Source organism: Ranitomeya imitator, chromosome 4 (assembly GCF_032444005.1).
Source record: "Ranitomeya imitator isolate aRanImi1 chromosome 4, aRanImi1.pri, whole genome shotgun sequence".
NCBI classification, from domain to species: Eukaryota; Metazoa; Chordata; class Amphibia; order Anura; family Dendrobatidae; genus Ranitomeya; species Ranitomeya imitator.
This window is the reverse complement of record NC_091285.1, coordinates 32,334,983-32,401,225: the sequence shown is the minus strand read 5'-3', so window position 1 is coordinate 32,401,225 and position 66,243 is coordinate 32,334,983. Positions and strand designations below refer to the sequence as shown.

The following is a 66,243-nucleotide window of genomic DNA, read 5'->3' as shown; positions in this document are numbered from 1 at the left end:
TTTGGGTTCCTTGGGCGAGCTCAAAAATGGGTCGAGAGTTGAGAAGATTGGTGGATTTGGGTTCCTTGGGCAAGCTCAAAAATGGGTCGAGAGTTGAGAAGATTGGTGGATTTGGGTTCCTTGGGCGAGCTCAAAAATGGGTCGAGAGTTGAGAAGATTGGTGGATTTGGATTCCTTGGGCAAGTTCAAAAATGGGTCGAGAGTTAAGAAGATTGGTGGATTTGGGTTCCTTGGGTGAGCTCAAAAATGGGTCAAGAGATGATAAGATTGGTGGATTCGGGTTACTTGAACGAGCTTAAAAATGGGTCGAGAGTTGAGAAGATTGGTGGAGTTGGGTTCCTTGCACTACCTCAGTGGACAGATGGCTGCCTGGATTGTCAGAACCAGAATAGGGTACCCTTGGGTTGTGAGGGTCATTTATTGGGTGGACTTGGTTAGGTGATGCATCCTTCATGGCTAAACATAAAATATATTGTTATCGATAAAGGGCTTATGTTGCTGTCTGTCCCACAGTGTTTGTGCCTTTATTATTCATAGCAAATGTCCCAATACCGCTAGTCACTATGATTTTTAATCAAGCTTAAAAAATCCTTTCACCCGACGAACAAGCATTTTGCTAAAATGGTGTCTGAGAGGCCTGGACCGGCTGCACTGTAACAGAGGAAAGATTTAATAGGTGAGCACTTGGCCATTTATTTTTTTATCCAGTTTCTTTGTCCAGGAAAACCTTTTCAATAACCTCATCTAGTAATAGTAAATAACAGCAGTCTAAGGGTGGTTTCACATTTGCGGTTTTTTTTTTGCGTTTTTGCGGCAAAAAACGCAAAAAAAGCATGCGTTTTCCCCCCTATATTTAACATTAAAAACGCATGCGTTTTTTTTGTATGCGTTTTGACGCGTTTTTGCAATGCAAGCGTTTTTTTTCTGCATGCGTTGTGTTGCAGAAATGCAACATGTAGTATTTTTAGCGGCGTTTTTTTTTCCGCAAAAAAATGTATTGCTGTCTATGTAAACGCATGCGTTTTTAACCACATGCGTTTGCATGCGTTAAAAACGTATGCTTTTTTTAAAAAAAAAAAACATAAAAACACACTGATAAACCACCCCACACCATAAAATTGATAAAGGGATCCTACCCCTAACCCTACCCCTAATCCCTTTAAGGGTAGGGTTAGGGGTAGGGTTAGGGTTAGGATCCCTTTAGGGTTAGGGTTAGGATCCCTTTAGGGTTAGGGTTAGGATCCCTAACCCTACCCCTAACCCTAGCTCTTTCTGTTTATAGTGGGTTTTTTACTTTATTTTGATGATTGGCAGCTGTCACACATTTATCTGCATGCGTTTAAAAAACGCAAACGCATGAAAAAACGCATGTAAACGCGTCAAAACGCCGCGTTTTTTTCACCACATGCAAAAACGCATGCGTAAAAAAAAACGCAGCGTTTGCACGCATTTACATGCGTTTTTTCACCATGCGTTTTTTTTTTAAAACGCATGCGTTTTCAAACGCAAGTGTGAAACCAGCCTTAGATAACACTCTGCGAATGGTTAGTAGTCAGCACATAGCACAATCATTAAGTGACCCATAAAATGCATTTTAGGGTACCGTCACACAGTGCCATTTCGATCGCTACGACGGTACGATTCGTGACGCTCCAGCGATATTGTTACGATATCGCTGTGTCTGACACGCAGCAGCGATCAGGGATCCTGCTGAGAATCGTACGTCGTAGCAGATGGTTTGGAACTTTGTTTCATCGCTGGATCTCCCGCTGTCATCGCTAGATCGGTGTGTGTGACACCGATCTTACTCTCTCTTCGATGACTGCAAGCCTTTTTAGACAGGCAGATTATTTGGAAATGGGTGGTCCTTGGAACGCTCATTCACATTTAATGTCCTAAATTGGCCATAAATAAAGAATGAAGTCCATCCAATCCTTCCCTGTTTTGAGTGTGCACAACATGGCGCATTGTGTTAATGGGCACACAGGCTAATTGATAAACACATGGATCTTTTTGCAAAAAGCAGTATATATGGTTTAGGATATGTGGCCAATAGCCAAAAAAAATTTAATGTAATAATTTCTCCCATCCTGGGTCCCTTCCTTTAACAGTGTCCCCTGTTCTGGCCCCTTCCTATAATAATGTCCTCTATCCTGGTCCCTTTCTGGTATAATGTCCCCTTGCTGGTGCCTTCCTGCAATAATGTCACCCATACTGGCCTCTACCTGCAATAATGTCCACCATCCTGGCCCCTTCCTGTAATAATGTCCCACTTCTTGGCCCCTTTCTGGCATATTGTCGCCCGTACTGGGCTCTACTTGTAATAATTTACCCCATCCTGGCTCTTTACTGTAATAATGTCCCCCATTTGACCCCTTTCTGGTATAATGTCCTCATGCTGGCCCCTTCCTGTAATAATGTCCCCATCCTGGCTCCTTCCTGTAATAATGTCCCCATCCTTGCCCATTCCTGTAATAATGTCCCCCGTACTGACCTCTACCTGTAATAATGTCCCCCATTCTGGCCCCTTTCTGGTATAATGTACACATGCTGGCCCCTTCCTGTATTAATGTCCCCTGTACTGGCCCCTTCCTGTAATAATGTCCCCCATCCTGGCCCTTTCTGGTGTAATGTCCCATTGCTGGCCTCTTCCTGTAATAATGTCCCCAATCCTTGCCCCCTCCTGTAATAATGTCCCCCATACTGGCACCTTTTTGGTATAATGTCCCCCGTGCTGTCCCCTTCCTGTAATAATGTCCCCGGGGCATCCTGGCCCATTTCTATAATAATTTCCCCAAGAAAAGAAAAGTGTTAATATCTCAAAAACTACTGAAAATTTTAAGAAGCAGTAAATTGCAAAAGTGCTTGTATCCGACCATCTATGAAGATGGGAATATTAACCCTTAAATGTAATATTTACATCTTAGAGAATTTGGACGAGTGTAAGCTATAGGATCCTTTGTCAGGGTCTGTTTTTGCAGTTCCTTAATGCTTTCTAGATTTTTGGGGGGCTCTTGTAATACAGCAAAGGAAACCGTATGAAGAATCTACATTCCGTGCATCTTTTATATAAAAGGACCAAATTCCAAGATGTTTCCCATTTTTTCCCAGCGTTTGTTGCCGTCAGTCTTGCAAGTTCAGCAGATTGCAGCCTTCAGAGATGGGAATGCGGGGATCATGTTATTCGGCGGCGTCACCGCACCACTCCCCTCCGGTGATTTCCTTCTGCCCCCACATAGTCCAAAGAACTAAAGATGAAATAGGAGGCCATTTATTGCTCCGTGGTCACAACTGTTCCAAAAAAAGAGGAAGCGAAGGTCGTTAAGAGGTCATTATAAACAACTACTAATACAAATCTGCTTTCCCAAATTAGGAAATGAGCCCGTGACAATGGCGGAATAATCCCGAGCGCGAGTACGGAAATATCCAGAAAGCGGTTATTTTATGAGAAATTCCTGCTTAAACATGAAATACTAATACTAGATTGTTTTTTTCTTAGAATCCTGATTTTTTAATTCCTCTGTTATTCCTCCTGCAAATGTATAAATAAATTGACACCTGGGTGTTACCATTTCCTTTGTTATTAAATGTTTATTCCCAAAATATTAATTTATTTTCTAACCATTGGATTGAGGACTAGTTCCTCATACATTACTGTTACCTTGTAGTTAGAACCCCCTCCATTGATCCAGAGTTCGGAGCCCTGAAATTCGGGAAATGGGATCTGACGATTTGTCTTGAAAAATAGCAGAGGTTCGCATGCTCCACCTTTGCTTCATTCATTGTCTATGGGACTGTCGTAAAATGTGGAGCAGTGTTTAGGCTTTCTGCAAGAGTCCCATAGACAATGAATGGAGAGGAGGGCGAGCGTGCAAGACAGAGTTCAGCATAGCCCAGTTCTCGGGTCTCAGGGCCCCAATCTTGAGATTTTCATGGTCAAGATCAAGGAGCCCCAGCAACCAGTAACTTATCCCCTGACGTAACCAGAGTTCCATAGTCCCCTTCTTGGTATAATGTTCCATGTACTGAGTAACTTCCTGTAATAATGTAATGTAATAGATCTGGGCCCCTTTCTCATATAATGACCCCCATCCTGGCTCCCTTTCCTGGTGTAATGACTCTGATTCTGGTATAATATTCCTCATCCTGGGCCCCTTCCTTGTATAATGACCCCATCCTGGGCCCCTTTCCGGATATAATGACCTTCATCCTGGACCCCATTCTGGTAAAATGACCCCAATCCTTGGCCCCTTCCTTGTATGACCCCAATCATTGGCCCCTTCCTTGTATAATGACCCCATCCTGGGCCCCTTCCGGATATAATGACCTTCATCCTGGACCCCATTCTGGTAAGGTGACCCAATCCTGGGCCCTTTCCTTGTTTAGACCCCAATCATTGGCCCCTTCCTTGCGTAATGACCCCAATCCTGGGCCCCTTTCTGGTATAATATCCACTCTGCTTTCCAAAACAAAAAAAAACCAGTTTATTCTTACCTTCTCTGCTCCAATGTCATGTGGCATCCTCTCCTATAGCCGGCAGCTGACTTCAGAGTGCAGGCGACGGTCAGCCATGCGCAGCTCGTGATTGGCACGTCGACATCAGCTGCCGGACTCTGATTGGCTGGCGGCTTGTACTGCAGCGCAGGGAGGCGCAGGGGTCACTGCACTGCAATACGCCAGATGGATGTCCTTTGATGGTGTCGGCAGGCCTCCTCCCGCACGGGTCCGGTTGTGCTCGAACCATCATTACGCCCCTGGCTGCAGCCAATCACTGAACTGAGCAGATGGTCGGTGCTTCCAGACCTGATCATTAAAACTATCAAGTGAAAAATGACCGGCGTCGAGGACTGGAGCATCAGAAGTGGAGCAGAGAAGGGATTTAATACGTGATCACTGGGACAACTTTTCTTTACCCCATTTCTCTGTCTCCAGAAAGCCCCTTTAATTTCCCCCTCTAGTAGATCGTCGTCAGGAGATGTTTCCACCTTCCAATCAATGTTGTTCGTCAGCCCCTCCCCTATGTACCGGCACCTGCATCGAATTAATGCAACTATCTACCCACACGGACACAGTTTATGTTATGGGTATCGCCATCTTAATATGTCGTAATAAATGGCATCACTTAAAGGGATTGTTCACTTTTTTTTACTTAAATGCGTGTATTTTGGGGTAAAAATGATCATTTTTGCAATCGGAAATCTGTCTGTATGTTCAGCCCTCCTAAGCCGACTACAGGTCCTTCTCAAAAAATTAGCATATAGTGTTAAATTTCATTATTTACCATAATGTAATGATTACAATTAAACTTTCATATATTATAGATTCATTATCCACCAACTGAAATTTGTCAGGTCTTTTATTGTTTTAATACTGATGATTTTGGCATACAACTCCTGATAACCCAAAAAACCTGTCTCAATAAATTAGCATATCAAGAAAAGGTTCGCTAAACGACCTATTACCCTAATCTTCTGAATCAACTAATTAACTCTAAACACATGCAAAAGATACCTGAGGCTTTTATAAACTCCCTGCCTGGTTCATTACTCAAAACCCCCATCATGGGTAAGACTAGCGACCTGACAGATGTCAAGAAGGCCATCATTGACACCCTCAAGCAAGAGGGTAAGACCCAGAAAGAAATTTCTCAACAAATAGGCTGTTCCCAGAGTGCTGTATCAAGGCACCTCAATGGTAAGTCTGTTGGAAGGAAACAATGTGGCAGAAAACGCTGTACAACGAGAAGAGGAGACCGGACCCTGAGGAAGATTGTGGAGAAGGACCGATTCCAGACCTTGGGGAACCTGAGGAAGCAGTGGACTGAGTCTGGTGTGGAAACATCCAGAGCCACCGTGCACAGGCGTGTGCAGGAAATGGGCTACAGGTGCCGCATTCCCCAGGTAAAGCCACTTTTGAGCTACAGAGAAGCAGCACTGGACTGTTGCTAAGTGGTCCCAAGTACTTTTTTCTGATGAAAGCAAATTTTGCATGTCATTCGGAAATCAAGGTGCCAGAGTCTGGAGGAAGACTGGGGAGAAGGAAATGCCAAAATGCCTGAAGTCCAGTGTCAAGTACCCACAGTCAGTGATGGTGTGGGGTGCCATGTCAGCTGCTGGTGTTGGTCCACTGTGTTTCATCAAGGGCAGGGTCAATGCAGCAAGCTATCAGGAGATTTTGGAGCACTTCATGCTTCCATCGGCTGAAATGCTTTATGGAGATGAAGATTTCATTTTTCAGCACGACCTGGCACCTGCTCACAGTGCCAAAACCACTGGTAAATGGTTTACTGACCATGGTATTACTGTGCTCAATTGGCCTGCCAACTCTCCTGACCTGAACCCCATAGAGAATCTGTGGGATATTGTGAAGAGAAAGTTGAGAGACGCAAGACCCAACACTCTGGATGAGCTTAAGGCCGCTATTGAAGCATCCTGGGCCTCCATAACATCTCAGCAGTGTCACAGGCTGATTGCCTCCATGCCACGCCGCATTGAAGCAGTCATTTCTGCCAAAGGATTCCCGACCAAGTATTGAGTGCATAACTGAACATTATTATTTGTTGGTTTTTTTGTTTGTTATTAAAAAACACTTTTATTTGATTGGATGGGTGAAATATGCTAATTTATTGAGACAGGTTTTTTGGGTTATCAGGAGTTGTATGCCAAAATCATCAGTATTAAAACAATAAAAGACCTGACAAATTTCAGTTGGTGGATAATGAATCTATAATATATGAAAGTTTAATTGTAATCATTACATTATGGGAAATAATGAAATTTAACACTATATGCTAATTTTTTGAGAAGGACCTGTATATGGGCACGTAGGTCATAGGAAGCTGAATAAAATGACACCTTGATATCTGTGATCCGATGTCTTATTCCAGACAAATCCATATTTTTCTTAATATGTCAATGATCTATTAGGATCTATGGGAGGGACATAGATCTCCCCGAGAATCTGCCTCCAGAGCTTATTTTACATGAGAGGAGTGAGACATGTAGACCAGGAGAGCAGACTGTCAGTCATTACATGTCTCACACTGGTAATGCCCCCTTCATTTAATATTAGCTCTGGAGGCAGATCCTGACATAGGGGCAGAGACTCTGATTCCAGCAATGTATCACTTAGTTTACAGTTGTGATATAATCAGTGTTTTCTCTGCTGCAGATCTAACAGTGTTTGGAATGCTGAGCTGTGTGTAACCCCGCCCACACCACTGATTGGCTGCTTCCTTTGTACACTGTAGGCAAGCTGCCAATCAGTGCTGGAGGTGTGTATTTGGAACTAGAAGGCACATAACACCTTGTCCTGTAGCAATAATCTCCTGCTGATAAAACACTGATTTTGTTAAAAGCAAAAACACAGCCCAGTAAGTGACACATCGCTGGAATCAGTGTCTCAGTCCCTACATTATGCTGCTCTCAGATTACATAGAAAAACGTGCAGACAGATTCCCTATAATAAAGTGGTTTGCAATGTTTAATAACTTTTCACACCTTCCAAAATTATATATAAAAAAAAGTTTAGTGACCTCTTTAATCCTTCCCCTTCCTAAGAGTACAGTAGACCGAATTGTTCCATGATTGAAGCAAGATTTTAAAATGTCCCCAGAGAAAATAAAATATCCCGGTATAGAGATTGATAAGGTACAGACGTCTGGTCAGTCTCCGTCATCCACCAAGTAAGAGGAGAACCAGATACATGAAGCGAAGGAGATATCAAATACCTCGACATTGAGGGAAACCATCTCACAATAACCAAGCTGACCAAGATTTAGTAGTGGCTGAAACAATGGATCTAATAAATGCAGCTGTAGGGGACGGCTTCGATGGACGGGGATGATGTCAATGTGAATGAGCCCCAATACTTGACTCAGTCATGTTCTTTCATTTATATTTTATTTCAGAAGTACAACACCACCATCTAGTGGCGGTTTTTATGTATTACACATTATGCTCTACTAGATGCAAAGCAGTATCTGCATGGTAGATGTGGGATGGGAGCAGTTTTTTAAAAAGTATATTATTTGCAATGTGCTGGAAATTGTAAAGTATGGGGGGATTGGATACGGATATGTCCCATAATCTTTTATGTTGTCCATTACAGGGGCTAGAAAACCCATAACTGCTTTCTTCCAAAAACAGCGCCACCCATTGTTCACAATGGCATGGTTATATCCTACTCCTGCCGATACTTCTATGCTCTGACACAATGGTGGAGCAAGGAACCGTCAGCTCCCTGCTCCACCACACTGCCTGGGCATTTGAGGCTGCACAGATCCACTCACAGCAAAGACCACACATCATGGGGGCCGGTTATTTATTTTTTTACAATGTACGGTACTAATCTGAGTGGACAGGAAGAGCCCCATACTCTTTGGGATATGATAATATGCTGCGGGCACTGGGGGGCATTATACTATATTGGGGGCACTGGGGAGCATTATAATGTATTGGGGCACTGGGGAGCATTATACTATATTGGGGCACTGTGGTGGCATTATACTATAATGGGGGCACTGTGGGGGCATTATACTATATTAGGGGGCATTGTACTATATTGGGGGCACAGTGGGGGCATTATACTGTATTGGGGCACTGTGGGGGCATTATACTATAATGGGGGCACAGTGGGGGCATTCTACTATATTGGGGGCACAGTGGGGGCATTCTACTATATTGGGGGCACAGTGGGGGCATTATACTCTGCTCAAAAAAAATAAAGGGAACACTAAAATCCCACATTCTAGATATCACTGAACGAAATATTCCAGTTGTAAATCTTTATTCATTACATAGTGGAATGTGTTGAGAACAATAAAATCTAAAAAAAATATCAATTTAAATCACAACTAATATCCCATGGAGGTCTGGAGTTGGAATGATTCTGAAAATAAAAGTGGAAAATTAATTTACAGGCTGATCCAACTTCAGTGGAAATGCCTCAAGACAAGGAAATGATGCTCAGTAGTGTGTGTGGCCTCCACGTGCCTGTATGACCTCCATACAACGCCTGGGCATGCTCCTGATGAGGTGGCGGATGGTCTCCTGAGGGATCTCCTCCCAGACCTGGACTAAAGCATCCGCCAACTCCTGAACAGTCTGTGGTGCAACGTGACGTTGGTGGATCGTGCAAGACATGATGTCCCAGATGTGCTCAATCGGATTCAGGTCTGGGGAATGGGCGGGCCAGTCCATAGCTTCAATGCCGTCATCTAGCAGGAACTGCTGACACTCCAGACACATGAGGTCTGGCATTGTCCTGTATAGGAGGAACCCAGGGCCAACCGCACCAGCATATGGTCTCACAAGGGGTCTGAGGATCTCATCTTGGTACCTAATGGCAGTCAGGCTACCTCTGGTGAGCACATGGAGGGCTGTGCGGCCCTCCAAAGAAAAGCCACCCCTCACCATTACTGACACTGCCAAACAGGTCATGCTGAAGGATGTTGCAGGCAGCAGATCGCTCTCCACGGCGTCTCCAGACTCTGTCACGTCTGTCACATGTGCTCAGTGTGAACTTGCTTTCATCTGTGAAGAGCACAGGGCGCCAGTGGCGAATTTGCCAATCCTGGTGTTCTATGGCAAATGCCAAGCGTCCTGAACGGTGTTGGGCTGTGAGCACAACCCCCATCTGTGGATGTCGGGCACTCAGACCATCCTCATGGAGTCAGTTTCTAACCGTTTGTGCTGACACATACACATGTGTTGCCTGCTGGAGGTCATTTTGCAGGGCTCTGGCAGTGCTCCTCCTGTTCCTCCTGGCACAAAGGCTGAGGTAGCGGTCCTGCTGGGTTGTTGCCCTCCTACGGCCCCCTCCATGTCTCCTGGTGTACTGGCCTGTCTCCTGGTAGCGCCTCCAGCCTCTGGACACTATGCTGACATACACAGCAAACCTTGTCACAGCTCGCATTGATGTGCCATCCTGGATGAGCTGCGCTACCTGAGCCACTTGTGTGGGTTGTAGAGTCCGTCTCATACTACCATGAGTGTGAAAGCACAACCAACATTCAAAAGTGACCAAAACATCAGCCAGAAAGCATTGGTACTGAGATGTGGTCTGTGGTCCCCACCTGCAGAACCACTCCTTTATTGAGTGTGTCTTGATAATTGCCAATAATTTCCATCTGTTGTCTATTCCATTTGCACAAAAGCATGTGAAATTGATTGTCAACCAGTGTTGCTTCCTAAGTGGACAGTTTGACTTCACAGAAGTTTGATTTACTTGGAGTTATATTCTGTTGTTTAAATGTTCCCTTTATTTTTTTGAGCAGTGCACTATATTGAGGGCACTGTGGATGCATCATGTGGTGTTCCAAGCCCTGTAGAAGTATAATATTTTTTTAGTGGCATTGTGGGGGCATTATACTATATTGGGGGGCACAGAAGGGGCATTATACTATATTGGGGGGCACAGAAGGGGCATTATACTATATTGGGGCACTGTGGATGCACCATGTGGTGTTGCCTTGTAGAAGTCTATTCATTAGTGGCATTGTGGGGGCATTATACTGTATTGTGGCACCGTGGGGGCATTATTCAATTTTGGGGGCACAGTGAGGGCATTATACTATATTGGGGCACAGTGGGGGCATTATACTATATTGGGGGCATTATACTATATTGGGGGCACAGTGAGGGCATTACACTATATTGGGGGCATTATACTACATTGGGGCGCTGTAGGGGCATTATACTATATTGGGGCACTGTGGATGCATCATGTGGTGTTGCAAGCTCTGTAATAATATAATATTCATTAGCGGCATTGTGGAGACATACTATATCAGGGGGCATCCTACTGTATTGCAAGGACTGTAGAGCCTCATTAGTTGAGGGCTCTGTGGGTGCATTATGCTATATTGGGGGACTGGTGGCATCACACTGTTGTGGGCACCATATTGTGCTGTGGGCATTGTGGGATCATCCTTCTGTGTTAGAGGTACTGTGAGGGCATCATACTGTATAGGGGGAATATAGTGATGTCAATATTCTTTGTGAGGGCCTGCAGATCATACGTCGTAATTCCATGACTGGACAATGAGGGCAGGTGCAGAGCGAGGACCTGGGGGACCGCTGGGAGCCATTGAGGACTACAGTGGGGAGACCATGCCCCATACACTACAGGTCACACACCGTCTGATAGAGGCCGCATACATTGCGCCATTTTCCCCCACTATACATTGCCAGCTACTATAGATGAGCGATTCGTGTCCAGTCCGGTCTTCAGTGCTATCAAATAAGCCTTATTTATGTTTACAGCTCCTATGCAGATCAATGCATTTATGACAACAGACCTAGTTGTAGTCTGACCCTCCAGTCCAAGTCACTACTATCCGTTCCTTACTTTTTTTTTTTTTTTTTAAAGAGGATACGCCACCAGCTTCCACAATACAAAACAGCCTACAACATAAAACAGATTAGGCCTGACAATGCTGCTGTACTTGCTTTGATAATCCAGGCCAGACTGACTGTATAATCCTTAATGAAAATTTTACCCTCAATTCTGTCCCACCTAGCCTGACTGACAGCTCCTCAGTGCCCCTCCTCCCTGCTGTGGCAGAGATCTCTCACTGCTCAGTACAAGCTGCAGCTGTCAGGCAGGCAGACTGAACACGCTTCAATTTGAGAGCACTTTCAATCTTTAGCCGGACTCATGAAATGTTCGTTTTAATATCCGGATTATTCGGTCATCCTCACAGTAAGTACATCAGCCTCATCAGGTCTAAGAGGTATATTTATTAGATTTGTGGGTTTTCAATAGGAAAAGTGGACCCAAAATACAGAAACAAAGAAAATATTCACCCCACCTGCTGGATCCAGTACTGGCACTCCGGTCTCGGCGATTGGCTGCAGCAGTGATGTGAGCGGTCGACGTGACAATACTGCTGCAGCCAAAACAATGGAACCAGAGCAGCATTACTAGATCCAGGGAAGGAGGAGTGTACTTGCTCTATTATGTTACATGTATAAGTAGGGTTTGGGGTCCACCTTAACCCCTTTACCCCCAAGGGTGGTTTGCACGTTAATGACCAGGCCAATTTTTACAATTCTGACCACTGTCCCTTTATGAGGTTATAACTCCGAAACGCTTCAACGGATCCTGGTGATTCTGACATTGTTTTCTCGTGACATATTGTACTTCATGATAGTGGTAAAATTTCTTTGATAGTACCTGCGTTTATTTGTGAAAAAAACGGAAATTTGGCGAAAATTTTGAAAATTTCGCAATTTTCAAACTTTGAATTTTTATGCAATTAAATCACAGAGATATGTCACACAAAATACTTAATAAGTAACATTTCCCACATGTCTCCTTTACATCAGCATAATTTTGGAACCAATTTTTTTTTTTGTTAGGGAGTTATAAGGGTTAAAAGTTGACCAGCAATTTCTCATTTTTACAACACCATTTTTTTTTAGGGACCACGTCTCATTTGAAGTCATTTTGAGGGGTCTATATGATAGAAAATGCCCAAGTGTGACACCATTCTAAAAACTGCACCCCTCAAGGTGCTCAAAACCACATTCAAGAAGTTTATTAACCCTTCAGGTGTTTAATAGGAATTTTTGGAATGTTTAAATAAAAATGAACATTTAACTTTTTTACACAAAAAATTTACTTCAGCTCCAATTTGTTTTATTTTACCAAGGGTAACAGGAGAAATTGGACCCAAAAAGTTGTTGTCCAATTTGTCCTGAGTACGCTGATACCCCATATGTGGCAGTAAACCACTGTTTGGGCGCATGGGAGAGCTCGGAAGGGAAGGAGCGCAGTTTGACTTTTCAATGCAAAATTGACAGAAATTGAGATGGGACGCCATGTTGCGTTTGGAGAGCCACTGATGTGCCTAAACATTGAAACCCCCCACAAGTGACACCATTTTGGAAAGTAGACCCCCTAAGGAACTTATCTAGAGGTGTGGTGAGCACTTTGACCCACCAAGTGCTTCACAGAAGTTTATAATGCAGAACCGTAAAAATAAAAAATCATATTTTTTCACAAAAATTATATTTTTGCCCCCAATTTTTTATTTTTCCAAGGGTAAGAGAAGAAATTGGACCTCAAAAGTTGTTGTCCAATTTGTCCCGAGTACGCTGATACCCCATATGTGGCAGTAAACCACTGTTTGGGCGCATGGGAGAGCTCGGAAGGGAAGGAGCGCCGTTTGACTTTTCAATGCAAAATTGACAGGAATTGAGATGGGACGCCATGTTGCGTTTGGAGAGCCACTGATGTGCCTAAACATTGAAACCCCCCACAAGTGACACCATTTTGGAAAGTAGACCCCCTAAGGAACTTATCTAGAGGTGTGGTGAGCACTTTGACCCACCAAGTGCTTCACAGAAGTTTATAATGCAGAACCGTAAAAATAAAAAATCATATTTTTTCACAAAAATTATATTTTTGCCCCCAATTTTTTATTTTTCCAAGGGTAAGAGAAGAAATTGGACCTCAAAAGTTGTTGTCCAATTTGTCCCGAGTACGCTGATACCCCATATGTGGCAGTAAACCACTGTTTGGGCGCATGGGAGAGCTCGGAAGGGAAGGAGCGCCGTTTGACTTTTCAATGCAAAATTGACAGGAATTGAGATGGGACGCCATGTTGCGTTTGGAGAGCCACTGATGTGCCTAAACATTGAAACCCCCCACAAGTGACACCATTTTGGAAAGTAGACCCCCTAAGGAACTTATCTGGATGTGTGGTGAGCACTTTGACCCACCAAGGGCTTCACAGAAGTTTATAATGCAGAGCCATAAAAATAAAACAAAATTTTTTTCCCACAAAAATTATTTTTTAGCCCCCAGTTTTGTATTTTCCCTAGGGTAAGAGGAGAAATTGGACCACAAAAGTTGTTGTCCAATTTGTCCTGAGTACGCTGATACCCCATATGTGGGGGGGAACCACCGTTTGGGCGCATGGGAGGGTTCGGAAGGGAAGGAGCGCCATTTGGAATGCAGACTTAGATGGAATGGTCTGCAGGCGTCACATTGCGTTTGCAGAGCCCCTAATGTACCTAAACAGTAGAAACCCCCCACAAGTGACACCATTTTGGAAAGTAGACCCCCTAAGGAACTCATCTTGATGTGTTGTGAGAGCTTTGAACCCCCAAGTATTTCACTACAGTTTATAACGCAGAGCCATGCAAATAAAAAATATTTTTTTTTCCACAAAAATTATATTTTAGCCCCCAGTTTTGTATTTTTCCAAGGTTAGCAGGAGAAATTGGACCCTAAATGTTGTTGTCCAATTTGTCCTGAGTACGCTGATACCCGATATGTGGGGGGGAACCACCGTTTGGGCGCATGGGAGGGCTCGGAAGGGAAGGAGCATCATTTGGAATGCAGACTTAGATGGATTGGTCTGCAGGCGTCACATTGCGTTTGCAGAGCCCCTAATGTACCTAAACAGTAGAAACCCCCCACAAGTGACCCCATATTGGAAACTAGACCCCTCAATGAACTTATCTAGATGTGTTGTGAGAACTTTGAACCCCCAAGTGTTTCACTACAGTTTATAACGCAGAGCCGTGAAAATAAAAAATCTTTTTGTTTTCCCACAAAAATTATTTTTTAGCCCCCAGTTTTGTATTTTCCCAAGGGTAACAGGAGAAATTGGTCCACAAAAGTTGTTGTCCAATTTGTCCTGAGTACGCTGATACCCGATATGTGGGGGGGAACCACCGTTTGGGCGCATGGGAGGGCTCGGAAGGGAAGGAGCATCATTTGGAATGCAGACTTAGATGGATTGGTCTGCAGGCGTCACATTGCGTTTGCAGAGCCCCTAATGTACCTAAACAGTAGAAACCCCCCACAAGTGACCCCATATTGGAAACTAGACCCCTCAATGAACTTATCTAGATGTGTTGTGAGAACTTTGAACCCCCAAGTGTTTCACTACAGTTTATAACGCAGAGCCGTGAAAATAAAAAATCTTTTTGTTTTCCCACAAAAATTATTTTTTAGCCCCCAGTTTTGTATTTTCCCAAGGGTAACAGGAGAAATTGGTCCACAAAAGTTGTTGTCCAATTTGTCCTGAGTACGCTGATACCCCATATGTTGGGGTAAACCCCTGTTTGGGCACACAGGAGAGCTCGGAAGGGAAGGAGCACTGTTTTACTTTTTCAACGCAGAATTGGCTGGAATTGAGATCGGACGCCATGTCGTGTTTGGAGAGCCCCTGATGTGCCGAAACAGTGGAAACCCCCCAATTATAACTGAAACCCTAATCTAAACACACCCCTAACCCTAATTCCAACGGTAACCCTAACCACACCTCTAACCCTGACACACCCCTAACCCTAATCCCAACCCTATTCCCAACTGTAAATGTAATCTAAACCCTAACCCTAACTTTAGCCCCAACCCTAACTGTAGCCCCAACCCTAACCCTAACCCTAATCCTAGCCCTAACCCTAGCCCTAACCCTAACCCTAACCCTAGCCCTAACCCTAGCCCTAACCCTAGCCCTAACCCTAGCCCTAACCCTAGCCCTAACCCTAGCCCTAACCCTAGCCCTAACCCTAGCCCTAACCCTAACCCTAGCCCTAACCCTAACCCTAACCCTAGCCCTAACCCTAGCCCTAACCCTAGCCCTAGCCCTAACCCTAGCCCTAACCCTAATGGGAAAATGGAAATAAATACATTTTTTTTTATTTTTCCCTAACTAAGGGGGTGATGAAGGGGGGTTTGATTTACTTTTATAGCGAGTTTTTTAGCGGATTTTTATGATTGGCAGCCGTCACACACTGAAAGACCCTTTTTATTGCAAAAAATATTTTTTGCAATACCACATTTTGAGAGCTATAATTTTTCCATATTTTGGTCCACAGAGTCATGTGAGGTCTTGTTTTTTGCGGGACGAGTTGACGTTTTTATTGAAAACATTTTTGGGCACGTGACATTTTTTTATCGCTTTTTATTCCGATTTTTGTGAGGAAGAATGACCAAAAGCCAGCTATTCATGAATTTCTATTGGGGGAGGCGTTTATACCGTTCCGCGTTTGGTAAAATTGATAAATCAGTTTTATTCTTCGGGTCAGTACGATTACAGCGATACCTCATTTATATCATTTTTTTATGGTTTGGTGCTTTTATACGATAAAAACTATTTTACAGAAAAAATAATTATTTTTGCATCGCTTTATTCTCAGGACTATAACTTTTTTATTTTTTTGCTGATGATGCTGTATGGCGGCTCTTTTTTTGCGGGACAATATGACGCTTTCAGCGGTACCATGGTTATTTATATCTGTCCTTTTGATCGCGTGTTATTCCACTTTTTGTTCGGCGGTATGATAATAAAGCGTTGTTTTTTGCCTCGTTTTTTTTTTTTTTTTTCTTACGGTGTTTACTGAAGGGGTTAACTAGTGGGCCAGTTTTATAGGTCGGGCCGTTACGGACGCGGCGATACTAAATATGTGTACTTTTATTGGTTTTTTTTTTTTATTTAGATGAAGAAATGTATTTATGGGAATAATATTTTTTTTTTTTTTCATTATTTTGGAATATTTTTTTTTATTTTTTTTACACATTTGGAAATTTTTTTTTTTACTTTTTTACTTTGTCCCAGGGGGGGACATCACAGATCAGTGATCTGACAGTGTGCACAGCACTCTGTCAGATCACTGATCTGATAGGAGTGCAGGCTGCTTCACAGTGCCTGCTCTGAGCAGGCTCTGTGAAGCCACCTCCCTCCCTGCAGGACCCGGATCCGCGGCCATCTTGGATCCGGGGCTCGAGCAGGGAGGGAGGTGAGGAGACCCTCGCAGCAACGCGATCACATCGCGTTGCTGCGGGGGGCTCAGGGAAGCCCGCAGGGAGCCCCCTCCCTGCGCGGTGCTTCCCTGTACCGCCGGCACATCGCGATCATCTTTGATCGCGGTGTGCCAGGGGTTAATGTGCCGGGGGCGGTCCGTGACCGCTCCTGGCACATAGTGCCGGATGTCAGCTGCGATAAGCAGCTGACACCCGGCCGCGATCGGCCGCGCTCCCCCCGTGAGCGCGGCCGATCGGCTATGACGTACTATCCCGTCCAGGGTCAGATAAGCCCAGGGCACCTCGACGGGATAGTACGTCTAAGGTCACAGAGGGGTTAATGTGTATAGTTTGCATTGTGCAATCTGGTAACAGATCCTCTTTAACTTACATTTTGTGGATAAGCAAGAAGGTGGGGGGCTAAAGGAGCACAACTGGAGATACAGGCTTTTTGGAGGATTGGCTATTTTTCATTTAAAAAAAAAAATCTGTCTAGAATCATAGAGTAAATAGTGTGGGGAGAGGAGGGGGATGCAGCTGCAGTTTGCCAATTACCATTTCAGTAAAGCAGCTTAAAAAAAAAAAAACATGGGGGGGCAGAGCAGCGAGAAGAGCCGTCCAATTAGCCCTTAGCAGACAGCACAACATTGGCATACCAGATAAAGCCAACCCGATTTTACAGGCATGAAGAGCGGGAGAAGAGGGGGATGCAGCTGCAAAACAGGAGGAGGGAATAAAGGGGAACAGCAAGAGGAGTCATGAGATTAGCTCGAAGGAGAAAGTGCACTGAGGAGAGGGAGGGAGATGCAGCTGAAGTTCCTGCTCAGTATTTTAGTGAAGCAGGAAGGGGAAAGGAGAGTTGCAAGAGGAGCCATCTTATTAGCTCAAAGAAGACAGCGCAGAGAGGAAAGGGGGAGATGCAGCTGCAGTTGTTACTCAGTATTGTAGTGAAGCAGGAAGGGGGAAAGGAGAGTTGCAATAGGAGACATCTGATTGGCTTAATTCAGACAGAACAGCTCTGGTATAAAACCAGATTGAAAGTGCTGGCAAGAAGAGAGAGGGAGAAGAGGGGGATGCAGCTGCAGTTTCTCATACTATAAAGAGAAGGGGCAGCAGTTGTAGGCTCAGCTCTAGCCTCATATCAGAAATAGCCCCGCCATTAAGAAGGCATGAAGACGGACGGTAAGGACATAAAAGGTCCAAGTGTATGAATACCGTACGCACTTACAATGTAGAAGTGGTGATACAAATAAGTCTCCGGCAACGCGACATGTTTAAATATAATTTATTAAGACATTCAGCTATGTCCGTCAGTCTACATCCAAATGTACCACTAAAAAGAGAGCAAATGAAAAATTTCTCTAAAATAAAAAGTCACATCAGTGAGATCGATCGACAGCTCAACCTCTTTACAGCCAATGTATACTAGTATAAATTAATGGTTTTTATTTATTTTATTTTTTTATATCAAAATTCACATAAAAAAAGTTTTGTTTTTTTTCTTTTTTTGATAAGTTTTTTTTTCTTCCACCTAAAGCCATAATCAAATGTAAAAATTATTTACTTTTTGTTTTTTTAAAACACAACATTTCTGGCCAGGGCAAAAACAAAGAAAAAAGTAACAAACAAACAAAAAAAAAAAAGCAAAAATATATCATCAAGGTGCTAGCTCTACCGAGAGCCTCACTATGGCATTTGCTGAATTTGATCGTACACCAGAAGTATGTACTCATTTCCAAAAAGTGCAAATATCGCCATTAACACTGTATTTTTATTTTTCCATAAAAAGACTGCAGAAATACGATCCGCCAAGCCCCGTTTCTGTGCAGTGGACGCTCATCCCATGGTTACATGATCACCTGAGCTCCAATTATACTTCATATAAGGGCTGAACAGAACTGCAATGCTACCGAAAAATAAAAAATATTTGGCGGGGTCCATCATTTTATATTACAGTGATGCCCCGATTTTTTTTTTCCTTTTTAATTTTTCCCAGATTGTTGTATTTTTTTTTTGTTTTTCTTGAGTGCGAGCAAGTGAGCATGCAAGCGTGCAGTCTCCCTTTTTTTTTTTTTCCACAATAGCCGTGTCAACCTTCCCCATGCTTTTAGGTAAAATTCCCAAAAAGCAAAAAAAAAAAAAAAAAAAATTAAACATGATTTGCTTGTGTGTAAACGTTGATGGTCTGATATTCCCGATTCGAAAGAATTAAATTTCCAGGAAAAAAAAAAAATAAAAAAAATTCCCGCACCATGGAAAGCACCCATCAGCGTAAGCAGCGCTCGTGTCCATTGGCAGTGGCTGGCAGCGGTTAGAAGGGATTATACGATTGGGTTTAATTTTCTGCTTTCAATACAGAAAATGTAATTAAAAATGGAATAAAAAAATAAAAATAAATAAAAAATTTGCACATGGGGGGGGGTCGGGGGGGGGGGGGGAATTTTGCATACGCCTTTGATGAGTGTCAGTGCTAAAGTCTTCACGTCATCTCCGGGAACCGCGAAATACCGCATGTGGCTAAGATGGGATTTGGCTTGGAAATGACAAGTCCCAGCAGACAGAGCTCAAAATCAGATCACCCCATAAACCTCTCTGCTGCGGAAGAAACATTTCTCTCTGAAGTCCTCGGCCTGCGCAGCATCCGAAAGGCCCGCGAGTTCCTCCCTGCTGTCGTACCCCCCCATGTCTTCCTGTAGACAGCCCCCTATGGGTTCTGGATTTGTCTCTGTAGGTTCTGTGGACTGCGTGTCTCTGCTCGGCGCGGAGGCTGCACCACTCGGCGCGGAGGCTGCACCACTCGGCGCGGAGGCTGCACCACTCGGCGCGGAGGCTGCACCACTCGGCGCGGAGGCTGCACCACTCGGCGCGGAGGCTGCACCACTCGGCGCGGAGGCTGCACCACTCGGCTCAGCAGAGGCCATGTTGCCTTGTACTTCCCCAGAATTGTTTTCTGCTTGTGGATTGAGTACGCTGGCATCAGGGGCCGGGTTGACCATAGTTCCAGTCTCTGCCCCCGCCTGCTGGGACAGAGACTTTAACTGGCAGTGACACAAGGGGCAGGACTCCTGCACGTACAGCCACTTCTTAAGGCATCCAGCATGGAAAAAATGGCAGCAGGGGGTGATGACGGCCGAATTCATGTCCTGCGAAAAAGGAGACAACAACCTTTACATTAAAGGTAGAAATGCAGATCTATCGCTTGTCACAATTAGAGATGGGCGGGCACCTGGATGTTATAAAACATTTGGGTTCAGCCACTAGAACAGTACCCGGACCCCATGGGGGACCCGAACATCCAGTGTTCACCACGTTGTCATATCCATGATGTCACGGCAAACACGGCTGCTGATCGGCGGTAAAATCATCACCGCCGGTGAGACAGGTACGGTTCCCACGCTGTCAAATGATAGCATGAGCCCACTGACATGAAAAGAAAAAAAAAAAAAAAAACTATTTTTGATAACCAGTCAGGCAAAACTGACATCTGGGGGCTGCAACCCTCAGCTGTCAGCAAGGCTGATTATCAAGAATAGAGGGGTCACCAAGTTGTATTTTTTACTTATTTAAATAAATCATTATTTGGTGTGCACCCCCATTTTTGGACAACCAGCCTTGCTAAAGCAGACAGCTGGGGGCTGGTATTCCCAGGCTGGTAAGGGGCCATGGATATTGGCCCCGCCAGTCTAAAAAAGGTCCGAAGCCCAGAAAATGCAAATCTATTAGATGCGCCAAATCTGGTGCTTTGCCCGGCTCTTCCCACTTGCCCTGTAGCGGTGGCAAATGGGGTTCATATTTGTGGGGTTGATGTCACCTTTGTATTGTCCGGTAACATCAAGCTCACGGATTAGTAATGGCGAGGCATCTATAAGACGCTTATCCATTACTAATCCTACAGCCAGAATAATTTAAATAATTAACCCCTTAAGCCCCAAGGGTGGTTTGCACGTTAATGACCGGGCCAATTTTTACAATTCTGACCACTGTCCCTTTATGAGGTTATAACTCTGGAACGCTTCAACGGATCCCAGCGATTCTGACATTGTTTTCTCGTGACATATTGTACTTCATGATAGTGGTAACATTCCTTAGATACAATGTGCGTTTATTTGTGAAAAAAACAGAAATTTGGCGAAAATTTTGAAAATTTTGCAATTTTCCAACTTTGAATTTTTATGCCCTTAAATCACAGAGATATGTCACACAAAATACTTAATAAATAACATTTCCCACATGTCTCCTTTACATCAGCACAATTTTGGAACCAAAATTTTTTTTTGTTAGGGAGCTATAAGGGTTAAAAGTTGACCAGCAATTTCTCATTTTTACAACACCAATATTTTTTAGGGACCACATCACATTTGAAGTCATTTTGAGGGGTCTATGTGATAGAAAATACCCAAGTGTGACACCATTCTAAAAACTGCACCCCTCAAGGTGCTCAAAACCACATTCAAGAAGTTTATTAACCCTTCAGGTGTTTTACAGGAATTTTTGGAATGTTTAAAAAAATTAACATTTAACTTTTTTTTTTTTCACAAAAAATTAACTTCAGCTCCAATTTGTTTTATTTTACCAAGGGTAAGAAGAAATTGGACCCCAAAAGTTGTTGTGCCATTTGTTCTGAGTACGCTGATACCCCATATGTGGGGGTAAACCAATGTTTGGGCGCATGGGAGAGCTTGGAAGGGAAGGAGCACCATTTGACTTTTCAATGCAAAATTGACAGGAATTGAGATGGGACACCACGTTGCGTTTGGAGAGCCACTGATGTGCCTAAACATTGAAACCCCCCACAAGTGACACCATTTTGGAAACTAGACCCCCTAAGGAACTTATCTAGATGTGTTGTGAGAACTTTGAACCCCCAAGTGTTTCACTACAGTTTATAACGCAGACCCGTGAAAATAAAAAATAAAAAATTTTTGCACAAAAATTTTTTAGCCCCTTGTTTTGTATTTTTCCAAGGGTAACAGGAGAAATTGGACACCAAAAGTTGTTGTCCAATTTGTCTTGAGTACGCTGATACCCCATATGTGGGGGGAACCACTGTTTGGGCGCATGGCAGAGCTCGGAAGGGAAGGAGCGCTGTTTGGAATGCAGACTTAGATGGATTGGTCTGCAGGCGTCACGTTGCATTTGCAGAGCCCCTGATGTACCCAAACAGTAGAAACCACCCACAAGTGACCCCATATTGGAAACTAGACCCCCCAAGGAACTTATCTAGATGTGTTGTGAGAACTTTGAACCCCCAAGTGTTTCACTACAGTTTATAACGCAGAGCCGTAAAAATAAAAAATCTTTTTTTTTCCCACAAAAATTATTTTTAGCCCCCAGTTTTGTATTTTCCCAAGGGTAACAAGAGAAATTGGACCCCAATAGTTGTTGTCCAATGTGTCCTGAGTACGCTGATACCCCATATGTTGGGGTAAACCCCTGTTTGGGCACACGGGAGAGCTCGGAAGGGAAGAAGCACTGTTTTACTTTTTCAACGCAGAATTGGCTGGAATGGAGATCGGACGCCATGTCGCATTTGGAGAGCCCCTGATGTGCCTAAATAGTGGAAACCCCCAATTATAACTGAAACCCTAATCCAAACACACCCCTAACCCTAATTCCAACGGTAACCCTAACCACACCTCTAACCCAGACACACCCCTAATCCCAACCCTATTCCCAACTGTAAATGTAATCCAAACCCTAACTGTAGCCCCAACCCTAACCCCAACCCCAAAATAGCAGTACCATGGTTATTTATATCCGTCTTTTTGATCGCGTGTTATTCCACTTTTTGTTCGGCGGTATAATAAAGCGTTTTTTGGCCTCGCTTTTTTTTTTTTTTTTTTTTTTTTTAACGGTGTTCACTGAAGGGGTTAACTAGTGGGACCGTTTTATAGGTCGGGTCGTTACGGACGCGGCGATACTAAATGTGTACTTTTATTGTTTGTTTTTTTTATTTAGATAAAGAAATGTATTTATGGGAACAATTTTTTTTTTCTCTTTATTTAGTTTTTTTTTTTTTACACATTTAACCCCTTTCTGACCTCGGACGGGATAGTACGTCCGAGGTCAGAAGCCCCGCTTTGATGCACGGCTCCGCGGGGAGCCCGCATCAAAGCCGGGACATGTCAGCTGTTTTGAACAGCTGACATGTGCCCGCAATAGGTGCGGGCAGAATCGCGATCTGCCCGCACCTATTAACTAGTTAAATGCCGCTGTCAATCGCAGACAGCGGCATTTAACTACCGCATCCGGCCGAGCGGCCGGAAATGACGTCATCGCCGACCCCCGTCACATGATCGGGGGTCGGCGATGCGTCTCCATTGTAACCATAGAGGTCCTTGAGACCTCTATGGTTACTGATCCCCGGCAGCTGTGAGCGCCACCCTGTGGTCGGCGCTCACAGCACACCTCCATTTCTGCTACATAGCAGCGATCAGCAGATCGCTGCTATGTAGCAGAGCCGATCGGGTTGTGACTGCTTCTAGCCTCCCATGGAGGCTATTGAAGCATGGCAAAAGTTAAAAAAAAAAAGTTAAAAAAAAAATGTGAAAAAAATAAAAAAAATATAAAAGTTTAAATCACCCCCCTTTCGCCCTAATCAAAATAAATCAATAAAAATAAAAAAATCAAATCTACACATATTTGGTATCGCCGCGCTCAGAATCGCCCGATCTATCAACTAAAAAAAAGCATTAACCTGATCGCTAAACGGCGTAGCGAGAAAAAAATTCCAAACGCCAGAATTACGTTTTTTAGGTCGCCGCAACATTGCATTAAAATGCAGTAACGGGCGATCAAAAGCACGTATCTGCACCAAAATGCTATCATTAAAAACGTCATCTCGGCACGCAAAAAATAAGCCCTCACCTGACCCCAGATCACGAAAAATGGAGACGCTACGAGTATCGGAAAATGGCGGAATTTTTTTTTTTATAGCAAAGTTTGGAATTTTTGTTCACCACTTAGATAAAAAATAACCTAGTCATGTTAGGTGTCTATGAACTCGTAATGACCTGGAGAATCATAATGGCAGGTCAGTTTTAGCATTTAGTGAACCTAGCAAAAAAGCCAAACAAAAAACAAGTGTGGGATTGCACTTTTTTTTGCAATTTCACCGCACTTGGAATTTTTTTCCCGTTTTCTAGTACACGACATGCTAAAACCAATGATGTCGTTCAAAAGTACAACTCGTCCCGCAAAAAATAAGCCCTCACATGGCCAAATTGACGGAAAAATAAAAAAGTTATGGCTCTGGGAAGGAGGGGAGTGAAAAACGAACGCGGAAAAATGAAAAATCCCATGGTCATGAAGGGGTTAAAAAAAATGTTTTTAAACTTTTTTACTTTCCAGGGGGGACATCACTGTATAGTGACAGATCGCTGATCTGACACTTTGCAGAGCACTGTGTCAGATCAGCGATCTGACGTGCACTGCTCCTGGCTTACCAGCTCTTGCTCTGAGCAGGCACTTGGTAAGCCACCTCCCTGCAGGACCCGGAAGTAGCCCCACGGCCATTTTGGATCCGGGGCCTGCAGGGAGACGCTCGGTTCAAGGTGAGCACATCGCCTTGTACCGATTGTCTCAGGGAAGCCCGCAGGGAGCCCCCTCCCTGCGCGATGCTTCCCTATACCGCCGGCACACTGCGATCATGTTTGATCGCAGTGTGCCGGGGGTTAATGTGCCGGGGGCAGTCCGTGACCGCTCCTGGCACAGTGCCGGATGTCAGCTGCGATATTCAGCTGACACCCGGCCGCGATCGACTGCGCTCCCCCCGTGAGCGCGGCCGATCGCATATGACGTACTATCCCATCACTGGGAATTAAGTCCCAGGTCACCTTGACGGGATAGTATGTCATATGGGATTAAGGGGTTAAAAAATACAGCGTGAGGACCCCTCTTTTCTTGATAACCAGCCTTGCTGAAGCTGACTGGGTGCAGCCCCCAGCTGTGAGTTTTGCCTGGCTGGTTATCAAAATTACAGGGGAACAAACGCTGTTTTTTTTTTTTTTTTTAATTTAAATTATTTATTTACAGAGCAGGGGCCAGCTGATGAATACTCCCATCAGCCGCTCCTGCTCTCACCTGTGGCAGCAGGCGTTGGCTCATGGGAGCAGTAGTCCCATCATCTGACACCAGTGAGACAATCTTTATACCTCCGATCAGTTGCGCACTCACGTTCTCATTTGACAGCGGCTGTCTGACTGACGTTGATGATTTTGCCGCCGATCAGAAGCATTGTTTGCCACGCTGTCATTCACATGACAGTGCGACAAACACCCCGTGTTCGAGGTGCCGAAACTGAACAGTAACATGGACTTCCTGGTGAAGTCCGTGCTTGAACAGTAGGTGTTCATTACAGATGCCGAACTTTACTGTTCGGGTTCACCCATCTCTAGTCACAGTGTGTTTCTTACCCAGGAATAATTGACATAAAGGGAATGTGTCATCAGAAAATGACTTATTGTTTCAAATCAGGTTTTTATGTTAAAGGAGATTTTATATATATATATATATATATATATATATATATCTATATATCTATATCTCTATATCTATCTATCTATCTATCTATCTATATATATATACTAGATGGCAGCCCGATTCTAAAGAATCGGGAGTCTAGAATCCATATATACTTTATTCAAATGTAAGAATAATACAATTAATAAATAATAGTAATAAAGAACAAAAATAATAGGCAGTATATGGAGAAAACACCAAACAAAAGTTCAAAATTGGTGTGAAAATGTCACTGAACCACTTCACAACTAAATATATATAGTTTTGGTAAATGGTATTATCATTTTTTTTGACGAAATTCGGCAGGAGCTTGAAGAGCAACGTCACTGGGCCGCCTCCACGCAGTAGAAACTTGCTGTGAGGTAAAAATTCAAAAATCACACCAAAATGGCGGGCGGAGTGTGTCACAGTACGGCACGTTTCTGATCTAATATATAATTGCCTAGAATAAGACTTCCTGCAATTTGTGCCAACTTCCGTGGCTTTGTCCGGAGCTAATGTCCGGAGCTAATGTCCGGAGCTAATGTCCGGAGATAAGTGACGTCAACAGTGTCCAGTGTCTGATTGGTTGCCGCCTGCTGCGAGCGACCAATCAGAAACGTGCCGTACTGTGACACACTCCGCCCACCATTTTGGTGTGATTTTTGAATTTTTACCTCACAGCAAGTTTCTACTGCGTGGAGGCGGCCCAGTGACGTTGCTCTTCAAGCTCCTGCCGAATTTCGTCAAAAAATGATAATACCATTTACCAAAACTATATATATTTAGTTGTGAAGTGGTTCAGTGACATTTTCACACCAATTTTGAACTTTTGTTTGGTGTTTTCTCCATATATTGCCTATTATTTTTGTTCTTTCTTACTATTATTTATTAATTGTATTATTCTTACATTTGAATAAATAAAGTATATATGGATTCTAGACTCCCGATTCTTTAGAATCGGGCTGCCATCTAGTGTATATATATGTGTACATATATGTGTGTGTGTGTGTGTGTGTGTGTGTGTGTGTGTGTGTGTGTGTGTGTGTGTGTGTGTGTGTGTGTGTGTGTGTGTATATATATATATATATATATATATATATATATATATATATATACACATATACATACATACATACATACACATATACACAGTGGGGAAAATAAGTATTGGATACTTAGGTACACTTCAACTATGAGAGACCGAACCTAAAAATAAAATCCAGAAAATCACATTGTATGATTTTTATATAATTAAATTGCATTTTATTGCATGAAATAAGTATTTGATCACAACAACCAGCAAGAACTTGCTGGCTCTCACAGACCTGTTAGTTTTTTCTTTAAGAAGCCTCCTACTCTGCACTCATTACCTGTATAAAAGACACCTGACCACACGAAATCACACTCCAACCTCTCCACCATGGCCAAGACCAAAGAGCAGTCTAAGGGCACCAGGGACAAAATTGTAGACATGCACAAGGCTGGGACGGGCTACCAGACAATAGGCAAGTAGCTTGGTGAGAAGGCAACAACTGTGGATGTGGTCAGATGAGACGAAAATAGAACTTTTTGGCATCAACTCCACTCGCCGTGTTTGGAGAAGAAGGAGGAGTAAAACCCCAAGAACATCGTCCCAACAGTGAAGCATGGTGGGGGAAACATATTTTGTGGGTGCTTTTTTGTAAAGGGGACAGGACAACTGCACCGCATTCAAGGGAGGGACGATGGATGAGGTCAAGGGAGATTTGTGGGATTTTGGCCAACAACCTCCTTCCCTCAAGTAAGAGGATTGAAGATGGGTCGTGGCTGGGTCTTCAGCATAACAATGACCCGAAACACACAGCCAGGATAACTAAGGAGGAGTGGCTCCGTAACAAGCATGTCTATGTCTTGGAGTGGCCTAGCCTGAAAAATCTGGAGAAGATCTGTATGGAGGAGTGGGCCAAAATCCCTGCTGCAGTGTGTGCGAACCTGGTCAAGAACTACAGGAAACGTCTGACCTCTGTAATTACAAACAAAAGTTTCTGTACCAAATATTCAGTTCTGGTTCTCTATTGCATCAAATACTTATTTCATGCAATAAAATGCAAATTAATTATGTGAAACTCATACAATGTGATTTTCTGGGATTTTTTTTTTTAGATTCTGTCTCTCACAGGTGAAGTGTACCTATGATAAAAATTACAGACCTCTCCATTCTGTGTACGTGAGAAAACTTGCAAAATCAAATACTTATTTTCCCCACTCTGTATATACTAGATTTACACGTTCTATATAAATGACTCAGCAGTCTCATTATCATCACTGACAGGTTTACGACTGATAACACCTCTATATATAGTAGATAACACAGGATCCACCATTCACAATAGGTGATGTCACAGCTCACCTCCTCCTCCTGTACAATAATCTTTATTTTTTATATAGCGCTAACATATTTTGCAGCGCTTTACACACATTATCGTCGCTGTCCCCATTGGGGCTCACAATCTAAATTCCCTATCAGTATGTCTTTGGAATGTGGGAGGAAACCGGAGTGCCCGGAGGAAACCCACACAAACACGGAGAGAACATACAAACTCTTTGCAGATGTTGTCCTTGGTGGGATTCGAACCCAGGACTCCAGCGCTGCAAGGCTGCAGTGCTAACCATGATAACACCTCTATGTACAGTAGATAACACAGGATCCACCATTCACACTAGGTGATGTCACAGCTCACCTCCTCCTCCTGTACAATGACTGATAGCAGCTCTATATACAGTAGATAACACAGGATCCACCATTCACAATACGTGATGTCATTGTGAAGGGAGGAGGAGGCGACTTGTGACTTTTACCCAGATTAGAGCATGCTCAGATAATAACCCTTCTACAAATAAGGAGTAGGGGACTAACACTAGGCCTAGTGGTCAGTGTGAAAATTGCAAGATTTAACGTGATTAGCAAAAAGAAAAAAAAAAAAATGTATCCCCCTCCTGCCTGGAACAAATTGTCTCACACACACACGAGTGTGTTGTTCCCCTGTGAGGAACAGCCAGCCTGAGGAGAGGGGGCATTGTCACGGCTCCTGTTCTATAGAGAAACAGCTATTATCAGGAGACTGGCTGATAACAGTGGGGAGCTGCACACTGCTGTAGTGTCCCAGATGGAGGGGTGAGCAGTGAGGAGCAGCTCCTGTCACACCAGCCCCCTGATAAGGTCTCCTTGTCTGCAGTCAGAGGTGAGGGGGCATGGCCTGTTACCTGCTAGTAGCCCTGCAGTGAAGGAGACAATATCAGGCGGCTGGCTGGCTGCTCCTCACAGCGAGGAGCAACCTCTTTGCTATGTGACATTGTCCAAGACTGGAGGGGGAATCAGTGAGGAGCAGCTGCTGTCACACTGAATTACAACTGTGCGCATCTCATCTTTATGAGGACAGTGACAGTACAAAAATGTTTTATCTCCCCAGAGTACCACTTTAATGGTTTTCCCGGGCAAGAGTTAATTAGCACCACCATGCTATTGTACAGAATACCAGATCTCTGCCTTACAGGACCCCCCCTCCTGATACAATAGTCAGGGGCAGTGACAGACGCTGTGCTCTGAACGATCACCCCCCTCAGGACAGATTAAACATTACATGTCATATATTGCATTTAATAGGCAGGTACTCCAGTGGAGCAGTCGCTATGAGCGAGTTATAGACTTCTTCCATTAGATCCATTGCGTGTCACCTCCCACTGATCGTGATGTGCTGTGGAATATGTTGGTCTCCCTTTAGTTTTCTGTATGGGGTGAGTCAGGGTTCCCCCATAAATATTACAGGGTAAGTGGGTTTAGAAGACTTTAATGTGTAGGGGGCTTTAGGAAATGGCCCTGTCACACAGAGGTGCGTCCACGGATTTTCAGAGATAGAAACCTCTGAGCCGTACCAAAGTGGTTCCAGCATTTCATAGAAGCCTTTGATGCTGGATATGAATGGTGGTCCGCGATCTATAGGGGCACCTACCTGATAGCAGATAGAGCAGATGTCGTTGTGCTGCTCCAGCTGCTCGTTGGTGGCGGTGGGTAAGGACTTGATCTTATTCACTGCGTCCCTGCGCAGGAGAAAGCTCTTCCATCCGAGCTGTGCCCGCAGCCAGACGTTATAGTACGAGTGAATGAAGATGATCATGGATCCCATGACGGTCCATTCTCCGAACACTGTCTCCGAGACCCCGTAGGCCACCACGCACAGAGCCACCAGGAATTCCAGCAGCCGGTAAGTGCCGTTCACGTAGTAAATGACGTCGTCCATGTTTTCCACCGGCTCCTTCTGAAACTCCTCAATCATAAACAGGACGTAGATGAAGAGAGTGCCCAGAACCTGAGAGTGAAGAGACAAACTGTAAGACTTCATCTGCCGGCGCCATGATGGAGCGGCCGTACATCACAACCTCTACCCAGATGTACGGCTAACAGAGCAGCAAGTGATCTGCTAGAAGGTGAGACGCCATCGCGTATAATTAGCTTGTTTTGAGGAGCACACTTTGTACCAGTTCAGTCCTTAGTGAGTAGTCGGAGGTCCTAATCCACTAGATAAATATTGTCTGCCTGCAGCCGCCACTAGGGGGAGCTCAGGAGTTTACTGCATGTATTCTAAGGCCAGTAAACCCTAAAGATGCAGTCAGCGCCCTGTAGTGGTGAGTGCAAACAGATAAAAAAAAAAATTGTCACTTAAAAAGGGGGTTGTCCAGTGAAAAGAAGTTATCGCCTATCCACAGGACAAGTGAAAACGTACTGATCCATGGAGGTTTGACTTCTGGGACGCACATAGATTGGCAGAATGGACAGCTTTTATCCCTGTCGAGGCACTGTTATCCACGTGGACGTCCAACTACTGCTCCATTCATTCTCTATGTGTCTGAAATAAATAGCAGTACCTGGAAGCCACGCCAAGGCATTTCTCGTTTCCAGGATCTAGCAATGCCTTTCCTCACTTAGAATAAAGTCCTCATCTACGCTACAGAGTGCTGCCTTTTTGTTTGAGAGTACATGAGTTGGTGACTAGGTTCAGCACCTGTTCACACTTAGTCTATGTTTCGATTTGGTCAGTTCTTTTAAGTTTGTACTCATTAGCCTTCTGACTGAGCACTCCGCCTTTTAGCCACGGATGTTTTTAATCCCAGCAGAACCACTACCCCTCCACAGAGATATAGATTTTAGTCTAACAGAGGATTTATGTTCCAATACAGATGAAAACTTTATTCTAAGTGAGGAAAGGCATTGCTAGGTCCTGGAAACGAGAAATGCCTTATCGTGGCTTCCAGGTACACATGAATTGACCAATTTATGCGCTAAACTTTCATATTTTTTATATTTTTCTTATTTAGAATGCAGTAATGCAATTCAATTTTCATATTTCATTTTTACATGCTATGGCGCTACAGTGTGCTGCCTTTTTGTTTGAGAGTATACGAGTTGGTGACTCTAGGTTCAGCACCTGTTCACACTTAGTCTATGTTTGGATTTGGCGGTCAGTTTTTGGAAGTTTAAAATAAATAGAGTCTGGTGCTTGGCCACCCCGTAAGGAATGAATGGAGCGGTGGTCGAACATGTGCACCGACACTCTAATTTTCATCCCCGATCTGCTGGTAGGTGCAGGTCCCAGCAGTTGGAGCGCCCCCTGGATCAATAAGTTGTCACTTACCCTGCAGATAGCACCGCAAGAAAGGAAGGCTACAAAGGATTTAAAGGGGTTGTGCAGTGAAAACAAGTTATGTATCTGAACCATAGGTGAGAACTTGCTGATGGGTGGGTGTTTCTGTGTGCACCGATCGCCAGGTTGGAAAATGGAGGGGCAAGTTGAATGCCCGACCGATGGACCATTCATTCTCAATGCAGATGCACAGAAGCCCCATAGGGAAGGTAGCAAGCTAACTGCCACTCTATGGGGGATAAAATTATGCCCCAGTGGTGGGACCCCCACTGATCAATAGGCGATTACCTATTCCACACATTGGTGATAACTACATCATAGCCTTCTTTCCTTACAGTGCCCATAAACCTTAGGAGTCGGCCATCTCTCCAGGCTCCGCCATACATTCTCGGCTGGTCCGAGCATGCATGTGTTCTCATTAGGGAGGGTGGAGTGCTGCAGAAAGTCACATCGGAGGGTCGCACTTATCCAGGGGATCTTGCTGAGGATCGCAGGAGACATATTGTTTAGACACCTTTACCTGCAGAGAAGTGAGGATACTGCTGGATATGATAATCAGGAGCCAGAAATCCATGTGGAAGAACTGACAGATCATGTAGGCCATGTAAGAAGGGAAGATCAGGAGGAACAAGCAGAGGCTGACGGCTCGGAAATGCTTCCACAGACTCCTGCAGGGCGAGATATACACATACGTTTCTCTGTTCTTGGGACGCAGCGAACACCGTTGGATCTGAACTTTACCCACTTGTCTCGAGAAGCCCCCAGAGCCAGGACGATGGGATCGGCGATCTCCAGCATGGACTGCAGGATGGAGGCCACCACTATGAACAGGATGATGCTCAGGAGGAAAGCGCGATGGACCACTTGTAACTCGATCAGTCCCGTCTGCACAGCGAGGATCAGCAGGGTCACCCCCTCGGTCATCCCCCTGGAGGAGAGCGAGGACATGATAATACACATTTCTACCATACATCCCCCATACTGGCCGGTCATGATGGACGGGAGACGACGTGCACCCACCTGTTCATCGCAGGGTCGTTCATAAAGGCCCGATATCCCTGCAGATAAAACTTGCAGAGGGTCAGCACTCCGAGAGCCACGAACGAGACGGTAAAAACCAATCCAAGGAGCGAGTATGGCGTACTACAGCACTCAGCAATACTGCAATGCAAAAAAAAAAAAAATGCAGACATCAATAATAGAGACTCCAACGTCGAGGTTTACACGTCTGCAACTCTCCAAACTCAAGATCTCTGCTGTCGCAAACAGGAGCGGTTACCCTTCAAAGCGGAAAACCGCTGGAGAACAAGATCCTCACAGCTGAGGGTTTGCTACAATTGCATCCATGCATCCAGTGTGGACAATCCTGCATAGATAGAGGTTTGTGCTGCCGGTGTATTTAGGACTACACTGAATACATTGCTGCAAAGTCACAGCTGTGGGGGGTGTGCGGCCGATGCAGATCTGCAGCCTCTGGGATGGGAAGAAACAGGAATAATCACTGGTAATTACAGCAAGCAGAGATCTAGAGAATGTGGCATTACCAAAACAAAAAGCTGTAATGATCATGTTAATGACAGCAATAGGGGGAAAGGTCAACTACTAGACCTAATGACAGATAACACCTCTATATGCAGGAGATAACACAGGATCCACAATAGGTGATGTCACAGCTCACCTCCTCCTCCTCCTGTACAATGACTGATAGCACCTCTATATACAGTAGATAACACAGGATCCACCATTCACAATAGGTGATATCACAGCTCACCTCCTCCTCCTGTACAATGACTGATAACACCTCTATATACAGTAGATAACACAGGATCCACCATTCACAATAGGTGATATCACAGCTCACCTCCTCCTCCTGTACAATGACTGATAACACCTCTATATACAGTAGATAACACAGGATCCACCATTCACAATAGGTGATGTCACAGCTCACCACCTCCTCCTCCTGTACAATGACTGATAACACCTCTCTAAACACGATAATATAATCCACCATTCGCAACAGGAGATATATCACATGGATTTCATGGAGCCATAGACTTATATGGGCGCTTTACATCCATAACGTCGATACAAGGAAAAAAAAAAAAAAAAAAGGACTTGTTTTGCTGACGAATGCAAAAAACAAACATGTGAACGGCCAGAACGATTATAAGGGATACGTGTTCTAGCCATGAAATCCATGGATGGAACACAGACATCTGATTGAAGCCTAACAGAGAAGACTTTTTTTTTTTTTTAAATAAAAAAAAAAAGTTCTATGGGAGAAAAACAGCACAATATTGAGTAAATACTGTGAATTTTTTTTTTTTTTTTTGGGGGGGGGGGGTGGAACTTAGTGAAAAATGGACATAGAAAGGCAGTGTATAACTTGCATTAAACATTTTCCTATTGGCTCTGTCATAGTAGCAAAAAAAAAAAAAAAGCAAACAAACCCGTTTTTCCCCCTATACAGACCGGACGCACATTCAAGGGGTTTTCTACCAATTCTAGAATGACGTCCCATCCTTAGGTACGGTGATCCCTGTAAGATTTGTGGGGGTCTGACACCAAGCACATTATGATCTCCGGTGGAGCGACCAGCACAGCGCCGCACACTGTGTAATCAGCTCCTATTCTCTTCAACTGGGCAGTGGTCATTACAGCTGATCGGAGGGGGTGCCCAGTGTCTGACCCCACTAATACTATACTGACCTACCGTAAGGATCACTCATGACAATCACAGTAGCAGACGGACAGCCCCTTTAAAATAATTCTGATCCTGCCACATCAGTGCGGATGTGCACGGACCACCTACATAGAGGCCTGGACTGATACTGCTGTACAATCCTATTCACGTGAAGTGAGTCCGGCAGCAGTACCAGACACAGCCTATGTACAAGGGTGGCGCTGTGTCTGAAGGAGAGCAGCCATGTTTTTCTACTTTCATACAAGTCCTTGATAAGTAGCACCTACAGGACCACACGAGCACAGCTCACAGGCATTATTATTTTTTTATACAGTGATTGTACAGGAGGATCACGTTGATCCCACAGGACGCGATCGATCCCTCGCTCTCCCCGGGGACACACGATCCCTCGCTCTCCCCGGGGACACACGATCCCTCGCTCTCCCCGGGGACACACGATCCCTCGCTCTCCCCGGGGACACACGATCCCTCGCTCTCCCCGGGGACACACGATCCCTCGCTCTCCCCGGGGACACACGATCCCTCGCTCTCCCCGGGGACACACGATCCCTCGCTCTCCCCGGGGACACACGATCCCTCGCTCTCCCCGGGGACACACGATCCCTCGCTCTCCCCGGGGACACACGATCCCTCGCTCTCCCCGGGGACAAACGATCCCTCGCTCTCCCCAGGGACACACGATCCCTCGCTCTCCCCAGGGACACACGATCCCTCGCTCTCCCCAGGGACACACGATCCCTCGCTCACCCCGGACGGTACCAGAGGTGCACCAGCACTACCAGCGTTACAGGTCTGCTCTGTTCCCATCTGGCTCGTCAGATGTCAAGTGGAAAATGAGTGAATATTTGATGTGCAGTAAATGGGTCACGTAGAGCACGGAGCGCACGGAAAACCTGTTTACTGTCAAAGCGCAGGAGGACCACACGGCAGAACTGAAGGATTTATGGCCGGAGCCGTGATGAGGAGTCTTCAGGAGATAAGGTTCTGTGAATCCCTCTGGTGCAATGTGAGGTGGCCTCTGGATGGGGGCGAGAGGATTAGGAAAACTATGATGGAGAGTCAGGATTCCATCAATCACCGGTAATTATCAGCAGCGCCTACCACTGGGTGGAGACGTAGAGGCTGAACTCACTGATCAGATGTGGTTGCAAGGTCTCGGCTCCGGTCTAAGAAGGCAGCAAAACACCAAAATTCTATATACAAAGTGCTGCATGACCTCAAACTCAAGTCCACCAAACTTCAGGGACATCATTCAGTCCATTTAGGATGCAAAAGTTACAACAGGGGCAATGGAGGGAACAAAAAACAACCCAAAAGGGAATAGTTGTACAGGTGGTGGGCACTGACCATCCCGCTCTCCTGATCCTTCTCTGGTTTTCCTAGTATCCCTGCCATTAGCACAATTATGAGACTTTATCTGCAGCTCCTCCAGGATGGCTCATCTATACATCCGCCATAAGGAGTGTTGAAGGCATGGAGCAGATACCAGGACATGAGTGGGTAAGGTGGTCATAGAAGGACTTCACCCCAACAGCAGGACCTCAATCTGCTCCTGTGTGCAAGGAGGAGCGCGAGAAGCTGAGCCAAAGCTCCCATAACACGACCTACAGCAGCTAGAGGTGTGCAAAACCTCAGGGTTACAATCAATGATGGTGGCACGAGGCCTGGTGGTGAACGGTCCACCTCACCAGAAGACACCAGAATTGCCAGGTCAACCATTGGCGACCTGCGCTCTTCATAGATGGGTTCAGATTCACAGGCGTGAAAGAGCCTGGAGACTCCATAATGAATCATAATGCAGCGTGACTGGTCTGACGGTGAGTCAGTGAAGGTCTGGTTAGGTATATTCTTGGAGAAAGTAGAGACCACCACATCTTAGCCAAGTGACCCCCTTTACCAGGATGAAATACTTTTATCTTAAACTGGCACGTCGGGAGTCACACACACGTATATACACACACATATATAGACTACAGAGTCGTAATGGGAATTGCCGGGATTAAATCCACACAATTTGGATCTGCCCGAGACTTTTACATTTTCTCACTTCAATTTTTGGGGGCAATCCGGATTCCAGCCTATAATTGGTTGAGGATTTTGGTTTCTAACAATCATGGAGGCTTTACTTTGCTCTAAATGAAATGCACAATTTATATCAGCAAAGATTCTGAACCGGAAACATTTGTTCATGGAGATCAGAGGTGGGATTTTTTCTAAATCCGGAAACCACAGAGTGTGTGTGTGTGTGTGTTTTCTGCATCTAGAAGAAAGAAGGTTTAATCACAATTATAGATACAAATTCTCTACAGTACGAGCAGTGAGACCATGGATTCTTTACAGTAAGAGCAGAGAGACTATGCATTCTTTACAGTGAGAACAGTGAGACTGGATTCTTTTCAGTAAGAGCAGTGACACCATGGATTCCTTACTGTACGAGCAGTGACACTATGGATTCTTTACTGTACGAGCAGTGAGACCATGGATTCTTTACAGTAAGAGCAGAGAAACTATGGATTCTTTACTGTAAGGCTGTGTGCACACTTAGCAGATTTTTTGCTATAAAAACGCGAAAAAAACGCATACATTACACATCCCATCATTTAGAATGCATTCCGCATTTTTTGTGCACATGATGCGTTTTTTTCCGAGAAAAAAAAACGCATTGCGGTAAAATACGCAGCATGTTCATTAATTTTGCTGATTTTTTGCAGATTTCCCACTATATTATTGCATTGGGAACCTCCGGAAAAATCCGCAAAAAAAAAACGCACAAAAACCGCATGCAGATTTCTTGCAGAAAATGTCCAGTTTTGCTCAGGAACTTTCTGCAAGAATTCCTGAACGTGTGCACATAGCCTAAGAGTAGTGACACTAAGGATTCTTTACTGTACGAGCAGCGAGACTATGCATTCTTTACTGTACAGGCAGCGAGACTATGGATTCTTTACTGTAAGAGCAGTGAGACTATGGATTCTTTACTGTAAGAGCAGTGAGACTATGGATTCTTTACTGTAAGAGCAGTGAGACTATGGATTCTTTACTGTAAGAGCGAGACTATGCATTCTTTACTGTACAGGCAGCGAGACTATGCATTCTTTACTGTACAGGCAGCGAGACTATGGATTCTTTACTGTACAGGCAGCGAGACTATGGATTCTTTACTGTACGAGCAGTGAGACTACGGATTCTTTACTGTACGAGCAGTGAGACTATGGATTCTTTACTGTACAAGCAGTAAGACTATGGAGCTCTGCCACATGATATTGTAATGGTTGATTCACTACTAAAATTCAAAGGGGGGGCCCGGATGCCTTTCTTGATAAATATATTACAGGTTATGGGCACTAGATTCTGCGATGGGGTGTTTATCCAGGGAACTAGTCTGATTTCGGCATGTGAGGCAGGAAGTAATGTTTCCCCTAATATGGAGCCATTTGTGTCTGCCTTATGGGGTTTTTTAGCTTCCTCTGAAATAACAAGTTGGGCTATAGGATGAACTCGATGGACTGAGGTCTACCTTCAATCTTGGACACTATGAGACATGGGTATATAAAGTGACTGCATGCAATCAGGCTACACAAGGCGCCGTGCTCGCTCATCGGCAGGATATCTCTGGAATGTAATAAACTTTCCAAGTCAATTAGCGTCCGGCTCTTTGACGAAGTAACATTCCAGTCCTGGATCTGAGGTCGGCGTCTGACAGGTCACTTACGTTATCTGCTTCGGATCAGCCGCACCTTAGCAACCGAAATAAACATGGAGCAGTTTACGGACGATGGATATGATGAGGGGTGACATCTTCGGATCTACAAGACTCACAATTGTAAGTGCTGAGAGATTAACTGCTATAGATGCCAGGGTGAGCTGAAACTGCAGAATCTAGGGGGTTAGACCTTCTGACCCTTATAAGTATGTGATCGATCCACGGTATCTCCGACAGCTCCATTCACTTCTATGGCACTGATGGGGAGCCGAGGACTGTACCCAGCAGACTGTGAATGGAGCAATGGTCAGGCATGTTCCTCGCTGTAGGGATCGATGGGAGACGTGGACAACCCTTTTATCGTAATTTTATGAAACGATTAAATACCTTGTAAGAAAGAGGAACAGCAGTCTCTCGCGGGAGGTGGGCTGGTCACGGGTACTGAAGTACGTGTAGATCTGAAGGGCGAACAGGACCAGCCAGAAGACCATGAACAGGACGGGGACCACCAGCTGATTCCAGAGAGACATCCCCAGGGCCAGGAGGCCGTAGACTTCCACCACCTACGAGGTTACAATATGGATGAAAGAATCAGTCATGTGTCCTTATACTGCCAGGTGATCTGAAAATCACTGCAAAGCCACAACGAACAGCCTGTGATTATAGGGGCATGTTGGGAGTTGTAGTTCCACCACAACTAGAAAAGACTATAATGGCAGTGACTGGCAGGATATAATAAGGATATTAATATCTAACGGGTGGGGGAGAGTCGGGCCACGTCTGATAAGCAGGAGTCATTCTAGGGGGAACGTGTCATATCCGATGATGTGTTACCTGCACCAGCTCCCTGTACGCGGACTTGGCGAGATTAAAGGGCACCAGCAGGTTGGATGCTAAGAAGTACAGCACTTCCAGTCCCGTGAAAATCATGGCAAACTTGTTAATGACGACTATGGTCTCCATTGGGACAAGGCAGAGACGAGCCAGCAGGGGGAGCATGTGAGCGGAGAAGAGCCAGATCTGCTTCGTCTTCATCACGCAGGAGCACAGGGTGCAGACGACCAGCTGGCCTGCAAGGTAAGCGAGGCGGCACCGTGACCATCAGATCAGACATTACAAATACTTCTGACAGCGTCATTTAACAAGCGCCGGCGGGGAACACGACCATTCTCCCGCCCATCGGCGTGCCTGTGACGTAATCACGGGGCGCCCATGGGTTGTCATGACAGACGGGGGTCAGGCTGATGTCATTACGATCCCCCTGTGATCGCCGGCGTACATAAGAGATTGGGATTTCTACTATACACAGCACTGCTGTGTATAGTATTGGATGACCGCAGCTTCAAGTCCCCTAAGGGGGACTTTTAAAGACCATGTTAAAAATAAAAAATTAAATTTAAAAATGGAGGAGGGGGGGGGGGGGGGGGGTGTGTGTGAGAATCACCTCCATAAAAATAAAAACAAAAAAACCAACAAATTGGGAATTACTACATTTGTAAAAGTCCGATGAAGAAATAAAATAAATCCGATAGGTAAACGGTGTAACAAAAAACAAACAAAAAACAAAAAAAAAGCTAGAGTTCTGTTTTTTTTTGGCCGCTGCAACATTGCAATAAAATGAAATAAAAGGCAAAACAACGCATCTACCCCACAATGGTATCCGTAAAAAAAAAGTCAGCTCAGGGCGTAGAAAATAAACCCACACCGAGCCCCAGATTACAAAAAATGAAAACATTACAAGTCTTGGAAAAAGGCGACAAAAGAACATTTTTTTTACTACCTAAAATAAAAAACATACATGTTTGGCATCTGTGTACTCGTACTGACCTGGGGAATCACATTGCTGGGTCAGTTTTACCATATAGTGAACATGGTAAATAAAATACCCAAGAAAACAATTATGGTATTGCACTTTCTTTGCAATTTCAACACACTTTGTTTTCCAGTCCACGATATGGTAAAATCAATGGTGTTATACAAATAAACATCTGCCCTACGATGATTAGGTGACCAGAAAAAAAAGAAGTTATGGCTCTTGGATGAAGGGAAGTTAAAAAAAAAAAAACGAAAATTGAAAATCGCTGGGGAGTCAAGGGTTTAAGAAAAATAAGCCATCAGCTGGTGGCCGCAGGTCCAGCTTCTCTCACCCCATTAGTAGTCACCAGGTAATGACATGCTTTCCATGTTGGATCGGTCACAGGGTCTCCTAACACAAACGCCCCATGAGCATGTGCGAGGAGAACAGCGGCCGATCCGGACATCAGGGATGAAAGGTGTGAAACCGGGCGTCTCCTTAATGATTTTGCCCACTTCCTTACTAGCCTAGTAGTAGACGGCACTCACCTACTAGCGCAGTAATGAACCTGTTCATAGACAGGGGCTCTAGGTGCATCGGGCCCTCGTAACCAGACTCCAGCTCACTGCGGACATAGTCCCTAAAAAACACAAAATGGAAACCGCAGGTTCAGAAAAGTGTGTGTAAAGTGCATAGGATGTCGCAGAGGTGCGTCTTTGCCTTGGCAAACCTCTACGGCCTCATCAGAGAAAAATCATTCCAATTAGGTTGACCAGAGTGTGATCCGATTTTCTCGGATGAGAAAAATAAAAACATTTCTTCTCTGTTCTGTCAGTCTGTGAAAAACCGGACCGCACTCAGATGTCATCCGAGTGCAGCTTGATGGTTTCCACTGACTTGCATGTCCCAGAGTTTTGTCTAGGGTGTACTTATTTTGCAGGGTACCTCACCTAGAAATCTGGTGTCCGGTATACAATAGTAAAGCAGTGACGACGTAAAGGTACAGCTTAGCGAGGTGTTGTCGAGGTAAAGTCAATAGGACGACGCTCAGGATGTAACCTGCAGAGAGATAAAACAAAAAAGAACAAATCTGTAAGAACGATGTGACCGGAATAATCATGAGGTGCAGAGAGATAAACGATCGATACGATGGGTGTCCTGTCAGCAGATCGTGCAACGGAGGCAGGAAAGATGCTGACCCGTAGATCAGAGCGAGCCGACCGCGCGAAGGTGAAAGGGACACGTCGTAAAACTTACAGCTTCAGAGCGGCTTCTATTTTAAGGAACGTGATAAGGTTTTATCAGATCTGTACCATATATAGCCCAACGTAAAGCCATAAAGAGGAAACTCTCGTATCATACGTTACTAACAGTGAGGAGCGGAAGTGCTGGGATAAGGTGTTATCTGAGCATGCTCAGGTGCTAACCGAGGATCTTCAGCATGCTCGAAAAGTATGTTCATGTCCCCGCGGCTGTTCGAACATGCAGGGGACATACAACCGTGGGGACTCAAACATATTTTTCGAGCACGCCGAAGACCCTCGGTTAGAACAAGGCTCTTCTTCGAAAATCTGCACACACATATATATCTCCGGCTGAGACTTACATACAGAACTACTTCATTTTTCCAAGTAACTTACAGCCTGGAAACTTTCTTGGCATGTGATAAAGTCTGCTGAGAAGTGGGAACGAGCAGTTCTGCAAACACACTCTGAAGTGTCGAAGGCGCCGGTGGTTTGGTCACATCCTGACTTCAGCTTTTTCTTTTTTTTTTAGTTCCTGAACTGACGGCTGCAATGCAGCTATGATCCCATCAACACCCAAAAATACAGGAGAATCCGAATATTCTTTACTATATTATTCTTTATGATGTTCTGCAGCAGCTGCAGTGCACATTATGAGGTTATTATTATTATTTATTTATATAACACCATTGATTCCATGGTGCTGTACATGAGAAGGGGTTACATACAACTTACAGATATCACATACAGTAAACAAACTAACAATGACGGACTGATACAGAGGGGCGAGGACCCTGCCCTTGTGTGCTTACATTCTACAGGATTATGGGGAAGGAGACAATAGGTTGAGGGTTGCAGGAGCTCCGGTGTTGGTGAGGCGGTAGCTTCGATAGTGATGACAGTAATGAACAGCTACAGAGCCCGTATGTAATGAATCAGCAATCCATTGCAAAACTACAGGCCCCAGGGCATGCTGGAAGTTGTAGTGTGACAGCTAGAGATCCATTGGGATCAGCACTATGGAGTCCGGCCCAAGCATGCACGTGTCTAGGGGCTCCTCATCTCTGGAATAATTGTCATTAAGTTCGGAAAATGTTCCTTTCAGAAAGAAAGAAGACCAGCGCCACCTACTGGAGGTAGCAATACTACACAGCAATATTGACCCTTTAAGGCGCCTTTGTATATGGCTTGCCAAATTAGACCTCTTGCATTGCACTGATGAGGAGAAAAAAGTCCAAAACACGTGTCTGCAAATCTGGCTTGCCTTTTATCCCAAGTCATGTGGCAAGGCTTGATGAAAGGGTCAATATTGACTTTTAGGATTGCTACTTCCGATAGGTGGCGCTAGAGTTCTAGTCTTTCCCCTCACTGAAGAGGCAATTTGCATATCATTTCATAGCGGAGCATTGCATGGCCTATAAGTCTCCTTACACTGGTAAGACAAGCATGTTACTCTCCACAAGGAGAGCCGATACCTCTTAGGCCTCATTAAGTTCTGCAATTATGCCCATGATGCAGTCACATATTTGCAGACCACACCTATACATACCCAACTTAAATGGCAGAGCCGAACACCTCAGTGACTGCATTCCCCGGCGTTACACGTCAGTGCCGAGTAACATCTAATATACTTTATAATCTGGGACAATCGGTAGGTTTGATCACCACCATTGGTTGTTTGGTCCACATGCAGCTTGCATAACGTCAGCAGCACATCCCCCGCTTACAGGGAGAGATGTGCTGCCAACGATGTGGAATATTAGGCAGCGCGAAAGAGACAATTGGTTAATCGTTTACATTTTGACCATTGATGAGAAATGAACGATCTTACGGCAACTCATCATTCAGTTTAATGTGGCATTTAGGGACCAAAGTGTGATCTGTGGGACCTCCACTAATCAGCAGTATGTAGTATATGCTACAGCATCAGGTATCGCCTTACACGTGGCCATGGCGGTACCACCTCACACGTGGCCATGGCGGTACCACAACTCAGTCCCATTCACTTGAGGGAAACCGACCTGCAAGTAACATGCAAAGGCCGGCCATATCGATATATATATACCGGATGTTCCCTCCATAGATATGTGAAAGAGCTAAAAACATGAAGCAGAAAGATGATCCCGGACTCAACGTACCGACATAATGCAGGTTGAGCGCCAGGTACTTGTACTGGAAGAGAGGGTTGTTGCTGAGGTTACTTCTTTGAATCTGCTGGAAAAAGGAGCTGACGTCCCAGCGGTACAAGACGTCTAGCAGCATGATGCTCGGCACACGCAAGGCCACATTCAACATGGCCTCTAGTTTCTCTTTTGCGCCCATGCTGGTTCCCTTTGGAGAGAATTAAAGGCAAGCTGCAAAAAAAAAAAAAGCACAAAGATAGGAAGTGTTAATTATCACATAAACAGACCGTCTGAGGATTACACGGCTCTATATATAGCGGGGAGAAACCTGTGAACTACTATGTTTAGCAGAGCCACAAACATCCAGAGAATTAGCAGCGCGCGTCGGGGTGTAGGTGATCCTATTATAACCTGAAAAAACCCAAGAATAACGGGACGATTCTTTAAGATAAAAAAATGACTTCAAGTGATGGTTTTTTTTACAGATTAAAGGGGCATTCTCAAAGGTAAAAGGTATCATTATATGGAGGTGGTCTGATCTGTGGAATACTGGGAATGAAGCAACCTCAGTGCAAGTGGCACCGTGAAGGGGACGGAGCACCAAAGGGCAATAACCTGATGAGAAAACGTGACGTCGTTCCGGTCTGGTACAATGCATCCATGTGATAACTTCAAGACTCATCACAGAGGAAAGTTCAAGGAAGCATCCACCGCTCCTGTATGTCAGCGAGATAAGGAGGCCGCTGTCTGACCGCTCCCATCCAAAGTGCAGATGTAGCAGAGCTGAATTGGGGCATACAGTATGTTAGTTCTATGTTTGCGTTACCCACTCAGATAGGCAGAGGTGCCTGGTGGCCACTTATCCCCCTTTTCATGGTTAAAATATTAGAGACAGCGATTGTACATTGACGGAGAGTCAGGCAAGAAAGCTACATCCAACAGCTGAAAATAAAAATCTCGTCCAACATGATAATGGCTGAAGTGACGATGGAAACTGAGCGCAAGCTGCCAACTCAGCGATTATATAATAGAAACGTTTACCTAATCCAACATTAAAAGGGCAGGAAGATTAAAGCAACAAAGGAAAACCCCGAGCGGTAAAACAAACAGTTATAGGCATCACTGACAGAGCGGGCCGGGACATCGGGGCACTAAGTCATAACCTGCACCGCCGAGGCCACGGCACACGGCCCAAACCAGCACCGTCGAGGTCACAACACAGCCCCGTCGGCACCACTAAGGACATTGGTGCAAAGTATCCACACTCATCCTACAGTATGTACAAAGGCAGCAGGATGGATGCTCAGACCGGTCGCACCAATATTTGGATTAATGAGTCTTTCTTTCATATTCCGCACTTGTTGCTGCATTATTGGTGATCCCTCGTTGTCTTCTGGATCCCTCAACATCAGCCCCCTAGCTACTCACACGTGCAAAGAGAAGACTCCCACCCCCTGTGTGTAAACCACCATAAGACTCATAAACCAAGGTCCTGCCTTGGCTTCCCAGACTCACCCCACACCACCCTCCTGTCCTTCCACATCACGTGGGACCATCCATTACTTGTACACGACGCCCCCGGCCCCTCTGTCGCCAGCTCCCCTCACCAACGTAGACCTCACCCCTGCGCCCCCCTACAACGCCTGCCCACAGCACCTCCACTGATCATCCATGGAGCCTGCACCCCTGCTTCGCCCGCCCACAGCACCTCATTTGATCGCCCACAGCACCCGCATCCCTCCATTGCTCACATCCCTCCGCTGCTCACCCACGGCACCTGCTCCTCGCCATCCCTTCCCAACGGCGCCCACACCTCTGTGTCGCTCGCTTCCACTGTCGCTTGCCCACGGCACCTTCTTTGATCGCCCACAACCCTCGCCCACGGAGCCGGCGCCCCTCAGTCGCTCGCCCACGGAGCCGGCGCCCCTCAGTCGCTCGCCCACGGAGCCGGCGCCCCTCAGTCGCTCGCCCACGGAGCCGGCGCCCCTCAGTCGCTCGCCCACGGAGCCGGCGCCCCTCAGTCGCTCGCCCACGGAGCCGGCGCCCCTCAGTCGCTCGCCCACGGAGCCGGCGCCCCTCAGTCGCTCGCACACAGAGCCGGCACCCCTCAGTCGCTCGCCCACGGAGCCGGCACCCCTCAGTCGCTCGCCCACGGAGCCGGCACCCCTCAGTCGCTCGCCCACGGAGCCTGCACCCCTCAGTCGCTCGCCCACGGAGCCGGCACCCCTCAGTCGCTCGCCCACGGAGCCGGCACCCCTCAGTCGCTCGCCCACGGAGCCGGCACCCCTCAGTCGCTCGCCCACAGAGCCGGCACCCCTCAGTCGCTCGCCCACGGAGCCTGCACCCCTCAGTCGCTCGCCCACGGAGCCGGCACCCCTCAGTCGCTCGCCCACGGAGCCGGCACCCCTCAGTCGCTCGCCCACGGAGCCGGCACCCCTCAGTCGCTCGCCCACGGAGCCGGCACCCCTCAGTCGCTCGCCCACGGAGCCGGCACCCCTCAGTCGCTCGCCCACGGAGCCGGCACCCCTCAGTCGCTCGCCCACGGAGCCGGCACCCCTCAGTCGCTCGCCCACGGAGCCGGCACCCCTCAGTCGCTCGCCCACGGAGCCTGCACCCCTCAGTCGCTCGCCCACGGAGCCGGCACCCCTCAGTCGCTCGCCCACGGAGCCGGCACCCCTCAGTCGCTCGCCCACGGAGCCGGCACCCCTCAGTCGCTCGCCCACAGAGCCCAGGCCTCTCCTTCACTTGCCCTCAGCCCCTCCATGTGTCAGTCAGGGCCTCTCCGGGGGCAGCCAGTGCCCACAGGGCAGATGGCACACAGCAGCAGGCTGGCACAGGACTGGCACAGGCCCCCATCACCGGCAGCAGCCGTCACTCCTCCCCTGACACCAGCCTCTACCTGTCTGCGTCTCCTCACTGTCTCCCGGGAGCCATAGCTGAGGCCTGCGGCCCGCTCTCCGCTCACGTCACACGGCGCAGCGCCGCCTGCTGACAGCTGCTCCCCGCCCGCCGGTCCGCACAGCGGCGGCCTCTGGTCAGTCCGGGCGCCCCTTCTCCGAGCTCTTCTTTATCACGGATTTCCGGCCACCACAACCCTCCGGGCCGCTCACATCCACACACAGCCCGCAACCCGCCCACAATAACAAACAGCGCCCCCCACTGCGCCTGCGCGCTCAGCCAACACGGCCAACCCCGCCCACATACTGGCACCTTGGTGGAAAGGCGTGTGTCGGTGAGCGCGCATGCGCAAAATCCAAAGCACGCACGCAGATTCCAGACAAGACCACAGTAATGACTACACAGGAGGCTATTGAACCCTTTGCTTTTCTCAGGCTCTTTGTTCTCCTCATGTTTTACTTTGAAGAAGTCATAAATCAGATGAGCAACTCAGCATGAGACAAGGGCTAAAGACTTTCCTATTGGACCTTCAGCAATAGCTCACTGATGGTTTCTCAGTTTACTCATTCTGCAGCCAGCTACATCCACTGTTAACAGAGGCTGCAGAAGGCAAACGGTGCCCTCATAATAGGGTCTAACAGCCTCTGTAGCCAGGACTGCTGGGGTCAGTAGTGCAGCCTCAAACTTGTGGGTAAAATAGCCAAATACCCACCCATTGGCTGGGCCAAAGCGACCTTTTGGGCCCCCTTGGCTCCAGGGTCCGGGTGCGTCAGCAACCCCTGCACCCACCACAGTTATGCCCCTGGCTGAAGGGTCCTTTACCGGTGCCCCCATAATACCAGCCAGGGTGGACTGACCCCATAATAGTAAAGTGACTCCATAACAGCCAGATCTAATGATAAGGAATGAGTTGCCAGTGCCCAGGGTAACACTGTGTCCCCTTAAAGGGGTTGTCCTGCCTTAGGCTACTCTATGTGACTGCAGACTTGTGAATCCTCACATCGCGCGCACTGTGCGCTGTTAGGATTCTCCACTGCGCTCTGCTAAGCTCCTGGCCACATTCCGACTAGACGTGTCCGGCCTCCCTCGGTCCATTGAACGAGACCAGACACGTCTAGTCAGAATGTGGCCGGGAGTATGTAAATCGCTTACTTGTGGTCACATGGTTGCCCCTTCCTGACACCGGACTACCTGCACTCTGCGAGGATTCACAAGACTGCAGACTTGTACCCCAAGGCCGGATAACCCCTTGCGATAGATCTGCACTAAGAGGTAGATACAGGAACACTGTCTCTTTAAATCTTTCACTGGTTTATTAAAAGTACTGCATAAACCTGTGCAAAAACAAACCTGGAAACAAAAAACTCCCACTCTACATCTGTTCAATCAACTTAGCACTAAACATGGCTGATTAACCCCTTCCAGCACTTAGTGTGCTGGAGCATTTTCCTAGGTCAATATCACTGAAGCTTACACCATCGGTGAAACACACCTCTCCTCCAGAGCTTTTCCAGTGACCTTGTCACATATCCCCCCCCCCCCCCCTCTGTGCAAAGTTGGGGATTTTAGCATCTTCAGTCACGAACAGGAAAGCCTAGACAGGGCATCTGCGTCAGCGGCATGAGAAGATTTTGGAAATGAGAGGTGGTAGCGGTTAACCGGCAGGTGGGACAGGACTTGCAATATCTTAGGGTTTCCTGGTGACATCTGGGCCAATAGAACCTCCGCATGACCCATTCTTGAGACTTCTCCACCCCCAGATGGCCACCCAAGACATGTAAAAGGGCCATGTCCAACACCCTTTGTCTATAGGGTCCTGGTATCAACAATTGCTCCACTATCTTCTTCTTGCCTCTCACCTTTCCATGGGTTCTATACCCCGTGCCCTACACCCGAATAGGGCTTTTTGCACTAGCAGTATACAGTATATGTCAGTATATAGAGACCAGTTGCTTATAGTGTTTTTCTCTGTTCTGTTTTTGGGATAGTTGATGCTGCTTCTGGCTCCCTTACATAAGGGGTTCTTGTTCATTTAATGTTTTTTTCGTCTCCCATGTGTAGGGCTCCGTTGGGTCTACTAGGGTAAGACATCATTGAGCTGGGGCGCCATTGTTGCGTATTCTTATAGGGTGCCAACCTCCGTGGTCAGGCAGGGTTATCTATGGGGTAAACTGTTTCCCTTTTTCCTCTTGTGGTGTGCAAAATGTGGTGCAGGAAGCGTAGTGCAAGATGTGTGTGTTGCGTGACGCCTGCAGTACATGTAATGTGGGATGTGTGGTGCGGGACGTTTGGTGGTGGGACATGTCCTGTGGTGGCAAGATGTGTGGTGCGGGACACGTGGTGCGGGTCGTGTGGTGGCAGGACGCGTAGTGTAGGAAGTGTAGTGCGGGACGTGTGGTGACAAGACATGTGGTGGTGAGACGTGTGGTGCCGGACGTGTAGTACGAGACGTGTGGTGTGGATGTGTGGTGGTGGTACGTGTGGTGAAGAATGTGTAGTGCGGGATGTATGGTGGCGGGACGTGTAGAGCGGGACATATAGTACGGGACGTGTGGTGCGGAATGAGTGGTGTGAGATGTGTGGTAAGAGATGTGTAGTGCGGGAAGTGTAGTGCAGGACGTATGGTGGCGGGACAGGTAGATCGGGACATGTACAGTACGGGAAGTGTGGTGTGGCACATGTGGTGCGCGATGAGTGGTGTGCCATGTGTGGTGCGGGACATGTGGTGGCGGAACGTGTGGTGCGCAACGCGTGATGGCGAGACGTGTGGTGGCGAGACATGTGGTACGGGACGTGTGGTGCGGGACATGTGGTGGCGGGACATGTGGTGCGAGATGTGTTGTGAGGGAAGTGTGGTGCTGGACGTGTGGTGCAGGACGTGTGGTGGTGGGATGTGGTGCAGAATATGTGATGGCGGGACGTGTGGTGGCGAGATGTGTAGTATGGGACGTGTGGTGGCGGGACATGTGGTGGCAGGACTTGTGGCGGGACATGTGGTGCAGGACGTGTGGTGTGGGACATGTGGTGGCAGGATGTGTGGTGGCAGGACGTGTGGTGGCGGGACTTGTGGTGCGGGACGTGTGGTGAGGGGTTTGTGGTGCGGGACATGTGATGGCGGGACGTGTGGTGGCGGGACGTGTGGTGTGGGACATGTGGCAGGACGTCTGGTGGCGGGACGTGTGGTGCGGGACATGTGGTGGCGGGACGTGTGGTGTGGGACAGGTGGCAGGACGTGGGGTGGCGGGACGTGTGGTGCGGGACGTGTGGTGTGGGACATGTGGTGGGACGTGTGGTGGCGGGACGTGTGGTGCGGGACATGTGGTGGGACGTGTGGTGTGGGACATGTGGCAGGACGTGTGGTGCGGGACGTGTTGGGCGGGACATGTGGTGGGACGTGTGGTGGCGGGACGTGTGGTGCGGGACATGTGGTGGGACGTGTGGTGCTGGACATGTGGTGGGACGTGTGGTGCGGGACATGTGGCAGGACGTGTGGTGCGGGACGTGTGGTGCGGGACATGTGGTGGGACGTGTGGTGGCGGGACGTGTGGTGCGGGACATGTGGTGGGACGTGTGGTGCGGGACGTGTGGTGCTGGACATGTGGTGGGACGTGTGGTGCGGGACATGTGGCAGGACGTGTGGTGCGGGACATGTGGTGGGACGTGTGGTGCGGGACATGTGGTGGGACGTGTGGTGCGGGACGTGTGGTGGCGGGACGTGTGATGCGGGACATGTGGTGGGACGTGTGGTGCGGGACATGTGGTGGGACGTGTGGTGCGGGACGTGTGGTGCGGGACGTATGGTGGCGGAACGTGTAGAGTGAGACATGTAGTACAGGAAGTGTGGTGCGGGAAATGTACAGGAAATGTGGTGCGGATGTGTGGTGCGCGGCGCGTGTTGCGGGAAATGTAGTGCTGGATATGTGGTGCGGGACCTGTAGTGTGGCACGTGTGGTGCGGGACATATGGTTCGGGATGTCACTGCTTAGAGTCCTTTGGCCGTCCCGGTCCATGGGCCACAGCTGAAAAGCCAAAGGGGGGCGCATAAGACCCGCCGGCGGCACTTCGCCCACATGTGGTCTTTACAATAAATAATTCCCAGATTAATGTATACCATGATAAATTATTGATAGTAAAACGACACTATTTTTAACCTCTCCGGTGTTTTTTGTGATAAAGGAAGCAGCCCACCACCTAATGATAAAGAAAAAAAAAACTTTTTTCTTTTTTTTTTAAACTTCACTATCAGTCTTTTGTCAGACTCCTGGGTAAATCTGGCATTTTCCTGGTGGCGGAAGGGCACAGCAGAGGGAGCGGCAGAGAGAGCAAGTTAGGAAAAGAAAACACGGTTCTGATTGGTGGATGAGGGGTCAGCGGGGGCTGCTGTGTGGTGCTCCACCAATCAGAAGTCAGATACTGCTGCATGCACAGCAAGGAGGGCAGCGCGGGGGAGGAGGCTCTGTCCAGTCACCACTGCCTGCTCACAGAAGATGGGGGTAGGTCCAGCAGCTCTGCACTACCTCTGCTTGCTGTGCCTCTCTTGTTTGGGGGGGGAGAGCAGGAGGCTCCTCTGGGGAGGAGCACTAGTGTATAAGTCCTGCAAAGTAGATATTATGCTATCACCAACTTGTGTTTGGTACTGGTGGGGGTAGAGCGCAGTGCAAATCTCAAGTCTATTCACCGGTGTGTTTCGCTCTGTGTTCCTAAGGGAACCGATGACTGAAAGTGAAACCGGTCCATCCATGTGAGCGAAACGCGCAGCGGCGCAATTCTGCGCTTCAACTGTATAGATTTGCTATGTCAAGTGGATTACGTAGGAAGACAACAGGGCTTGTACACAGAATGCTGTAGTGATGGGTGTCAGGAAATAGGAAGAATTTCTTATTACTACAGTTACACATACAGTGCTCTCAGCTGCAGTTTCCTCTGCCTGCATGTGCCTGTGTGCGATTTCCAGATTTCCGATTTCACTTTTCCCCCTCCCTTCCCCTTGCTAAACAGCTGTAATGTGAGACCAGCGTGCCGGCAACCTGCACTGAGGAGTTTTATGGCTTTGAGCTGGGAAAGCTAGTCCTTTGTCTGAAACCAAGTGCTCCTATGTGTATCAGAGAGTTATTCAAGATGGAATAATTCCACCCCAAATAGTGACATAGATCTGAAAGTTCTATATTTGGTATGTGCAACAACAGGGCTCCTAACTGGTGGGTTTCGGGAGCCCAGCGCGTAGCATAAAGTGAGAAACGCATTACTATGTAACTGGGTCACCCAGCTACCCCATGTCTAAACTTAAACGAATCCCTAGGTCACGCTGAGCATAACAACATGGGTGTCGTCTTTCTACGAGATATGCGGGGTTGTCACGATAATATGAATATGCCATGTTTGAGTCTGCCTAACTCTACAAGACACACGCTGCAAGCTATTCCGACCCCCCTCTCTTCTGCCTGCTGCTATGTGTGTGTGAATCCCAAGCCCCTCATTTCATTTTCCCTGTTATAACGCACGTTGTGGGCTCTGACCCCCCTTTTCTCTTTGCTTCTGCTGTGTGTGTGTGTGTGTATGTGTGTGTGTGTGTGTGTGTGTGAATCCTAAACCTCTCATGTCCCACCCACCACAAGAATGTTTATGACCTCTGTAGCTGCAATAGACAATTCTCCCATCTAGTACCAGCTGAAACTGGTCTAGTCTCTCTCAAAAGACATGAGGTTTTTTGTTCTATTATTGTAAGACTAGATGGTGGCCCGATTCTAACGCATCGGGTATTCTAGAATATGTATGTAGTTTATTTATGAAGATTTCAGAATAATGCAATGAATACACAGGATTCGGCTGGCCAGGCGCGACCAATTAACGAAGCGTGGTTCAAATCCCACGCCAATTCGTGGCCGGACTGCGTCTGTCACTGATTGGTCGCGCCCGGCCGGCCACGAACAATCAGTGAAGCAAGGGTGAGCTCCAGATTTTTGAGGGCCCCTGGGCGAAAGAGTCTCACAGCCCACGTAGCATATAACACAGCTCACTTAGTATATTGCACAGCCACGTAGTATATAGCACAGCCATGTAGTATATAGCCCAGCCCACGTAGTATATAGCACAGCCCACATAGTATATAGCACAGCCCACGCATTATATAACAGCCCACGTAGTATAGAGCACAGCCCACGCAGTATATAACACAGCCCACATAGTATAGAGCACAGCCCACGTAGTATATAACACAGCCCACGTAGTATATAACACAGCCCACACAGTATATAACACAGCCCACGCAGTATATAACACAGCCCACATAGTATAGAGCACAGCCCACGTAGTATGTAACACAGCCCACATAGTATAGAGCACAGCCCACGTAGTATATAACACAGCCCACACAGTATATAACACAGGCCACGTAGTATATAACAGCCACGTAGTATATAGCACAGCCACATAGTATATAGCACAACCCACATAGTATATTGCACAGGCCACGTAGTATATAACCAAGCCACGTAGTATATAGCACAGCCACGTAGTATATAGCACAGCGAGGTAGTATATAAGACAGCCCACGCAGTATATAACACAGCCCATGTAGTATATAACACAGCCCACGTAGTATATAACAGCCCACGTAGTATATAGCAATGTGGGCACCATATCCCTGTTAAAAAAATAATTAAAATAAAAATTAGTTATATACTCACCTTCCGGCGGCCAGCTAAAGCTTTTTGAGGGCCCTGGACGAAAGAGTCTGACAGCCCACGTAGCATATAACACAGCCCACGTAGTATATAGCACAGCCACATAGTATATAGCACAGCCATGTGGTATATAGCACAGCCCACGTAGTATATAGCACAGACCACACAGTATATAACACAGCCCACGCAGTATATAACACAGGCCACGTAGTATATAACAGAGCCACGTAGTATATAGCACAGCCACGTAGTATATAGCACAGCCATGTAGTATATTGCGCAGCCACGTAGTATATAGCACAGCCCACGGAGTATATAGCACAGCGAGGTAGTATATAACACAGCCCACACAGTATATAACACAGGCCACGTAGTATATAACACAACCCACATAGTATATAGCACAGCGAGGTAGTATATAACACAGCCCATGCAGTATATAACACAGCCCACGTAGTATATAACACAGCCCATGTAGTATATAGCACAGCCACATAGTATATTGCGCAGCCACATAGTATATAGCACAGCCCACGTAGTATATAGCACAGCGAGATAGTATATAACACAGCCCACGCAGTATATAACACAGGCCACGCAGTATATAGCAATGTGGGCACCATATCCCTGTGTAAAAAATAATAAAAATAAAAATTAGTTATATACTCACCTTCCGGCGGCCCCCGGATCCAGCCCATGCCTTTAACGATGACCGAGACCGCTACATCATCTGGGGTCATTGCCACAATGCATTCTTGGTACCGGAGCGTCGCAAGGAGCGGGAAAGGCTGGCGCGGATGCCGGAAGGTGAGAATATAATGTTTTGGTTTGTTTTGTTTTATTTTTAACATTATATGTTTTTACTATTGATGCTGCATAGGCAGCATCAATAGTAATAAGTGAAGCGGTGTTTAAGTGCAGCACGGTGGTGCAGTGGATAGCATAGCAGCCTTGCGCTGGAGTCCTGGGTTCAAGCCCCACTAAGGACAACATCTGCAAAGAGTTTGTATGTTCTCTCCGTGTTTGCGTGGGTTTCCTCTGGGTACTCCGGTTTTCTCCCACATTCCAAAGACATACTGATAGGGAATTTAGATTGTGAGCCCCAACGGGGACAGCAACGATAATGTGTGCAACCTGTAAAGCGCTGCGGAATATGTTAGCGCTATATAAAAATAAAGATTATTATTATAAATCCAGCCCCAATATCGCTGTTTGGCACAGTCCGGTCATAAATTGGCGCGTGATTTGAACCACGCTTCACTGATTGGTTGCACACTGTGTTTAAATCCCGCGCCAATGTCGCTGATTGGTCTTGGCCGGCCGGGCGCGATCAATCAGCGAACGGTGGTTCAAATCGCTGATTGGTCGCGCCCAGCCGGTCGTGACCAATCAGCGACGCAGACGCTCCGTTCCCAGTAATGCCTTGCAGCAATAACCCGTGATGATGTAGCGGTCTCGCGAGACCGTTACGTGATCTGGGGTCATTGCCGCAAGGCATTACTGGGAACGGAGCAGAGCGGGAAAGGCTGGCGCCGACGTCGGAAGGTGAGAATATAATGTTTCTGGGGTTTTTTTTATCATTTTTAACATATCTTTTTACTATTGATGCTGCATGGGCAGCATCAATAGTAAAAAGTGAAGCAGTGTTTAAATCCTGCCCCAATATCGCTGATTGGTCGCGGCCGGCCGGGCCTGTCCAATCAGCATCGTGGGATCTCCATTACAGACGGAAGTTACAGACAAACAGATGGAAGTGGACCTTAGACAATTATATATATATATAGATATTGGGCCACCGATTTGGGCTAGAAAACTACGGAGTACATATTGCGAATTCCCATCTGTAGATCTGTCAATCACTGTAAGTGCTAACAGCTAAACACAACGAGTACAAAGTGCGGATTTCTCCTGAACGTGTGGACCAATTAGTCCGAGTGAGGTATCATTAGAAAGCAAATTTTAATATAAGATGAATGATGGGGATGCTGTGACTCTGCCGTGTTCTGAAGTCAAGATATGAGAATTATAAGTATTGTTGGTACAATCTGTAACTTTGAGGAGAGGGGAGGGTGAAGGTAAACCAGCTCCTTTAGTGATGTCACAAGCCTGCAGGTATAAGTTACTGCAATTAACCCAACCTTCATTCTTGCCTGGGATTTCACTACAGAAAGACCTCCTGATGCACTGGGATATTTGGGTTCCACCTACCAGCATGGTTAGCTGAAATGATCTAAGCAAATGTGAGCTTTATCTTTCTTTAATCCATGTTTTTTTACAATTTCTGTACATACTTTAAATTGTCTCATATTGTAAAATCTTGATATACCTTTTATAAACACTGCCTAATCTTTTATGGAGTAAAAGTTATAATATTTACTAGTTTCATTCCCTTGCTCTAAAACGTACCCTAAGTCTTCTGAAGTTAATTACGCTACTAATTTGGGTTGGCTCGAACACCTCTTTGTAAGAAATCTGAGCTGGTGGCAGTGAAGTGTGTTCTGGGCTAGGTGGGTGCCGCTGGCAGCGACGGAACGGGGTTTTATAAGCTATTGTCTGGCTGCGGCCTGAGCATTTATAATTCCCTTGCTGCAGCATGCCTGCTAGCCAGTCCACAGTGAAGCGGCCCATCCGGCGACTAATTATCCCAGGTGTAGTTCTCTGACTGACCTAAGGGTAAGGGGAGAGCTGCAAGTTCCGAAACGGCACTGGAAAGCGGGATATACATAAATCCCTGCAGTTCGTGTTATGTTGTAGCAGCAGTGGGATAACTAAAATAAGCCCCTGCGGTAAATTGATAGGTCAATAACCTTGTTTGTGTTTTCATCACATTGTAGCAGTGGAGGGATAACTAAGATAAGCCCCCCTGCACATGTGATAGCCGTGTGCTGGCCAAAGGTCACCCCTGATCCGTGACATATTGGTGGGATTCGTGGCATATTGGTGGCAGAGCGGTGGGATCAGAGAGCATTAGTGATCTGGTTTGAGCAATCATTCCTCTCACTAAACCTTGCAAAGTTCTTGCGAGGACTCTGCGCAAATAAGTTTGGAGAACGAACTCAGTGTTTATTAGTCCTCAGACAATTGTATGTACTGGTGATTATCCCCTACCCTTTTCTTCGTTTTTCTTTCCTATCTTTTATTTGGCAACGATGGCTGCGATGGGAGAAGAGTGGTATAAGCAGCTTAAGAAGGACGCTCTTATTGCCCTCTGCGGAGTGTGGCGGATCGACGCCACGAACAAAAACAAAAAACAATTGGTTGCAGCTCTGGTGCAACGAGAAAACGGCCAGAGCCCAGCGGGCACAGAACCCGGCCCAAACAGAGGTGGTGCTGCAGCAGAGGTCCAACCACTGAATGCTGGCCCTACTAGCAACCAGGGTGAATTGGACCCCCACCTGCTGTCGGCCTTGGAACAACTCCCCGCTGACGACCGTGATGGACGCCTGCAGCTGATTCAGCAATATCGGCAGGAGGCCCAGGCCCAGCGAGCCGAGCAAGAGGACCGAACCGAACGAGAGGCCCAGTGAGCCGAGCATCAAGCCCAACGAGAATATGACCTGGAGATGGTCCGGCAGGGGGGGATACTTTCCACCGCCCAGAGCTGAGAGCCCAACAGCGCTTAGATACCGAAGCCCCGACCCGAGCACTTTCCTGTGATGGAAAAGGACGGGGACTTGGACACTTTTCTGTGGGCCTTTGAGAAAGCCTGCAGACAGTATCGGCTGCCTGGGAACGAATGGGCCCGATACCTGATCCCAGGTCTAAAAGGCAAAGCTCTGGAGGCGTTTGCTGCTCTCCCTTAAGACCAGGATGATGACTATGAGGCCATCAAGCAGGCCCTGATAGCCAAGTACCAGCTTACACCCGAGGTTTACCGTAGAAAGTTCCGGAACCCCCAACGTGACCCACACGACAGTTACAGCGATGTGGCACATGGACTCGGGACCCACTTTGACCAGTGGACCCAAGGACTGTCCACAAAATCGCAAAAGGAGTGGTTGAGGGAAAGACAGCTGGACATCCCACAGCAATTCCGGAGTGAGTTGTTGCGGATTGCCCATGAGATCCTGCTTGCTGGACACTTGGGGATCAGCAAAACTTAGGCCCGGCTGTCTCAACACTTCTATTGGCCCAAGATCGGGACAGATGTGTCAAACTACTACCGCTCCTGTATCACCTGTCAGAGAGTGAGGAAGGCGGGGCCTGCTTTTAAGGCTCCCCTGATCCCTTTGCCAGTGATAGAGGAGCCTTTCCAGAGGATCGCGGTGGACATTGTGGGCCCGCTCGCCGTCCCCAGCAGCTCTAGAAAGCAATACATCCTTACTGAGGTAGACTACGCTACCCGGTACCCAGAGGCAGTAGCTCTGTCCTCATCTAGGGCAGATAAGGTGGCGGATGCACTGTTGGCTATCTTTTCACTTGTAGGATTTCCCAGGGAGATGCTTACCGATCAAGGGACCCAATTTATGTCTCGCCTAATGGAGGCTCTCTGTAAGAGAATGCAGGTGAAGCATCTGGTATCGAGTGCGTATCACCCACAAACCAATGGCTTGTGTGAACGCTTCAATGGTACCCTCAAACAGATGCTACGCATGCTGGTTGAGACTCAAGGGCGCGACTGGGAGCGGTACCTCCCACACCTGCTGTTCGCTTACCGAGAGGTTCCGCAGGCCTCGACGGGGTTCTCCCCCTTCGAGCTCCTGTATGGCAGGTGAGTCCGGGGACCCCTTGGGTTGGTAAGAGAGTCCTGGGAAGAGGAGCCGAACCCTTCTGAAGTGTCCATAGTGGAGTATGTCATGCGCTTCCGTGACAAATGCAGACCTTGATGCAGTTGGTGCATGACAACATGACGCAGGCTCAGGCTGATCAGAAGCCCTGGTACAATCAGAACGCCCAAGAGCCGACCTACCATGTGGGTCAAAAGGTGTGGGTGCTGGTCCCTGTACCAAAGGATAAGCTTCAGGCAGCCTGGGAAGGCCCATATGTCATCCACCAACAGCTCAACCCGGTCACCTACACGGTCACGCTTGACCATGCTCGGGGTAGGCGAAAGGCCTTTCATGTCAACACGATGAAGGCTCATCACGAACGTGAACCTTTCGTCCTACCGGTCTGCAGCCTGCCCAAAGACGGGGAGGAAGACCCCCTCCTGGACATGCTGGCCCAAGCCAAGACTGGTAGGTCCATTGAGGACGTGGAGGTAAGCGCCTCACTAACCAAACCTTAGCGGTTGCAGTTGCGGACCAAGCTGGAACCCTTCCAGGCCGTGTTCTCCAACTGACCTGGAAGGAATGAGTTAGCGGTCCACGAGGTGGACACCGGGAATCATGCCCCACTACTGCGAACACCCTATCAAATCTCCGACCAGGTGCAGCAGGTTATGTGCCAGGAGATCGATGAGATGTCACAGCTGGGGGTGATTCAACGGTCAAAGAGCGCGTGGGCCGCACCTGTAGTCCTCGTGCCAAAGGATTGGACCACCCGGTTCTGCATGGACTACAGGCGGCTCAACGCCCTCACAGCCTCTGCCGCGCACCCAATGCCACGCATCGAGGAGCTGTTTGAGAGGTTAGCTGGTGCAAAATATCTGACCATCATGGATCTGAGTCAAGGATACTGGCAGATTCCCCTGAGCCCCGAGGCGCAGGAGAAGTCCGCCTTTATCACACCCTTCAGACTGTACGAGTCCACGGTCATGCCCTTCGGCATGAAGAATGCCCCTGCCCCTTTCCAGCAGATGGTCAACCACCTGCTTGAAGGACTGGAGAAGTATGCGGTGGCGTACTTGGATGACATTGCCATCTTCAGTTCCTCCTGGGATGAACACCTGCAGCATCTCGAGGAGGTGCTCAGGTGAATTCACCGAGCCGACTGACTATCAAGCCGGGAAAGTGCCAGATGGGCATGAGTGAGGTCCACTACTTAGGGCACCAGGTAGGCGGGGGCACCCTAAAGCCAGAGCCTGAGAAAATGGGAGTGATCGTGAACTGGTCCACCCCCCAGGACCAAGAAACAAGTGATGTCCTTCCTGGGCACCGCAGGATAGTATAGGCGCTTTGTACCGCACTATAGTAGCCTGGCAAAACCCTTGACGGACCTCACCAGGAAGAAGCTACCCCACATCGTCAACTGGACCGACGGCTGTGAGGCGGCCTTCTATGCGTTGAAAACAGCACTGTACAATGCTCCTGTCTTTAAAGCAGTCGACAGCAGTCAACCGTTCTTGGTGCAGACCGACACCAGCGAGTTGGTCCTCAGTGCTCTGCTCAGCCAGGTTGACTCGGAGGACCAAGATCACCGCGTGTTATACCTGAGCTGGAAACTTCTGCCGAGAGAAGTGGCCTACTCCACCATCGAGAATGAGTGCCTGGCCATAGTCTGGGCCCTGCAGCGCTTGCAGCCATACTTGTACGGTCGCACCTTCACAGTGGTGACTGACCACAACCCTATGCACTGGCTGTGCGCCATGTGTGGAACCAACGGAAGGTTGCTATGCCGCAGCCTTGCCCTCCAGTAGTTTGACTTCACCATCGAACACAAAATGGGCAGGGAGCATGGCAATGCAGATGGGTTGTCCCGCCGGGGTGAACCTGCTGAGGTGCACATGGAGGCATACCGAGGGGTTCTGTCTCCGTAGCGAAGACCAAAAGGGGGAGGTGTCACGATAATGTATAAAATGGAGTAGGATTTTTCATTTTCCCTGTTATCACGCACGCTGTGGGCTCTGACCCCCCTTCTCTTTGCTTCTGCTGCTGCTGTGTGTGTGTGAATCCTAAACTTCTCATTCCCTCCCACCACAAGAATGTTTACGACCTCTGTAGCTGCAATAGACAATTCTCCTATCTAGTACCAGCTGAAACTGGTCTAGTCTCTCTCAAAAGACATGAGGTTCTTTGTTCTATTATAGTAAGATATTGAGCCACCGATTTGGGCTAGAAAACTATGGAGTACATATTGTGAATTCCCATCGGTAGATCTGTAAATCACTGTAAGCGCTAGCAGCTAAACACAACGAGTACAAAGTGCAGATTTCTCCTGAACCGTGTGGACCAATTAGTCCGAGTGTGGTATCGTTAGAAAGCAAATTTTAATATAAGATGAATGATGAGGGTGCTGTGACTCTGCCATGTTCTGAAGCCAAGATATGAGAATTATAAGTATTGCTGGTACAATCTGTAACTTTGAGGAGAGGAGAGGGTGAAGGTAAATCAGTCCCTTTAGTGATGTCACAAGCCTGCAGGTATAAGTGACTGCACTCCACCAAGCCTTCATTCTTGCCTGGGACCTTAATCCATGAAGACTCTTGGTCATGCACTGTGATGTCTGGATCCGCCTACCAGCATGGTTAGCTGAAATGAGCTAAGCAAATGTGAGTTTTATCTTTCTTTAATCCATGTTTTTTTTTATAATTTTAAATGGTCTCATATTGTAAAATATTGATATACCTTTTATAAACACTGCCTAATCTTTTTATGGAGTAAAAGTTATAATATTTACTAGTTTCAATCCCTTGCTCTAAAACGTACCCTAAGTCTTCGGAAGTTAATTACGCTACTAATTTGGGTTAGCTCTGAACCCCTCTATGTGAGAAATCTGATCTGGTGGCAGTGAGATGTGTTCTGGGCTAGGTGGGTGCCGCTGGCAGTGACGTAATGGGGTTTTATAATCTATTGTCTGGCTGCGACGTGAGCATTTATAATTCCCTCGCTGCAGCGTGCCTGCTAGCCAGTCCACAGTGAAGCGGCCCATCCGGCGACTACTTATCCCAGGTGTAGTTCACTGACTGACCTGAGGGTAAGGGGGCGCCGGAGAGCTGCAAGTTCCGAAGCGGCACTGGAAAGCGGGATATACATAAATCCCTGCAGTTCATGTTATGTTGTAGCAGCAGTGGGATAACTAAAATAAGCCCCTGTGGTAAATTGATAGGTCAATAACCTTGTTTGTGTTTTCATCACATTGTAGCAGTGGAGGGATAACTAAACCCCCCTGCACATGTGATAGCCGTGTGCTGGCCAAAGGTCACCCCTGATCCGTGACATATTGGTGGCAGCACGGTGGAATTCGTGACAGGCTCCAATAAGTAACACGTCACTCAGACATTGTGGATAGTAAAATCTTGGTAAATGATTCGAGTCTCTGACGTTTTTGGCTCATGGGTTATGTAACAGCCAAGGTAAAACAGGTCGTGCTGAAAATTATGAAATAATCCCTGGCATGAGATCAGTCAGCGGAGCTCATGTGCTCCATTGTGGCTAGAAAATAACCAGAAAGTGCACTCACATGTGGACGACGCTTTAAAGGCTCAGATTCATCATTTGCAGCTTATTACTCTTTTTAAGTCAGTTTAGTTTTTTTCTTTGTCTTGTGAGTGATTTTTTTTTTTTGCCACATTCTTCAAAATGGAGAACCCGGTTTAGGAATTGAGTGCAAAAATAAATTTTTGTGCAAAAGGAGTCCTAGTAAAATTGCCTTTTTTTCAAAAATACGCAGCGTAAGAAAAACTCACCAGCGTGGGAACGTAGCCTAACTTTCCCCCAAAATATCTGACTCAAATAAAACTACTCGAGATATGGAAAGGCGCCATCCGCATCACACAAGATGGATTCAACATGGTGCGAGATAAATCTGCTCTGACCACAACTGGTTTTCTCAAGAGGCCGGATTGTCTGCCGACGTGCACAAAATCTGCAAGTCTGGAACTCAAAGTCAACACCAAGGAACATTATCATCTCATGACAGTTATGACGCTACAATGGAGTGATGTAAATAAATACCGCAAACATTGCATCGATTTCTGGGCTTAAAGGTTGACCTGCCGTGGTTGAGAAACACTTTGGTGTTTTTCGTCTATTTTTCATTATTTGTGCCTTATCCTTATATTTTATTGTTTGTTTTTTTATGTTTGTCATTGTGGTTGCACATTTATATTTCTCAAATGGACTCTAGCCCCTTCCTGGTATAATGTCCTCCCATACTGGCCCTTTTCCAGTAATAATATCCCCTATCCTAGGCCCCTTCCTGGTATAATATTCCCCATCCTAGGCCCCTTTATGGTATATTATACCCCATCCTAGACCCCTTTATGGTATAATATCCCCTATCCTAAGCCCCTTCCTAGTATAATATCCCCTATCCTAGACCCCTTTATGGTATAATATCCCCTATCCTAAGCCCCTTTCTAGTATAATATCCCCTATGCTAGACCCCTTTATGGTATAATATCCCCTATTCCTAGACCCCTTCCTGGTATAATATTCCCCTTCCTATGCCCCTTCCTGGTATTATATCCCCTATCCTAGACCCCTTTATGGTATAATATTCCCTATTCCTAGACCCCTTCCTGGTATAATATTCCCCTTCCTAGTATAATATTCCCCATCCTAGACCCATTTATGGTATAATATCCCATATCCTAGTATAATATCCCCTATCCTAGACCCCTTCCTGGTATAATATCCCCCATCTTAGGCCCCTTTATGGTATAATATATCCCATCCTAGGCCCCTTCATGGTATAATAACCCCCATCCTAGGCCCTTTCCTGGTATAATGTCCCCCATCCTAGGCCCCTTCCTGGTATATCGTCTCTCATGTTCGAGACCCTTCCTGGTATAATATCTCCCATCGTAGTCCACTTTATAGTATAATATCCCCTATCCTAGGCCCCTTCCTAGTATATGTCCACCATCCTAGGCCCCTTTATGGTATAATATCCTCCATCCCAGGCCCCTTCCTAGTATAATATACCCCATCCTAGGCCCCGTTATGGTATATCTCCCAATCTAGGTCCCTTCCTGGTATAATATCCCCTATCCTAGGCCCTATATGGTATAATATTCCTCATCCTAAGCACCTTCCTGGTATAATATCCCCCATCCTAGTATATGTCCACCATCCTAGGCCCCATTATGGTATAATATGTCCCAATCTATGCCCCTTCCTGGTATAATATCCCCCACTCTATGCCCCTTCCTGGTATAATATCCTTCCATCCTTGGCCCCTTCCTGGTATAATGTCCTCCATCTTGGGCCCCTTCCTGGTATAATGGCCTATTTCTTTGGCCCCTTCTTGGTATAATGACCTATTTCTTGGGCCCTTTCCTTGTATAATGACCTCCGTTCTGCCGCTGTTAAAGAAAAAAAGATTCTTGCTATCTTCCGCGTTCCCACGATGCACGGCTTTTTCTTTTATAGCCGGTGCAGAAGCCTGCAGCTGACTTTGGTGTGCCAGCCATAGGCGGCACATTACGTTACCGCCACATTACGTTACCGCCATGCGCAGCCCACGGCGGGCACACCGTCAGCTTCTGATAGTCCGGTGCATGTACTGCAGTGCAGGGAACCGGTGGGTCTCTGCACCTCAATACATTTCAACTACATGTACGTCCTCGAACTACCATTTTTACATCGTTCACAACACCACCAGCAGCTCCCGAGCCGCCGCCATTCACGACCTATGCCGAACATATGGGTAACGGGGGTCATTGAGGGGTTAAACATCTGGGGTCAGCCTGACCATTGCCAGTGACTCCCCCTCACCTGCTATCTCTGTATGACTATTGCTTCACAACAACCAATCAAAGTTCACCTTTTATTTAAAAAATTCCACTGGAAAAATGAAAGCTGGCCTCTGATTGGTTGTTATTACAGGCTGCAAGGACACTTGATTGGACCAGAGCCACAGTCAGCAGAAGCCAGGGATTAGAGCTGGGGCACGTCACGTAGTAACAGCCGGCAGTTTCGGGAAGTGTAGCCATGACGACCAGGCACTGCAGCCAGTGACGCAGTCGCACGTTCTCACACGTCATTTCCGGTGTGCCGCGCTGTGTTGTTGTGTCCGTGCCGGCTCTTTTATGGCAGTGCCCGCTGCGGGTGTATAGCAGCCCGGCTCCCATGGTGTAGCGCCCCCGCCCGGTGCAGGACGTCCGCTCACATGGCGGCCGGCATCCCCGACTCCAAGGCGATGACCTTATCATTGATCATCAAATGGGGCGGCCAGGAGTTCCCGCTGTCCGCGCTGTCGGAGGAGGACACGGTGATGGATCTCAAGCATTCCCTCAAGAGCCTCACCGGGGTCCTGCCGGAGCGCCAGAAGCTGCTGGGCCTGAAGTACAAGGGTGAGACAGGTCCTAGCGCCGCCGGTGACAGCAGCCACATTGTGTGGACCCCACTGATCTGCAGAGTGGGGGTGCTGGGCCGGGAGAGGAGGCAACATGTCACACACTGGATCCCTACAGACCGGGGGCACATGCTTGGTGCTGTCAAAACAAGGGTCTCTGGGTCAGCGCCCCTCCGAGCCAAGGGGGTATCTCAGGGTCGGCGCCCCTCCGAACTGGTGGTCCATGCACCTCCGAACCAAGGGGGTCTCTGAGTCAGAGCCCCACTGAGCCAGGGGAAGAATCAAGAATCTCAGGGTTGGCGCCTCTCTGAGTCAGGGGGTATCTCCGGGTCTGCGCCACTCCAAGCCAAGGGGGTATTTCCTGGTTGGTGCCCCTCTAAGCCAGGGGAAGAATCTCCTGGTCGGCGCACCTCTGAGCCAGGGGAAGAATCTCCGGATCGGCGCCCCTCCGAACTGGTGGTTGATGCACTTCCGAACCAGGGGGTATCTCCGGGTCGGCGCCTCTCTGTGTCAGGGGGGTATCTCAGGGTTGTTGCCCCACTGAGCCAGGGGAGGTCTCTGATTTGGCACCCCACTGAGCCCGGGAAGGTCTCAGCGTCGGGCCTCTCTGAGTCAGGGGGTATCTCCGGGTCAGCACCCCACTGAGTCGGGGGAGGTCTCCGGGTCGGTGCCCCACTGAGCCCGGGAAGGTCTCAGCGTCGGGCCTCTCTGAGTCAGGGGGTATCTCCGGGTCAGCACCCCACTGAGTCGGGGGAGGTCTCCGGGTCGGTGCCCCACTGAGCCCGGGAAGGTCTCAGCGTCGGGCCTCTCTGAGTCAGGGGGTATCTCCGGGTCAGCACCCCACTGAGTCGGGGGAGGTCTCCGGGTCGGTGCCCCACTGAGCCCGGGAAGGTCTCAGCGTCGGGCCTCTCTGAGTCAGGGGGTATCTCCGGGTCAGCACCCCACTGAGCCAGGGGGTAACTCCAGGTTGGCACTTATCTGTGTCAGGGGGGTATCTCAGGGTTGTTGTCCCTCTGAGCCAGGGGAGGTCTCCGGGTCAGCACCCCACTGAGCCAGGGGGGTATTTCTGGGTTGGCGCCCCACAGAGCCGGGGAGGTGTCCGGCTCGGCGCCCTTACAAGCTGGGGGAGGTTTCAGGGTCGGCGCCCCTCCGAGCTGGGGGTATCACCGGGTCGGCGCCTCTTTGAGCTGGTGGTCTATGCACCTCCAAGCCGGGGGGGTCTCTGGGTCGGTGCCCCTCCAATCAAGAACATCGTCCTCACCCAACCGGCTTTCATAATCCAATTTCACAATGCCTTTCTTGGACAAGCTGCTTCTAACCCCAAACCCAGGTGTCACGAACCATCTGAACACGCTCTGATTAAGACAACGTAGATTCCCCCCCCCCCCAGAGCTGAAATCACGGTTCTGCACATTCTCCAATATTTCTTTCCCACCTATCACATATGATCTGAGCTGTACAGTAATCAGGAAAAGCCCTGACTGTACTGCAGCAATATAGGGGCACATGTCAACTGGTGGACAACGGGGGGAGGGGGATTGAGGGTCATTGTTCCTGTGGAGGAATCGGGGGACACTCGCCTTATACTGACTATTATACATTACAGGCAAACCGGCGGATAACAGCATGAAGCTCGGGGTCCTGAAATTGAAACCAAACACCAAAATCATGATGATGGGAACCCGGGAAGAGAGTCTGGTAACTGTAGTCCGCTTTATACTTCTGTATTTAACTCCTTCATGACTTGGCAATTTTTTTTTCTTTTTTTCTCATCCTCTTTATGTAAGAGCTACGACTTTATTTTATTTTTTTAAATTTTTCCATCATTTTTAGATGTACGAGAGTGCGTTTTTGTTGTGGGATACCATTCATTTTTACTGAAAAACAGGGCATAAAAAAATTGGTAAAATTAGGGGGGAAAAATACGCAATTCCGCCTTTATAATTTTTACGCAGGTCGGTATGATTACAACCATAGCAAAAGCACGTAGGTTTTTTAAAAATGTATTATTATTATTATTTTATTTTTATTGTGTGCTAAAATACAAGTTTCTATAATTTTTATTTATTTTTTTTCTTATGTGAATGGAGCCATTATGAGTAGAGATGAGCGAACCCGGAACTTTTCCCAGAAGTTCGTTTTAATGTTCGGAGTTCCAAGTGAAGTCCGAACTTCTGTGGGTCCGCTCATCCCTAGTTGTGAGGGTTTTGGTCCGAACTTCCGTGGGTCCGCTCATCCCTAGTTGTGAGGGTTTTGGTCCGAACTTCCGTGGGTCCGCTCATCCCTAGTTGTGAGGGTTTTGGTCCGAACTTCCGTGGGTCCGCTCATCCCTAGTTGTGAGGGTTTTGGTCCGAACTTCCGTGGGTCCGCTCATCCCTAGTTGTGAGGGTTTTGGTCCGAACTTCCGTGGGTCCGCTCATTTCTAGTTGTGAGGGTTTTGGTCCGAACTTCCATGGGTCCGCTCATTTCTAGTTGTGAGGGTTTTGGTCCGAACTTCCATGGGTCCGCTCATCCCTAGTTGTGAGGGTTTTGTTTTTTTTTAGGAATAGCAAGCAGGCGTTTTTCTTGATACCAAATTTTTGATTGCCTATGGCTGGGCTTTACGGGAGTACCAAGATGGCAGTCACGGGGGCTTCACTCCTTGCAGTCAGTGGTCACATCACAGATGGGGAGGATGGATGGATATCACTTAAATGCCACCGTTGGATGTCGACAGTGCCATTTAAAGGGATTATACTGGCTCAGGAGCTGAGCCTGCACTATACAGAGCAGATGTCGGCTGCGTTGTACAGCCGGCATCAGCCTCTAGCAGCAGAGATCAGACCTGGCTCTGATCACTGCTTGTCCACTTCTCAGGCACAACGTCAGAGCGATCCTTCTCCAACTTCTCCCCATCTACATTCTTTCCATGGTTTTATCGCAGGAGGACGTTCTGGCTCCACCACCAGACAACGACGACGTCGTGAATGACTTCGACATCGAGGAGGAGGTCGTGGAGGTGGAAAATCGGTGAGTCCTGGCAGAACACCTT

General features: G+C 47.2%; 2 protein-coding genes across 3 annotated transcripts in view; one reads left to right on the top strand and one right to left on the bottom strand.

Moving 5' to 3' along the window:
• Positions 1–18,030: 18,030 nt before the first annotated feature.
• Positions 18,031–45,662, bottom strand: RNF145 (ring finger protein 145). Of its 2 annotated transcripts, XM_069763495.1 has the most exons (12): positions 45,413–45,662; positions 42,529–42,744; positions 40,097–40,205; positions 39,695–39,786; positions 38,186–38,421; positions 37,739–37,914; positions 31,962–32,102; positions 31,687–31,869; positions 31,462–31,609; positions 29,253–29,609; positions 19,654–19,904; positions 18,031–19,590 (listed from the first exon to the last, which is right to left on the bottom strand). In XM_069763495.1, exons 2-12 carry the CDS (start codon positions 42,710–42,712, stop codon positions 19,332–19,334), a joined length of 2,136 nt encoding a protein of 711 aa, XP_069619596.1. In that variant the 5' UTR covers positions 42,713–42,744; positions 45,413–45,662; the 3' UTR covers positions 18,031–19,331. The 2 variants fall into 2 exon arrangements, with proteins under 2 accessions (XP_069619596.1, XP_069619594.1); XM_069763493.1 differs by having other exon boundaries at positions 18,031–19,904.
• A 17,226-nt stretch (positions 45,663–62,888) lies between these two features.
• Positions 62,889–66,243, top strand: part of UBLCP1 (ubiquitin like domain containing CTD phosphatase 1) — a 13,561-nt gene continuing 10,206 nt past the window's right edge. The window contains exons 1-3 of the mRNA XM_069763492.1: positions 62,889–63,210; positions 64,819–64,910; positions 66,136–66,221. Coding sequence (XP_069619593.1) covers positions 63,027–63,210; positions 64,819–64,910; positions 66,136–66,221 — 362 coding nt within the window. The 5' untranslated portion in view covers positions 62,889–63,026. The remainder of the gene's footprint in view (positions 63,211–64,818; positions 64,911–66,135; positions 66,222–66,243) is intronic.

Bases quoted from the DNA above. Each gene is read 5' to 3' on its own strand.
- RNF145 (XM_069763493.1), bottom strand. From the start codon at position 42,712: ATGGGCGCAAAAGAGAAACTAGAGGCCATGTTGAATGTGGCCTTGCGT. The intron at 29,610-31,461 runs GTAAAGGTGTCT...CTTCACTCTCAG, and splicing joins GTATCCTCACTTCTCTGCAG to GTTCTGGGCACTCTCTTCAT. The intron at 19,905-29,252 runs GTAGGTGCCCCT...CCTTTTTCGCAG, and splicing joins TCTGCTCTATCTGCTATCAG to GACATGAATTCGGCCGTCAT.